Source organism: Vombatus ursinus, unplaced genomic scaffold (genome assembly GCF_900497805.2).
Source record: "Vombatus ursinus unplaced genomic scaffold, bare-nosed wombat genome assembly UNPS02014168.1, whole genome shotgun sequence".
Classification (NCBI taxonomy): domain Eukaryota; kingdom Metazoa; phylum Chordata; class Mammalia; order Diprotodontia; family Vombatidae; genus Vombatus; species Vombatus ursinus.
In genome coordinates, this window is record NW_020953946.1 from 2,545,392 (window position 1) to 2,617,480 (window position 72,089).

The 72,089-nt window shown below is 38.9% G+C and overlaps 2 protein-coding genes across 9 annotated transcripts in view; both read right to left on the reverse strand.

The window, feature by feature from the left end:
- Positions 1-10,224: 10,224 nt before the first annotated feature.
- Positions 10,225-37,767, reverse strand: LOC114041156 (regucalcin-like). Of its 3 annotated transcripts, none has more exons than XM_027859441.1 (7): positions 37,428-37,767; positions 34,316-34,496; positions 21,377-21,559; positions 18,134-18,349; positions 12,616-12,747; positions 12,046-12,200; positions 10,225-10,775 (listed from the first exon to the last, which is right to left on the reverse strand). In XM_027859441.1, exons 2-7 carry the CDS (start codon positions 34,476-34,478, stop codon positions 10,725-10,727), a joined length of 900 nt encoding a protein of 299 aa, XP_027715242.1. In that variant the 5' UTR covers positions 34,479-34,496; positions 37,428-37,767; the 3' UTR covers positions 10,225-10,724. The 3 variants fall into 3 exon arrangements, with proteins under 3 accessions (XP_027715242.1, XP_027715240.1, XP_027715243.1); XM_027859439.1 differs by lacking the exon at positions 37,428-37,767 and adding an exon at positions 34,785-34,887; XM_027859442.1 differs by lacking the exons at positions 12,046-12,200; positions 37,428-37,767 and adding an exon at positions 34,785-34,887.
- A 30,865-nt stretch (positions 37,768-68,632) lies between these two features.
- The window catches only part of JADE3 (jade family PHD finger 3), a 187,936-nt gene continuing 184,479 nt past the window's right edge, over positions 68,633-72,089 (reverse strand). For all 6 annotated transcript variants that reach the window (XM_027859476.1, XM_027859472.1, XM_027859475.1 and 3 more), the window contains one exon: positions 68,633-71,967. In XM_027859476.1, coding sequence (XP_027715277.1) covers positions 71,054-71,967 — 914 coding nt within the window. In that variant the 3' untranslated portion in view covers positions 68,633-71,053. The remainder of the gene's footprint in view (positions 71,968-72,089) is intronic.

Consider the following 72,089-nt stretch of genomic DNA (forward strand, 5'->3'; position numbering starts at 1 on the left):
AGGAATTAGTCTAATCTTTTTTGGAGCTTGTCCAACCCTGGAGAAGAGTAGCTGGTAATTCACATGTTGCATAACCTATTTAATTTACCCTAGTAATGTTAATTTACTGTATCCATATGGTTGTGAAACATGAATCAAAATCTCAAATGAGCCAAAGGACAATGGAAAGATATATTGTCAATTATGACTTATTTTTTTTAATTGCTTTTTCAATGAACAAAAATATATTTTCTCTCACTACCACTCCCCTCATTGAAAAAGAAAAACAAAATTCTCATAACAAAGGCACATCATTAAGCAATACAACTTCCTGCCCAATGATGACTTCATAGGAAGTGGTATAAAAGAATGTTCATGCCTGGGAAAGGAGGTGGGCTGGTATTGTGAAGAGAGCAAGAGATAACAGATGAGCAGTCCTAGTGTTGCACTGATATCTGTGAACTATCAAAGACCCAGAAGGTCTATGAGCAATGAACAATAATTGATATCAGAAGACTGATTCATGCCAGAAGCATGCTTCCTACCTCTTGGCAGAGAGGTGATAGACTAGAGGTGAAGAAATAAATGTACATTTTCAGACATGGTCTGATTTGTGTGCCTATCATAATTTGTTACAAGGGATAATTTTTTTTATCTGGGGAAGAAATAAGGAGATCATGATAATTAAGAAGGAAGGAAGGAAAGAAATATAACCCTTGGTTCAAAGAGCCAGTTGTATGGGATTCTCTCCTTACTGGTGAAAAATTGTTTACTAAATACCCTGAGCCTGTTTGAGTGACAGGGAAAAATTGGTGAGAGAGGAGGAGAAGAGAGATCCAGGACTCTTCAGGGTTCCAGCTTCCAGAAAGAAAACACACAATTCCAACTTCTCTTCAGATCACTGAAGGGAGAGAAAGACTCTGAGAAGCCAACACATAGAGAAGCAGTCTCTATTATGTCCCCATTCCCAGCTTGATATACTAGAGACTTGGGGGAATTTCACTTTGGGTGAGATCTGAGACTCTCTCTTGGTTGAACTGAGTTATTTTGCTCCCAAAAGGAGAGAACAGTCAATCTGTATTGTCTCGCAAATAAACTTATATGTATACTTTCTCTGATTTCTGTTTTGCTATCAATCTGGATAAAGGGATTTCTTCACTATTTGCTATGGATGCCATGGTGTCACTGGCATTTGGTGGGAAGGGATTCAAGCCTTAGATTTAGAACTTAGGGTCCTCCTTTTTGCCATTAAGGAATAGCAATCAGGAATATAGCTTGAACCTAAAAATTATCTTCCCTAGACTAATAATATAGAATTTTAGATACTGTGACATTTAAAAAGTTTGAGAGATATAATTTGTAGGTAATTAATCATTTTATTAATAATACTTGCATATTACCAATAAAATGGGTCAGTAACACTCTTAAATGCCAAAGATCAATCATTGGGGCTTATATGTTTATATACCTTTGGAAGACTGAGTATTCCTAAGGGTGGCAATCAACTCTGGTTAACAATTAATGAGAAGCATGAATATTACAATGAGAAGTAGACTTATTCTAATGAAGAGTTGACTTTGAAAAGTGACTTTGATTACTGTCATTTACTTCTAAATTGTCCAGCCTTGGGCAACTTAATCCTAAGAATTTATCCTCACCCAAACCAGAGTAGAACACAATAGGCTTTCCCCACCCAGGTGGGGTCTGAACAAGCTTGAGGAGCAAATTAATTCAATTACATTATCAGTAATGTCTTTCAGAAACTGAACAACCTACATGCTTCTGAAAAAATTCTGGTCCTAATTCAATAACTGATTATTAATATGAAAGAAATAATCATTTCTCTCACAATATTTAAGGGAGCAGATAGATATAATTCTAGCTTGGTACCCTCTTTCAGAGGAGAGCAGAGTGACCAGTCACTGGCCCCAATCTCCTGTTTCCCTTTCTGGCAAGAATCAAAATCTCCCTTAGAGAAGGGTAGGGAAAAGAAATGTCAAACATGTCTATTCTTGCTTCTGCAAGCCACCTCTAAACAGATTGATGGGGACATACATGGGGACCAATAGTACTAACACACCACCCCTACCAAGGAAAGGGAAGGGAAGGGAAGGGAAGAAAGGACGGAGAAGAGACAGAGTGAGAGAGGGGAAAGGAAAAAAGAAAAGAGAGTATAACTGAAACATTTTTCAAAATACATGGAAGAATACAAGAGTTTAGAGAAAATCCAAGACAAGTAGGACAGTTTTTGGAACTAATGTGTTGAACTTAGTATGTACTTAAAAGAAAACAAAAGATATGTAATGATAGTCTTAATTTTACATACAATGCTCCTTTTCTGTATTTCTTTGTATATGGTATTGAAGAGGTCTAGAGGTTTTGGGGTGCTTGAATGGACCCCAAGATCACAGCACCAGGCCCTGCCTGAAAGAATTCAACTCAAATCTTCTTTCAGCCGGAGAAAAAGTTTATTAGAGATAAATCATATAGGCCAGGCTCCCAAGGAACCCGAACATCAGTAATGCCTGTAGGGACTAGTGGGCATGAGAGTCTCAGCCTTTTGGGAATGAGAGATTCTCAGCATTCCAGGGTGGATCTTTTATACACTAAAGTAACTTTGGGTGACCAGAGGAGGGGGCTGGAAAAAGGGTTTAGATGAGAATTTCAATTGGAAGGTCTGAGAGATTGAATAGACAATGGGAATAGATAATGAAGGGAACTGGAAGGTAGAAGTTTGAAAGGATCAGAAGGTGGGGTTAAAGAGATAAGGGGAATAGATAAGGAACCTAAAAGTTTAAGGGTTTTCTGGGACCTGTAGACAAACGGCAGCCAGAGTCTTTTTAGGGCTAGGGGCAAAGGTGCATCTGAATAAGATCAAAAGGTCAGGCTAAGGCTTTTGAAGAGAGATAAGGGGCGTCTATAAGGAATCTAAAAGTTTAAGGGTCTTCTGGGGTCTGTAAACAAATGGAAGCCAAATTCCTTTTGGCAAAAATGGGCAAAGGTTTCGGCTTCTGAAACTGAATGTTGGGCGCATAACCCCACCATTGGAGTTTGTCAAGTTTAGATGAATGATTTTTTTAAAAAAAGACCTAGCCTTCCATGGTGTTGGATAGGTTTCTTTGAAACTTATGAAGAAGTTCTTCATAGGATGAGATGATGTTGATGGGCTGAGACCTAAACTGGTGGATGAAGTATACATACCAAGGAGATCACAGATCAGTCCAAATATCAGAGTATATTATACCAGATCTGTGCCCTCAAGTTCCTGAATAATGACATTCCATTTCTGTTGTAAAAAGTTCCTATTGCCTGGCTAAGGTAAATTTAAAAAAAAATTTTTTTTAATTTTAAAAAACATTTTTATTTAAAGTTTTGTATCCATTCCTCCCTCTCTCCCTCCCTCCCCTCTCCCTCCCCGAGATAGTAAGCAATCAAATATAGGTTATACATGTGCAATCATGTAAAAGATTTCCATATTAGTCATTTTGTATAAGAAGACTCAAAAGAAAACAAAGAAAGTGAAAAATAGCATGCTTCAGTCTGTTTTCAATCAATTATCAGTTTTTTCTCTAGAGGCAGATAGTATGCTTTATCATTAGTTCTTTGGGATTGTCTTGAATGATTGTATTGCTGAGAATGTTGAGGTTTAGGGGTGCTGGGGACCCCAAAATCACAACATGCAGGTCCTGCCTGAAAGAATAAGACCTAAGCCTTCTTTCAGCCAAAGACAAGGTTTATTAGAACATCCATCATATTGGGCAAACTTTTAAGGAGTCTGAACATTAGTGAGCTATTGGCTAGATTTTAAGAATATGAGCAGTGGCTAGATTATAAGAATCTGAGAATCTTAATGGAGATAAGATGGACCTTATATATAGAAAGACTGTGGGAGGGATCTAGGTGTGGCCAAGTAGTCTGGGGGACAGGGAACTGTGAGGTAATAGAAAGCCAGGGACCTAGACCACATGGCCAAGGGAGAATGGAGCCTAGATAGTATTAAGGGTGCGAAGTGGCCATACCAGACAATGGAGGGCTAGGCTAGGTTAAGGGTAACAGAGAATGGGGAGATTGGGGTGTAGCCACAATGAAAGGTTAGTTGATGGGATTATAGCATCAGGCAAATGTCAGAGATTTGGCCATGTGGAAAAGTCCGGGTTTTTTCCTTTCTGGGGTCCAGATCCCAACTCCATCAAGAATAGCTATGTCATTCACAATTCTTCATCAAATAATATTGCAGTTACTGTGTGCAATGTTCTGGTTCTGTTCCCTTCACTATGCATCAGTTCATGTAAGTCTTTCCAGGTTTTTCTGAAATCATCCTGTTTGTCATTTCTTACAACACAATAATATCCCATAGCTTGTTTAGCCATTCTCCAATTGAGGGGCAACCCTTTGATTTCCAATTCTTAGCCACTAAGGTAACATTTTAAAAGTGTAACATACCACATCTGTATATTTTATGGTTTTCGCATCCAGAAAATTCCAATTAAGTATTTTTTGCATATCTCCAAGATTTATCTTTTTCTTCTCTCTGTTCTTGCCATTTGTACTTTCTGAAACTTCCACATTGCTTCTTGAGTTTGCAATTTAACATTGGTTAAAGGTTAACAGTACCATTCCTGTCTAAATGTGTTCCAAAGCATAAAAATGTACCTTGATAGGGCTTAGGAAGGTATATATACACAGAGAAATGTAAGTCTATCTGATGGGGTTGGGATCTGGGCCCCAGAAAGGAAAAACCCTGGACTTTCCCACATGGCCAAATCTCTGACATTTGCCTGATGCTATAATCTCATCAACTGGCCTTTCATTGTCACACCCCTCTATCTTCCCTCTATTGTCTTCCCTTCCTATGGCTCCCAGCCATTTCCCACCCTTAATCCTAGCTAAACTCCATTCTCCCTTGGCTAAGTGATCCAGGTCCTAGGAATTCTGTTCACCCCAGTTTACTGGCCACTCCTAGGTCCCTCCCACAGTCTTATTGTATATAAGGTCCACCTTGTCTCCATTAAAATGCTGGGATTCCTATAATCTAGCCATTGCTTAGATTCTTATAATCTAGCCAATAGTTTACTAATGTTCAGACTCCTTAAAAGTCTGCCCAATATGACAGATGTTCTAATAAACCTTGTCTTTGGCTGAAAGAAGGCTTGGGTCGAATTCTTTCGGGCAGGACCTGTGGATTGTGATTTTGGGGTTCTGGCACCCTTAAACCCCTAAACCACATATTTATCTAGCTAAACACACATATATGTGTATACACATATTATAATGTATATGTCACAAAAATAGTAGTGTAGTTCAAAGACTTGATAGCTTAAAACTATACTAAGACTTTTGGGACAACATACTCACATTGTGTGTGTGTGTGTGTGTGTGTGTGTGTGTGTGTGTGTGTGTAAAGCATAGAATCACAGACTATTACAGCCAGAAGGGACTTTAGAGATTACCTCGTGAATCAAGCAATCAATAAGTATTTATTTAGTACCTAAAGTAATATTCAGTACCTATTTATTCAGTGCCTAATTTATTCAGTACCTAGTGCAAAGCACTGTGTTAGGCATTAAAGAAAAATATTTTCTTACCTCAAGGAGCTTACATTCTATTGGAGGATACAGCATGTACACACTTGAGAATATGCCAGATATATGCAAAATTTAATACAAAGTATTTAATGCCGTTGAGGAAACTGAGGCTTAGAGTCCTAGTGACTTGCTCAGTCAGACAATCAACAAGCATTTATGAAGAGTTTACCATGGGCTAAGTACTGTGCTAAATGCTAAGAATATGAATATGAGCAGAAAGATAGTTCCTGCCCTCAAAGAGCTTATATTCCAATCAAGGAAGACAACACATGAAAATAAGCTGACAGGGCTGGAAAGGGAACCCAAAGTAGGTACCCATTGTGAGGATGGTGATAGTGGTAAAGTCTAGAGTGAAGTCTGGAGAGGAATGAGCACACAACTAGTAATAATAACAATAGCTAGCTTTTATATAATGCTTAAGATTTGCAAAGCATTTGACCAACTGTCTCATTTGATCCTCACAAAGGAGAAATTAGTTTTGAGAGATAAGTACTATTATTATTACTTTTTTATAGATGAGGAAGCTGAGGTTTGAAAAGATTAAGTCACTCAACTGCTAAGTGGGGGAGGTATCATCCCAATCCAGGTCTTTTCTGACTCCAAAGTCATCAGTCTTATCCACTTGGCTTTTGTTGTTGTTCAGTTGTTTTTCAGTTGTGTCCAACTCTTCCTGACCCCATTTGGGGTTTTCTTGGCCGAGGTAATAGAGTGGTTTGCCATTTCCTTATCCAGGACATTTTACAGATGAGAAAATTGAAGTAAATAGGATTAAATGTCCAAGGTCACACAGCTAATATGTGTCTGAGGTGAGATTTAAACTCAGAAAGATGAGTCTTCCTGACTCCGAGCCGGGCATTCTATCCACTGTACCGCCTAGCTACCCATCCACATTATCACCTGCTTTTTTGACAGAAAGTGACAGAGCTTGAACCAGAGGCCTGCTCTCTAGGCTGTGTTCTGACTACTAAACCATTTCTCCTTCAGTATCCTTTAAGCTATCTTGCTTTAATGGCTAAGAATATTCCTGAAGGCAGCTAGGTGGTGCAGTGGATAGCGTGCCCAGCCTGGAGTCAAGAAGACTCCTCTTCCTGAGTTCAAATCCAACCTCAGACACTTCCTAGCTGTGTGACCTTCAGCAAGTCACTTAACCCTGTTTGCCTCCATTTCTCATTTGTAAAATGAGCTGGAGAAGGAAATGGCAAACCACTCCAGTATCTTTTCCAAGAAAACCCCAAATGGGGTCATGAAGAGTTGGACATAACCAAAAAATGACAACATTCTTGAAGTAGTAGGAATTTTTTTTCCCATTTCGTTGTGGTTTGCTCAACAAATGTTTGAGCTGAAGTACTTTCCTCTCCCTTCTCTCCTCTGAGCTCTAAGAGGATGAAGAGAAACAAATATATAAGGAAAGGAAAACAGCTTATTAAGTGAAAGGGGACCCAAATTGGGTCCAAATGAAGGAACTTTCTCTTGGCTCTATGGATTTACATCAAATTATTCTTCCATGTATTTTAATGTATCCTCATCAATGTAGTTGAGATGTTTTTGTTATAAAAATAGCATTTTTAACTACAGCATGTGGAAAGAATGGAAGAAATCTCAGATCCTTAATGTCTTGAAATGGTATAGCCCTAAGTGATCACTTCAGGCACGTGCCCTTCAAGTCATCGGCAGCTGTGTTCTTTCCTTAAGGGTTATAAAATCTTAAAAACTGCTTAGAGGAAACTAGCAACCACGAATCCCAGTTTAATGAAACCTTTCCTCACATGAAAGCATAGTGCGTTTTGGTTTGTACATGCCTGTTATTAAACTTCTTCTGGAGCCAGATGTTGACATCTGTGGACAGTTTTGATTTTACCTCTGAAACAACTTATTTATATATGAAAAAAGCTCCAGGAATTGAATTTGGCCTCTGGGTTAATATCATTAAAATACCATATGCAGAAAAGCAGATAAAAGTATATGGAATGCCTCCTTGGAGGCCTTATGCTAACTTGCTATGTACTAGTTGTAGTAAATAATTCTAAATCTCCAGTCACCAATTTATGCCATTTATCCCAAAGTTCAACAGCAAGGGGTGATGATCACAGCTGCCAATGCAGCATTTTTGCATGCAGAGGCTCATACTCTCTTCCCACAGTCCCATTCTGCCCCTTGATTATCTTGGAGCAGCTTAGAAAGGTGATAGCTTATGACTAGGAGAAAGGCTGGTGCAGTGCAAAGAATGCTGGATTTTGTGTCAGAAAACTGAGGCTCCAAGTCTGTCTTTGCTACTTAACTGCCTATGTTGACTTTGGGCAAGTCAATTAACCTTCTTGGACTTGGATTCCTTATCTGCCAAATGACTGAATTCAAGTAGATCTTTTTTAAAAATAAAATTCTAGCTTGTTTTCATTTTACCTTCACTTCTAAATCTTTCTCTTTCTTTCCTTCTCTCCTTTTCTCCTCTTCTCTCTTTCTCTCACCTTTCTCAGCCATTCATTGTAACAAAGAATTAAAGAGAGAGGAGAGGAAAGCTAGTCGGCAAAACTAAGCAACACATCAATGCAGTCTGACGCTATATGTGACATTTTACACACAAAAGGAGAGGTGCGTTTTCTCCTCTCTTCTTCTGCGCCAGTCTTAATTGTAATTTGATCGAATTCTGGGGATTTGTTGTCAGTTATTGCATTTATATTGTTGCCGTCAGTTGCTCTTGTTCTGCTTACTTCACTTTGTATCAGTTCACCTAAGTCTTCCCATGTTTGTCCGCATTCTTCACGATGTTTCTCACTGCAAAGTAACATTCCATCCCATCTTACAAACACACACACACACGCCTTACATACTCCATAATTTGTTCAGCTACTCCACAACTGATGGGCATCTACTTTCCTTTAACTAGATGAACCCTTAGTCCTCCTTAGCTCTAAAACTCCATGAGTCTATCTACAAATTATGAGCTGTTATGTTCACCACTGGTTATATCACCACTGATCATTCGCTGCCTGAGAAAAATCAACAAGATATCAGAGTTCAAAAACGGAACCTATGAGGAAAGTTTCAAGCAACAGCTATTTAACTTGCTGAAGAAAAGGCTAATTATGACAGCACAGATTTCTATAAGTTATTATACAATGAATAGGAAACAGGTGATAAGACAGGACAAGCTGTTTTATGTAAAATTACAAGTAACCACTCTAAAATCTAAACTAAACCTTCCCAGTACCTTATACCCTTCTGTCCTTGGCCAGTTGATTCTTTTGATAGCCTCTCTGCTGGGTTTGAGACAGGTAGAAGGGGTCCTACAAGGCAGAGTAAATCAAACCTTCTCTCCCCTGACTCTCCAGGGTAACTTCTGGCTTCCCCCCAGGATTATTACCACTCAAGTCACTATCTGAAAATCCCTTCATGCATTAAACCAAGTTCCTACCTATTTGCCCTGCCACTATTTGGAGATGACCTCAAGCGAATAGGTACAAAATTATTTCATTGAGGATAAGTAAAAAAAGAAGATCTCTCCTGAAAGTGTTATCTTACAAAGGAACAGGCTGCCCAGGAGGGTTTCAGGACCTTCTTCCATTCTTCTTAAATAAGAGATCTATCTCTGTCAACAAGGGTTTTGTACTGGCAGGGGTCCCAACCAAACAATTTCTCAAACTCTTAAGGCCATCTGAGAACCTTGACTTTTTTAACATTCTTTCCATAAATAACACATTAAGCCCAGTAGATGGCAGCTGAAACCAAGGATTCTGCCAAGTCAGTATCCTGAATGAATTTTTTTGTATATTAATTTTTATTCTAAACCCAAACACCAAATAAAAAGTTATTTCTGTATACACAGAACCTGTGTATACTTTTAAAAGTGAGCCTTCAGCCTTTAAGCCCTCTTTTTGCCACTTATAACACTATAATTTAGGTTCTATGAAGACAAGGAAATAAACAAAATAGAGTAAGAGCTCAGACTGAGGCCATAACAAAAGTTAGGGACCCAACCTATGACTTTATTCATATCCATGGTGAAGAAACTCCCTCTACCAATGCAGGTTGGCACCTTCTCTGCAGCTTATCATCTTGGAGAGCTGCCTATAACAATGAGAGGGTAAGTGACTTGTCCAGGATCACACAGGCAAGATGTATCAGAGGCGGGGACACATTCAAAAAGATCTTTGATTAAATTTTAGACGATTAGACTATTTTTATTGACAAGTAAGGGTGTGTCCAAGAAGGTATTCATGCTCATGAAGGGCCCTCAAAACCTCATTATATAAAGAATAGGTATGTTTAGATTGGAGAAAAAAAGATTCAAGAGGAGGGAAGGAAGGAAGACATGACCACTATCATCATATGTGAAGAACCATTTTATGGAAGGATTCAGCTCATTTTGCTTGGTCCCAAGGGTGAGAGCTGCTTGTGCCTTGCTCCTAGAATTACCTTGTTACTTACATCATTACACACATACATATACATGCATACACACACATAACATACACGTACATATATGTATATGTGTACATATAGATATATGTTGTCTCCCTTGGCTAGACTGTAAGCTTCTTGACAATCTTCAAGCAGTGGCTGACTACTTGCTAGTATATAGAAGGGAAACTGAGCTTCAGGTCCTTGGCAACCCTGAGAGCCTGTAATTAAAACTAAAAAACAGAAAAAAATGAAACAGACAGGCAAGTAGATTGATATTTATTGGGTATGGGTATGGATGATGTCCTAGATCTTTTTATGACAAAACAGAAGAATAGATGTGGTCCCTCTTCAAGTAGAACTTAGAAGGGAGGCAGACATGTCAATTGATAGGTGAAGAATAAATCCTTGGTGTTTTCCTAGCACTCTTTACTGAGGATTTTGCAGTGTAGTGACAGAAGTGATGAAGCCTCATATGATTGCCCATGAAGAGATATGATACATTCATGTCACAAGGTGCTCTTCGGCCTCTTCATTTGGCAGGGCAAAAATAACCAGCCCCAAAGACTCTTCAACTCCAAGTGACCCTTGGATATTGTTCCAAATAAAGATGAAACCAGCCAAAGCTATTGTTTTATCTTCAGGAAAAAATCATTTTTTGATATTTTCTTCTTGATCTAACTCTACTCGAATCCAAAATCAGCCAAAGGATTCCAGCAAAAGGAGAAGGCTGTGAAAATTATGCCAGTGTGGGTTCAGGATTTATCCAGCAAAGGCATATGGAGCAATTCCTTTTACACCAAGTCCAGTTATCTGTTTAAAAGAGAAAAAAGGGGGTTGGGCAGGGAGAAAAAAGGTTTTGGAATAGAAGGAAAAAGAAAAACCCATCCATGATTAGTCTTTCAAATAATTTTTATATTTCCTGAATAGAAACAAGAATTTGTTTTAATCTTCACTCTAACATTATCCTTAAATGTTTTCCCTTATCCTAAAGAAAGGTATTACTTACTAAATTAGGTATCTCTCGTAAAATCTGAGGCATAATCAGACTTCATTATTCACAGGACACAAATCCTGCTACCAGTCACTGGCAATTAACTTGGATTTGCTGTTCTTCATTCCTCTCCAGGCTTCAGTCTCCAGGGATCTCATCTGCAATGCCCCGGAAATCTTTTCACCTTGGAAGCCCACTCCAGCACCAGATTTCACGTAGTGGAAGGATCATCCACCTCTTTGGCCCCTCTCTCTTACTGGCTACTTCCTCCCAGAACCTCCATTTTAAGGAGTAGGCCCAGGTCACCTATGTCTTCTTTCCTCCCCACGCTGCATTTCTGCCTCTCCCAGACCTTCTCTACCTTTTCTCCTCACTCTCCTTTTACATGTTATATTCCTCAATTAGAATACAAGCTCCTTAGGCAGGCACTATTTTAATTTCTGTTTTTATCTGTATTCTCATCGCTTAGCACAGTACTTAGCATGTAGTAAGTACTTAATAAATGCTCACTGACTTGACTTGACAGATGAACTCTGAGGTTCCGGTCATCGACAAAATTCCACTTTTTGGATTCTGTTGTTGTTTGTCTTGGTGCAATGAGAGTTTACCATAAGAGCCTGAATATCCACACTAACATCTCATTCCATAAACATAAAATCAAACCACAGAACCTATCGGTCACTGTGCCATATTCGGGATTCAGGGTATTTGCCTGGCACATAACAGGAACTTAAAGCTGATTGAATGATTGATCTGTGCCCAATATACCCAAACAGTCTTTCTAGCTTGGAGAGTCTGCTCGAGAAAGTGCTTTGCTTTCATGGCCTTTGAGAATTGAGTCACTTTTATTTAATAATAATAATGTCCTTTATTTGTCCTCTAGTGAAGGACAGACTAAGAATTTGGGTAAATAAATGCCCCAGATGGGATGTACCAAAAGTCTTAGTGCAGTCTTAAGCCATTATTAAAGCTAAAACTTTTGGAATACCCTGTATTCCAAACACAGGAAACACAAGAAAGGATACCAACTGCTTTGATATTTGGGAAAGATTTCTTTTTCATGGAATAAAGAAAAAAAAATCAAATCACCTTGAAAATCCTTCCTGCTTCCGGTTGTCTTACAAGTTTATCAGGATCCAGGCCATCCCGGGCAGAGGTCACATATAATTCAGAATAATCCTTTCCTCCAAAACAGCAGGAAGTTGTTTTTTCAACAGGTAGCTTTACTGTTTGAAGTCTTTTTCCTGGTTAGCAAAGGACGTTATTTTAAATTCTGTTCTACTGATTATGCAAGTGCTGTGATAACTGGCCATCCTTCTTTACAGAGAGATAACCACGACAGGGTCATTGCAGAAAGACCCCTGGATTTGGAGCCAGAAGATCCGGGATGAGTTTATATTTCACTCTGGAGACAACAGGAATCCAGAGAAATTTCTTAAGTAAGGGACTGATATGGTTGAGAGTGGATTCATGTGATCCCAAGGAAGTAGAATCAAGACTTGTCAGCTGTAAAGTCTAAGGTCCTTATTTTGAAGGCTGTTCTATCAATAATGATAATAATAATAATTTTATGATAAATTCCTACTCCATCTGTAAAGTAAACACTCCACTCTGTTCTGTTACATTCTCATTAGACAAATAAGTTTATGGTGGGCCTACCTGTCTCTGGATCTAAGCGGATCACTCTCCCTCCATTGTAGCAAGCCACCCAGAGCTTCCCTTCAGTATCAATACACATTCCATCCGGAATGTATTCTTCCTTTTCCAGCTTGTACACACTTCTGCGGTTGGCTAGGGTAGGAATATGTAGGTCAGTGCTGAGTATCACAGTTTGTCCATAGCTATGGTTTATTACTAAAATGTATCAATTATCAATCACGTATTGTTTCCATCTGTCACATGGTCCAGACTCTTAAGGAATTTAAATTCTAGGAGACAAATGGATAGGATAACATGAGATTTTTTTTTTTCAAAACCATTTCTTTGGGGGAGGGGTGGAGAGAACAGATAGAAAAAGGTTCAGGTATGTTTATTTCTATTATTTTTACTTTATTTAGTCATCGTTTTATGGCAGTTTCTAGAAGTGAAAAGAAAAATGGTAATGGAATGAATTATGAAAAACTTATAATTGATTTCTTACTAAAATACTGAAAGTCATTTTTAAGATTGATCTGAATTCAAGTGCCCAGACTCTGATAGTTTATAAACTGTGCATCCCAGTGGAATATTTCTTGTGGACTTTTTATTCACAGAATAGATATTTAAATTAAATCTAGTCTAGAAATGCATTGAATCTGACCCACATAAACAACAAAAACACAAAATTAATGTTGTGTGCAAACTGTTGTTTTGACAAACTACTGCACTTTTTAGAGACCAAGTGTGTGAGGCTGTATTTATTGAATAAGCCAAATGTATATTTATGTATAGGGGGTACATTTTGAAGCCAAAAATGGGTTGGTTTAAATAACTCAGAGAATCAAGAGCCCAAGTGAGCTTTACAGGGACTGCATATTGCTGAACTCAGAATATGGTTACAGTCAAATAAAGGTTCAACACGAAAAAAAAAAATCAAATATGACATGTGAAAGAAAAGGAGAAAAAATATGTCAAGAGCCTTATTTTTAGAGTAAGACATCTGTGCTGGCAGATTTTCTAATGAAGTACATCAGAAAAAAGAGAATTCTGGTTTTTTTGAGAAACAAAATTGAGTTCAGTAAGAGACTCTAGTAGAGTCTTGCTTTTCAAGTAGGACAATCTTTCTTTTTAAATGTTGCGTTTTAAATTCATCCAAGTAGCAAAATAACCTAAAGGTATCAACACCTGAAAAGTTTTTTTTTTCAAACATCCAAGAATGTTTTACTTGACTGTGTTATTTGATAAAAAAAAGATTTTCTTTTTTTTCTTCAAAAAAAAAAAAAAAGGAAGGGGAAGAGGAAAGGAGAGAAAATAAACACTGTTAATTTTTTTAAAATTAAATATATCCAAGTAATTTTTGTCCCCACTATTTTAATTATAGAACCAGAATATTTCAACCTAATTCTCCTATCTTTGAGAGACTGTTAAAGCTAAACTGACTGGCTGGGGCTAGTCAACATGTGAAAATCATTACAATCTAACTTTAGATATCTTTTCTTTACAGGTATGTTTTCCACGTCACAGGGACTAGGAGAGCAATACCCTCATGATCTGGAAAATCTACATAAAAGTTTTTGGCCTTCCCTTTGTACCAGAGAAGAAGTCTGAGTTATTATGGTATTAAAAGACAAAATATGTTGACATTATACATTTTTATACATGTTTTACGCATTTTTGAGTTTCTAAACTTTTTCTGTGTCTGCTGGCCTTCACATGATGTCTGCAGCTTCCACAAAAAAACCCCCAAAATTCACATTTAATTTCTTATGACAACCTGCGATATATTGAAACCACAATGGGGAAAGTCAGAATATGGAAGGGATAACAGTATTCAAAATTCCATGTGTCTTAACTTAATACATCTTTTGGTAGAACACTGGTAGAATCAGATCCAATAGAAACCCAATGCACAAAGCTGGTGTCAACAGTCCCTAACCTCTATAATATAAGCAAGTTAAATTATACTTTTGCCAATCTTTCAAAAAGATGCAGGATTTCATCAGTGTGGGTACTACCCTTCACCTGCACAGACTATAATCCATCCATACCTTAGTGGATGGTTTTTTGTGAATGATTATAGCCAAACATATTCATGACCTTATATTGAACCTTTGATTTATAAGCTTCTCCAAAGTTAGCTAAGCTGCTGCCCATGTGAAAGGCATACAATTCATCCCTCATTCCACACTCAAAATCCTTCTACTTTGGCAGGACTTTCCAGACCTTGTACTTTACTGGAAGAGCCTCTATGTCCTCTCCATACCACTTAGGTATTGGGTCTATGCTATACCCAGAGTATAGTTTAATATTACAACAAAACCAATAGCTAGTAGTGAGTGTGTTAATAAGATTGTAGTCCTTCACTCATTCACTATTGCATAAAAAGCCAGCATTACAATGAAGAGTATTCACTGACCCACATTTATTTTTTTAATTAATAAATTTGTTTATTTTTAGTTTTCAACATTTACTTCCACAAGATTTTGAGTTCCAAATTTTCACCCCATCTCGCCCCTCCCCCCAACCCAAGATGGCATGCATTCTGAATACCCCTTCCTCTAGTCTGCTTTCCCTGCTATCTCCCCCCCTTCCCCGCCCCACTTCCCCTTCTATTTTCCTGTAGGGCAGGATAGATTTCTATACCTCATTTCCTATATTTCGTATTTCCCAGTTGCATATGAAAACATTTTTTTTAAACATGTGTTTTTAAAACTTTGGGTTCCAAATTTTCTCCCTTCCTCCCTCCCTACCCACCCTCATTGAAAATACAAGCAACTCAATATAGGCTATACATGTGCAGTTATGCAAAACACTTCCATAGTAGACATGCTGTGAAAAACTAATTCTATTTCCCTTAATCCTATCCCACCCCCCCATTTATTCTATTCTTTCTTTTGACCCTGTCCCTCCTCAGAAGTATTTGCTTCTGATTAGCCCCTTTACCAATCTTCCCTCCTCTCTATCATCATCCCCCTACTCTCTTGTCCCCTTCTCCTCCTATTTTCCTGTAGGGTAAGACAGATTTCCATACCCAATTGAGTGTGTATGTTATTCCCTCCTTAAGTCAAATCCTATGAGAATAAGATTCACTCATTCCCTCTCACCTTCCCCTGTTTCCCCTCCACTGTAAGAGCCTTTTCTTTTCTGGTTTTTTTTTTGTGAGATAATTTACCCCGTTCTACCTTTCTCTTTCTCCTTCTCCTAGTATAATCCTCTCTCACCCCTTAATTTTATTCTCCAGATATGACCCTTTCATCTTCAACTCACCCTGTGCCCTCTATCTATCTATATCTATATCTATATCTATATACACACGTATAATTTTTTCCCTCCAACTACCCTAATACTGACAAAGGTCTCATGAGTTACAAATATCATCTTTCCATGCAGGAATGTAAACAGTTCAACCTTAATCACTCTCTTATGATTTCTCTTTCCTATTTACCTCTTCATGTTCCACTTGAGTCTTATATTGGAAAGTCAAATTTTCTATTCAACTCTGGTCTTTTCATCAAGAATTCTTGAAAGTCCTCTACTTCACTGAATGACCATTTTTTCCCCTGAAGAATTATACTCAGTTTTGCTGGGTAGGTGATTTTTGGTTGTAATCCTATCTCTTTTGCCCTCCGGAATATTATATTCCATGCTCTGCAGTCCCTTAATGTAGAAGCTGCTAAATCTTGTCTTATCCTGATTGTGTTTCCACAATACTTGAATTGTTTCTTTCTGACTGCTTGTAATATTTTCTCCTTCACCTGGGTACTCTGGAATTTGGCTACAATATTCCTAGGAGTTTTCCTTGGGGGATCTCTTTCAGGAGGAGATTGGTGGATTCTTTCCATTTCTATTTTGCCCTCTGGTTCTAAAATATCAGGACAGTTTTCCTTGATCATTTCTTGAAAGATGATGTCTAGGCTCTTTTTTTGATCATGGCTTTCAAATAGTCCAATAATTTTTAAATTCTCCCTCCTGGATCTATTTTCCAGGTCAGTTGTTTTTCCAATGAGATATTTCATATTGTTTTCTAATTTTTCATTCTTTTGGGTTTGTTTTACAGTGTCTTGAGTTCTCATAAAGTCACTAGCTTCCAATTGCTCTATTCTAATTTTTAAGGAAGTATTTTCTTCAGTAAGCTTTCGGACTTCCTTTTCCATTTGGCCAATTTTGTTCTTTAGGGCATTTTTCTCTTCATTGGCTTTGTGGACCTCTTTTGCCCTTTGGGTTAGGCTATTTTTTAAGGTGTTATTTTCTTCAGTATTTTTTGGGGTCTCCTTTAGCAAGCTGTTAACTTGCTTTTCATGATTTTCTTGTATCACTCTCATTTCTCTTCCCAGTTTTTCCTCTACTTCTCTTACTTGCTTCTCAAAATCCCTTTTCAGCTCTTCGAAGGCCTGGGACTGATTCATATTTTTCTTGGAGGCTTTGGATGTAGGAGCTTTGACTTTGTTGTCTTCTTCTGGTTGTATGTTTTGATGTTCTTTGTCACCAAAGTAAGATAATATAGTCTGACTCTTTTTGCACTGTTTACTCATGATCCCAATCAATTACTTGAGTTTTAAACCCTTTGTTAAGGTAAGAGTCTGTTTCCAATGTGGAGAATGTACTATCCCAAGCTTCGGGGGTTTGTACAGCTGTTTTCAGAGATACTTTTAGGGACCTGAAAATTTTCAGTTCTTCCAAGGTGCTATGATAAGGGGCTAGGTGTTTCCTTTCCACAGACACTACAAGCTCCACCACGCAAGCGCTCCTTCTTGCCCCAGGATCACCCCTCAGAACTGAGACCCAGATCCAAGCACTGGTAAAGCAAGAGATTCCTGCCTCAGCCCTGGCAAAGAGATCCTTGCAATCCCCCTCTGATCAGCCACTAGATTCCTCCTCAGTCTGTGGGCCAGAAGCTCAGAAGCCAGCCGCTGCCCTTGGGGCAGCTGAGATCTAGCTTCTTCTCTCACTGCAGTCACAGACTTTTCCTACTGATCTTCTAAGTTGTCTTTGGTGTTCGTGGGTTGAGAAGTCTGGAAACTGCCACAACTGCCCGCGATTCAGTCCTCTGAGGCCTGTCCAGGGTCGCTGCAGCCTGCGCGCCCACATGCCGCACTGCGCTCCTCTCTCCTCCCAGCATGATATACCTTTCTGATCAGCCATCCAGGTTGTCTTGGGCTGGAAATTTGTTTTACTCTGTTTTTTTGTGGGTTCTGCTGCTTTAGAATTTCTTTAGAGCCATTTTTTATAGGTATTTGCAGGGGTTTGAGGGAGAGCTCAAGACAGCCACTGCTTTCCCTCCGCCATCTTGGCTCCGCCCCCCAAGTTCCTGTTTTTTACAACCCACTGACCCCTATTTAAAGGGATATAGGTTGACCTGCCCTCTATCCAAATCTGTATAATAATGACCCATATCACCACAATATTAGAAAGCTGTTTAGATCGTATCCAATTGAGTCTGGCCTTGACACCTGGGGCAGAAAGGTTGACTGTGACTGTCCCGCTGCAGAAGAAAGTAATAACATTGAGGTGACTTAAACAATGGCAAAAATAATCATACCAATTTTTCCTGTCTGTAAGTCATAATCAAAGGCATCCACAGAGTAAGACAGGCTGTCAATGTAATAGAAGATTTTGTTATCCATGGACCAATCCAAACCATTCGAGATGTCCACACGATCAAAGTACTTCTCTACAGTGCCGTTGGGAAAGAGAGCATACAGGGAACCTTGGTGCCTCTCCAGCACAGCAGGGGCAGTCTCCTCTGCCATGGTACCTGCAAAGATCACAAGGCTATGAGAAATGCCATAATACATTCTGCCACCAGGGTAGATAAACATCATGGGCTCACAGATGTAGAGCTAGGTGAGACCTAAGAGTGCCCCTAGTCAAGCCCCCTAATATTACAGATAAAGAAACTGAGTTGCAGAGAGGTTAAGTGACTGGAACAGGGTCACATTGCTAGAAAGCAGAACTAGGATTTCAATCCAGGCCCTCAGTCTTCAAATCTTTCCTCCATACCAGGCCACCTTTCAGAAGTAGGGGAATGTTTCTGCCCTGCCAACAGACAAGATTCCTGGGTTTTTGGCTGGATTCTTCTGAACTCTCCCCAGGAACTTTGCTCCATCTGTCCCAGTCCTTGGTCCTCCTATCCACCAACAACCCAAGAGCTAGGAATCCTTAATGATGTCTTTAACTGACCAGTTTCTGAATAAATTTTTGCATGTATTTTAAAAAACCTTCGACTCTAGACCCATTTCATTTCTCCTGTCCACTTCATCTGTAGCTATGAACACTTTGATAACCCCCTAGACCAGGTTAATGGAACCTGTGGCCTTCTAGGTCCTCAAGTGTGGCCCTTTGACTGAATCCAAACCTCACAGAACAAATCCCCTTAATAAAAGGATTTGTTCTGTAAAACTTGGACTCAGTCAAAAGGCTGCACCCAATGACCTAGAAGGCCACATGTGGCCTTGAGGCCGCAGGTTCCCCACCCCTGCCTTATAAAGAATCCATGGCATCTCTCGATAAACAACCGAAACTGACAAGTTAGGTGGCACAATTAAGAGTGTGCCAGACTTGAGGTCAGGGGATCTCAGATCTAATCCTGCCTCAGACATTTATTAACTGTGTGACCCTGGCCAAGTCATTTAACCTCTGTCAACCTCAATTTTCTCATCTGTAAAATGAGGACAATAACAACACTTAGGGATGTAAGGATAAAATGAGTTATTTGTAAAGCACTTTGCAAACCTTAAAGTGTTATATAAATACTAACTCTTGTTAGCATCTTTCTTAGAAGAGGATAATTGTTAGTGCTCACACTACAGCTTAACAAAACACCAGCACAGATCTCTGACCCTTTGGGTACCTTATATTTATTAACAAATGGAGCCCTGGAGACACATAGATCCAACTTTGTTTTTACAGAATGAACCTATAGTATCTTAGGCCTAGAACTACTCTTATTCTAGAGAAAGGCTGAGCTGGCAATGACTCCTATGTCCTAGTCCCCATCCCTGGCAACCAAATACTCAGTATTGAAATTGCCCCTCGACAGGATTTCGATTCATTAATTAAATCATGTAGAATCTCAATGGATGCCAATCTGGGGTTCTTAATTTTAATTTTTTTTTTTTTATCTAGAGCTGTGAGTTTATTGGTCTGGGAAACTCCCAATGTAGAGTCACCGTCCACTAATGCAGGCAGGAAACTGCCTACAGTTTATGGTCTTGGAGGTTCTTTTGGAGAGTTGAAAGGTTAAACAATTTGCCCAGCCCATGTTTCAGAGACAGGACTGGAACCCAGATCTTCCGGCCACCATGGCTCATCCTCAGTCCATTATGCAACACTACCTTTCAGTTTTACTATTAACACTAATAAAAATCATAATAACTGAGAAGGCAGTGCTCAGAATTATGGTTTCTACTGGGGAACAAGTGACAGAGGAGAAATATTATTAACTATCTGTCTGTCCATAAATCTATATAAGATATTATATCTACATATGTTTTATATATACACATTTCTTTTTACTGTAGCGACTTATTAAAGCTTCAATTCCTATACTGTCATTTGAAAAAAAACAATGGTCCTTGATTCAACAAGTATTTATTAAGTGCTCCTATTAAACAAGCATGACACAGTAGATAGAAAGCCGGCCTTAGGCCCAGGAAGACTTGAATTCCAAATTCTGCTTTTGACACATACAGTTTGTGTGACTCTTGAGCAAGTCACTGATCCTCTCAGCATCTAGCACTCTAGGCAACTCTCCAAGACTATAAATTGCAGAGAAAGTGTCAACCTACCCCAGCAGAGGGAGTTCCCTGTACCAGTGAAATCATAGGCCCAAGGCCTATCCCTATCCCACTGAGCTTGCTGCTACATTACTGAAAAGAAAACTAGTCTTTGCAATAATAGATTTCCCCACTAAAAATAGGTATATATTTATTAAAATTAGCCTTTGGTTCCACCCCATACTTATGTCATATTATTCAACTGACGGCCATGAAAATAAATCACAATGATCTATCAGGCCCTTTAAATTGGGCTACCAGAAATTCCTTGTCTAAAAGGTAGAAAGGCAACAGATTCCCATAGTATTATTTAATAATCAAGAATGAGAAAGTAAATTTTTCGTTATATAATCTGTATGTATGTATGTATGTATGTATGTATGTATGTATATTATATATGGAGAGAGAGAGAGAGACTGTATTGTCAATTCTTTCCCTCCTTTCTTTTAACAAGTGGCAAGTATTGACCCTGAATACTACCACTACTACTACTACTAGCTATTACTACTGCGACTACCACTATTACTGTTGCTGCTGCTGCTGCTGCTGCTGCTACACTACCACCACCACCACCATTACTACAACTACTACTACTACTACTAATACCACTATCACCACCACCACTACTACACACACCCTATCCGCTAATAAGTACAGACTGTAACCCATCCGTGCCTTAGCAAACAGTCTTCCTGAAGTTGTTGTAAGCCAGAAAAACATCCCCCGATAATAAACCTTTTTGTACTGACCCGGGCCGGTCCCCAGTGAATACACTGGTAGGCCTGCCTGCAAAGCTTTCTCCTGCTTGGTAGGCCTTCCTAGCGTTTCTGAATGCTCACAGGGCCTCCGAGAACCCGGGGCCACCTCCTTGCCTCAATGACCCGGCTGAGGGAGGCTTTAGCAGAGAAAGCCCATCATTAACGGTATTTTCTTTCTCTTCAACACATTGTAATCAAGGTTTTTCCTAGAAACACAGAAAGGCAAAGGTCAAAAAGCAGAAATCATACCGGCAAAGTATCTCCCAGCCGGATCCACCTTCCCATCGTTGAATCGGTTGTTTTTCTTATCTTTATCCACAGAACACAGGTCGGTCAACAATTGGTCCTCCCAGTTCAAAGCACAGAACCGAGTCCCTACCGTTGCAACATACCCACCAGACCGTCGAATGGCCACGGAGCTGACCGGACTATCTGTAATTGCAAAAACAAACACACACCATCAAAAGAAGAAAGTCAGAACAAATAAAACGCCCAACGTCCAACAGTGATAGAGTGGAGAGAGCACTGGCTTGGGAGACAGAAGACCGGGGTTCAACTCCTATCTCAGGCACTTATTACCTACATGACCCAGGGCAAGTTGTGCAATGACCGTGGGCCTTAGGTTTCTCATCAAAAATGAGTAGACCTCTGAGGGGCCTTCTGGCTCTAGAACTACAAGCCTAGGTTCTTGTTTCAGCTCTATTGTGAAGAATTTTGTAGACTGGAAGGAACCTCCGAGAACATCTATTTTATAGGGTAATGGATTTAGACATTGACTTTGTGGTCAGCTATTCTCACCCTTTCATTTTACAAATGAAGAAACTGAGGCCCAGAAGAGTGCAGGATAATGGATTTAGACATTGACTTTGTGGTCATCTACTCTCACCCTTTCATTTTACAAATGAAGAAACTGGGGCCCAGAAGAGTTAAATACCTTACTCAAGGTCAGACAGGTAATAAGGGGCAGAGCCAGAATCTGACTCCAAATACAAATCCAGTGCTCAGTCTACCATAATGGGATGCCTCTTAACAACATCTGTTTGATCAGCAAAATTATCAGTAAGTGAATAATGATGATAAAACATTTATGTAGCACTTTAAGGTCTACAAAGCTCTTTACTTACTGTATCTCATTTGAGACTTACGGCAATCCTATGAGGTAGAAGCTATTACCATTCTCACTTTGTTAAGTCATTAAGTTATTTTTCAGTCATGACTGACTCTTCATGACCCCATTTGGGTTTTTCTTGGAAAAGATACTGGAGTGGTTTGTCATTTCCTTCTCCAGCTCATTTTACAAATGAAGAAATTGAGACAAACAGAGTTAAGTGATTTGCCCAGGGTCACGCAGCTAGTAAGTGTCTGAGGTTGGATTTGAATTCTGGAAGATGAGTCTTCCTGATTCCAAGGCCAGTGATCTAGCCACTGTGCCATCTAGTTGCCCATGACCACTGGGTAAGTCATTTAAAATCAATAAAACCTCAGTTTCTACGTCTGTAAAGTAAGAATAAGGGCAGCTAGGTGGGCATAGTGGATAGAGCACTGGCCTTGGAATCAGGAAGACTCATTTTCCTGAGTTCAAATCCAGCCTCAGACACTTACTAGCTGCGTGACCTTGAGAAAAATAACTTAACTGTTTGCATCAGTTTCCTCATCTGTAAAATGAGCTGGAGAAGGAAAAGGCAAACCATTCCAGTATCTTCTCCAAGAAAACCCAAAATGGGGTCATGAAGAGTCGGACACAACTGAAAATTAACAACAACAATCTAGGGGTCACGTGGGATAGAAGCTTCAGTCTTCCTGACTCTAATATCCATACTGTATTGACTACAGTATCTTTGATCACACAAGAATATCCTTAGATAAACACGTTAATTTCTTATCATTTGATACTAATAGAATCAGCTCTACCTAGCACGGCACTTTCTCTTGATCTACAGATTGTTACATATCAGCCTGACTGTCCACACTGAGAAATGCCATTTCCTAATATAAAATGACTGATAACATTGCTCAAGTTTGCTTACATTTGGTTAAAGATTGTTTTTAAATAAAGATCCAGTGTGACCCTAGGCAGGTCACAACCCCATTGCCTAGCCAAAAACAACAACAACAACAAAAAAAAAAAAAAACAACATAAATAAAGATCCAGTTATCTTAAAAAGAATCCATAGTAAATATAAAGTTAACCTCATCATGGTCATCCCCAACAGCATTAACTACTTTTATTAACCTCCATAGACAACAAAGGCCAAGCCAGGTTTGGGACAAAACAAATTAAATAAAGGACGTACCTGGCTCCTATCACATTCTGTCTTGCATCCTTTATTTGCAGGTGTTATGTGCCTAATCTCTCCAATTATAAGTCCCTTAAGAGCAGGCATGATGTCATTTCATTTTTGTATTACTGATAAATCAAAAGGAATGTGTTGCCCTACTCTCCACCTCCAGAAAAAGTCTACAGCTTAAGACAACTTTACCATTGTAGATGTGAAATTTTGTCCCAATTTAAAAGGAGCAAGAGAAATTTATATTAATCAATGAGAAACTCAAATACTGTTAACCCTTCCACATTGTGGGGGGTGGGGAGGGGTGGGTTAGGAACGCAGCACCCCCACTATCTGGAAAATCTGCATAAAATTTTTGGCCCACCCTTTGTACCAGAGAAGAAGTCTGAATTACTATGGTATTAAAAGATAAAATATGTTAATATTATACAATACTACATACATATATTTTATGCATTTCTGAGTTTCTAAACTTTTTCTGTGTTGTCTGCTGGCCTTGTGCGTCATCTGTGGCTTCCACAAAACTCCCTAAAAATTCTCATTTAATTTCTTATGCCAACCCTCGATATATTGAAACCATGATGGGGAAAGTCGCAATGTGGAAGGGATAACTATACCTATGAAAACAAAGCAAGTTGGAGAGAAAAACAGAAGGAAGCCACAAAAATTTCAGAAACCATTTTATTTCATTCAACCAAAATGGCACAAACAGTTCCAAAAGACCCGTGACTTCACTGATTTGAAGACTCTCTCCTTTAAGTACAGATTTTTACAACTTTCTGCACCCTAGGAAAAAGTTTTCATGAGCTTCTGAGGCTAAAAACAATTGACTGACCAATCTTTAGTTAGAAGCCTCTCTGCATTTAATTTGGCCATTGAATAACACATAATCTACTAACAAACAGGCCCATGCTCAACACCATACACCAAAGAACTAAATCAGCACAAGTTCCCAGCTTGGTAAGATCTACTGATGGGGATGGGCTCTAGACCCCAAAAAGGTAAAACCCTAGACTTTCCCACAGGGCCAAATCTCTGACTTTCGCCTAAGGCTATAATCCCATCAACTGGCCTTTTGTTATTGCCTACACCCAACCTCCCAATTCTGGTTACCCTTAACCTAGCCTAGCCGTCCATTGTCTTACCTCTCTATGGCCACTTCCCACTCTTAACCCTATCTAGGCTCCATTCTCCCTTGGCCATGTTGGTCCAGGTCCCTGGAGTTTTATTAACTCATAGAGTTCTTGGCCACTCCTAGATCCCTCCCAAAGTCTTTCTGTATATAAGATCCATCTTGTCTCCATTAAGGTACTCAGATTCTTATAAACTAGTCAATAGTTCACTAATGTTCCGACTTCTTAAGAGTCTGCCCAATATGACAGATGTTCTTATAATAAACTTTGTCTTTGGCTGAAAGAAGGCTTCTGTCAAATTCTTTTGGGCAGGATCTGATTTTGGGGTCCCAGCACCCCTAAACCTCAACACTACCAGAGTTGGAACTTCGTGGGCAGAGCTTTCAAGAATTCCAGCATCACTTCTTGCTATGGGGAGGCACTGCAATAGGTCTTTAATGGATAAATAATGCAATGCTTCCACTCGGCCTACCTGTGAGACTGAGTGATGAAAAGAGTAAACACTGGACCTGGAGCCAGGAGACTCATATTTAAATCTCAGCTGACATTTACTCACTGTGTGACTCTATCAAATCACTTAACCTCTCTACGGTCCTCAGTTTTCTCATCTGTAAAATGGGCCATAAGAGGAGGGCATAGCTGCAGAGGAAAGAGTGATGGATTTGGAATCAGGAAGACCAGAATTTAAATCCCGCTTCAGAGATACAATGACCCTGGGCAAGTCAATTAATCTGTTTCAGTTTCTTCATCTGGAAATTGTAATGTAAAATGTAATACAATATAAAAAAACAAAACACATCAATAAATCTTATATGCAAAATGTGGATAAAAACCTCCAACTCACAGGATTGTTGTAAGGACCAAATGAGATAAAAATGCTTTGCAAACCCTCAGGTACTCTTTAAATCCTATCTTGCAGGATTATTGCAGAAAAAAAAATGCCCGGTCCTTGACCAAGGGCAAGGTAGAAGTGATTAGAACCTGACTGTCTATGGCATCAATCCACCCCCATAAACAGTCATAGCTGGTAGCATCATTTATCTGACTTAGTACCTCTTGTTACCTCTGTCTCAGAAACAACAATAATAATGATATCATTTGACTAAATGAGATCAAATGAGATAATATCTATAAAGTGCTTAAGTACAGGGCCCAGCACTTAGGCACTTAAAAAATGCTTATTCCTTTCCCTAATAACACAAGCTAGCATTTATATAGTGCGTTATGATTTGCTAAGCACTTTACAAATATTTCATTTTATGCTCACAATAACTCTAGGAAGTGGGGGGGGCTATTATTGATACCTATTTTACAGATGAGAAAATTGAGGCAGGCAGAACCCAGGAACACATGGCTAGTAAGTATCTGATGTCAGATATTAAGGCTTCCCAACTTCAGGTCTAGCATTCTATCTATTGGACCACATAAGAAGTAGTAACCAGTGGTTACAACCAGGGGTTTTGGTTTGGGGGTTTATAGGATTGATCATATCCCAGTGGTCAAAAGGAAGAATGTCAAGACAGTAGAAAAATAATAGCTAACACCAGTAAACTACAAGCACACACTACTGTGGTCTGAGATCCCCAAGACAGGGTCTGCCCCCTCCAGCCCTCAAACATACAAAGCTATTCATATCAGACAGCTCCACTTTGGTGTTCCCAGTCTTGCTGTCACTCATCTTATATCATCACAGAAGCTACATTTTCAGTCCTTCAGTTGCCAGGCCATGACACCCACCCCCACAAAGGTCATGTTATTCAGAAGTGTCTGCTGTCATGTCTAATCTCCAGGGATGGTGCCTTGGTGTTCCTCCCTTCTCCTTATCTGGGGCACAGTGGTCTTGTAATATCTCCACTGACCACAAGAAAAGAACAAGTTTCAAAGCAGCTCCTTGACCTCATTCATTGGCATGGAAAAAGAAAAACCTAGAAAAACATGGAACAGGGGGTAGTGGGACAAAGTTGTAAAGACCCCATTAGTTAGCAGCTCTGAACTGCAAGAAGGAGAGTCCTCCCATAATAACAAAGCCATGAGAGGAGGGAAAAGGCCACTAGGGTGGGGAAGGAAAAGACAAAGGGATAGGCAAAAAAGATTATTGTAGAATATTAAATCGGGAAGGGACCTTAAGAAATCATCTCCTATCCTTTTTTCTTTTCTTTTTTCTTTTTTTTTTTTACAGATGAGGAAACTGAAAGCCAACTTATCTACCCCCAACCCATGAGCACATGTATTAGGAGGCAGGCTTGCGCGCTCGCGCGCGCGCACACACACACACACACACACACACACTAACAAGGAAGTAAAACTGCTTTCATAAAGAGCCATGAAGGGACAGATAGGGTACTCAACATTTATTTATACAGCACTTTGACGCTGGGAAAGCATTTTAAATACATTGATGACTACATTAGATCCTCCCAACAACTCTGTGAAGTTGCAGGTACTACAAATCCTATTTCCATTTTACAAACAGGGGAACTAAAGTCCAGAGAAGTGACTTACTTTTAAATAGAATTACACAGCTGTTAAATGTCTAATGCAAGATTCAAACCCAACTCTTCCTTAGTCTGAGGCCAGAGCTCTAGGGCAGCTGGGCCAAGAAAGAGGTAGATGATGAGGGTGGTGAGGCATAGTACAATAGCATTAAGAGATCTAGAAGGAGAAGAGAAAGAAGACAGATGATAGATAAGAGACTAGAAAGGAATAAAAAGAAAGAAAAAATATATATACCCACATACATATATATATTATATATATATGTGTGTGTATATACATGCATACACACACACACATATGGGTTGGGGAGTTGGTTGGGAAAATCAGAGAGAAATTATTCATTCATTTTTTTGGAATCTACTGTGAAGATATCACAAACATAATGTTTTCTTTACTTGTACATAGTTCCTGATTTAGCTCATTCACACACATGTCCAACTTTGCTACTTGCTTCTGTGCTGGAGAAGAGCGGTGTAGGGGAGCCCTCCCTTTTTTCTCCATGTTCCAAAGACAATCTGACCAAGGGAAATATTATCACTTAATAAGAAAGATCTAATTGTATGGCAACAAGTTGCAAATTAAAATATTAAACAGTGACATTTCCCATTTATACAAGGTATTTCCAAATTCTAACTATTATTTCCATTTTACTGATGAGGAAGCTGCCCACAGAGAAGTTACGGTACCTATCTGCGGTAACAAATCTTAGTGACGGAGTGATTGTAGAGGCTCTTTCTTCCCAGTCTACAACTATTTTCCCTGCACTATGAGACCTATAAAAAAGCAGGCTAGGGCCTAGTAGGGTAAATAGTCTACTATTCTATGGTGTAATTTCAGGACCCAGTGGGTCCCTTCATTACCTCAAAACCTCTCCCTCTGGCCAGCTGATACCTGAAATGCTACTGCTAAAAACTGTATTTCTTGGATTTAAAGCTTCCATCTCTGGTTAAAAGGCCAATATCTCTAGTGGCCTTAAGTTCTGTTTGCTTAATCTATACTTCAGTGTTTCCTGGGAGCAGGTTTCCTGGCTAGAGGCCAGAAAGAGGTGTGGAAGGGGTATAATAGGAAGTGACTGATGGACTTAAGGAGTCAGAGGTTCTCGTCCCATGTCTGACATTTACTTGTTATGGGACAATTTACTCTGAGTCTCCATCTTCCACTGTAATATGGGGACAATACTGCCAGTAGTATTTGCCTCCTAGGGTTGTTGTGAGAATAAAATGAGATAATATTTGTAAAATACTTTGAACCCCTCAAGGTCCTATGTAAATGCTAGTTATTGTTATTATTTCTATTATCTAATGAGGAAAAGGGCCCCCAAAGAAGTAGCTGACAGGTTTCATTTAAAATTTTGCTCAAGGGCAGCAATCTGCTTTAGAATGAATTAGAAAGAGCTCCTCTGTTCCAGAATATTTTATGCTTTTGTTTTATTTTATGTAGATAGGCATACTTATATATGTGTGGAAGCAAAGGCCCTTTTCCTACTTTTAGAAATATTAAGAAAGCATTTTAAAATGATCTGATTCTGAAGCTTTAGGACTAATCTGAAACCTTTATCAGTCTTTATTGATCACAAAACAATGTCTTGCTTCCCTTTGCTTCCCTGAAGTAATTAGAACTGCCAGACAAGGCCAAAGGGCTCTAAATTGATCCCACTGAAGACAGACCTAAGAGCTGTACATCTTTCTCCCCTCCCTAGCAAGGATTAAGATATTGATCAGAGGGAAGAAGTCTCTTTAATTACCTCAGGTCACCTGTGACCAGCCCAGGAGAACCCTGGTATCATGTGGGTTTAAATGGTTTGAAGGACATGATTTTCCACCATCGTTCCTGAAAGATGTGACTATTGTTCCCCCAGATGAAGTGAAATATTAACCTTAAACTACACAACTATGTTTTATCACATTATGAAATTTGCCCCATTTAATATTCCCGTGTTCCTTCAAAATATCTTGTTAGAGGGATGTCTGAGGACATGAGAGAACTGTTTGGACATTTCTCTCAAGCAGACAATGGTGGAATTTAGATTACTGAGAAATTAATAAAAAATGTTTCTATTAGGTTTGCACCTAAATGCAGAGTATAGTATTAATATTTTTCAATATATTTTTAAACATACATACATAGACACACTTCATAATGTCAAAGTTAATGAAGTACGTGAGTGTGCATGTGCACACTCATGCACAAATGCCAACCTGTCTCCACCTGGCCCTCAACATTAAAAAGAAAATGGCAAACTTAACACATTACGGGGTATAACTTTGATTTTCAAATTTCAGGTGAAAATTAGGTGTCCCATGAGTCATAGTCCAGTTTTGTGCTTTAATGTTACATCTTCCCTCCCTCCTTTGCAGAGGTGGGGCACTACAGGCATTGAATATTGCAGGTACTGTCAGAAAGAGTCCATATGTTGGTTTTTTTGACCTCTTGAGGAAGACCAGAGTTCAAATCTGGCCTCAGATACATAACTCTCACTAGCTGTGTGACTCTGGGCAAGTCACTTAACCCTAATTGCCTCACAAAAAAAAAAAAATTTACAAGGGGATTGCTTGTTTGGGAGGGAAGTAGAAGGGACACATTCAGAATGATGGATAAACAGAAAATAAAAACAAAAACTTTTTAAATTAAGAAAATACATAACACAAGCTTTAAAAAATGCCAAGCAGCTAGGTTGTGTGAAAGTATACTGGGTCTAGAGTCAGGAAGACCTGAGTTCAAATCCAGCAGTAGACCCTTACTATCTATGTGATTCTGGGCAAGTCACTTAACCTTTAGTTTCCTCAACTATGAAATTAGTGAAAATATTAGCATTTATCTTCCAGGACTGTTGCGAGAGAAAATGGGATAATATTTGTAAAGCACTTAGAACAGTGCCTAACACATAGTAGGTACTATATAAATGAGTCAACTCTTTTTAAAATTTTTTTTTTTTAATTTTTAGGCAATTGGAGTTAAGTGACTCACCCAGGGTCACACAGCTAGTAAGAGTCAAGTGTTTGGTCTGAGGCTGGATTTGAACTCAGGTCCTCCTGACTTCAAGGCCAGTGTTCTATCCACTGCACCACCTAGCTGCCCCAGTACTACATAAATGCAAGCTATTATTGCTCTGCTTTTTGGGAAAAGTAGCAAGACAGCAGATGTCATAAAGCCAAATCCTTTTCAATTAATTTTTTTTTGACTGAAATTCAACTTCCAGAGAACAACTCATTCTTCTGAGTAAGACCCATTCTCATTCATTGACCTCAGAGATTTTAGTATCTCTTTAGAGTCTTAAGATTGAGCACTGACTGGTTTCAGAGTCAGAGTTTCAGCTCTGCCCCTTCCTATCTTAGTGACACAGACAGATGACCGTCTCTTGGAGCCTCATTTTCCTCAAATGTAAATAGGGATAATGTTGTTTAGTCGTGTCCAATTCTTTGCGACCCCATTTGGGGTTTTCTTAGCAAAGATGCTGGAGTGGTTTGACATTTCCTTTTCCAGCTCATTTTACAGATGAGGAAACTGAGGCAAACAGGATTAAGTGACTATACCACTTAGTTGCCCTAGCAAGTAACAATAGCAAGTGCTATTATCCCTATTTAAAAATTTTTTATTTTGTAGGCAACTAGATGGTGAAGTAGATAGACTGCCAGCTCTGGAGTCAGGAGGACCTGAATTCAAATCTGGCCTCAGACACAAACTGTGCGGCCATTAGGAAAGTCACTTAACACTGTTTGCCTCAGTTTCATCATCTGTAAAATAAGCTAGAGAAGGAAAGGACAAACCACTCTAGTATCTTTGCCAAGAAAACCCCGGGGTCAGACACAACTCAGCCACAATAGCACTTGCATTACTTACCTCACAGGGCTGTACCCAATAAAATCCTCGGTAACCTTATAGCACTATGTAAAGGTGCTTGTTATTTTCATCAATGATAAGAAATACCATTTGTATAGCTCTTTAAAGTTTGCAAAACTTTGGACACATTGTCTCATTTGATTCTTACAACAGTCTTGGAAGGTTGGGGCTATTATTATCCATATTTTACAGATGAGGCAACTGAGACAGACAGAGGTTAAGTGACTTACTCAGAGTCACATAACTTGGAAAAGTCAGAGACCACACCCAAAGTCAGGTCTAGGACTATACCCCTTCATTATTGGAAAGCTTTGTCTCTAAAATCAGAGATCAGGGATCCTCAACCAGCAGGGACCTGTGAGTACATCTCTAAAACTTATCAGGTAGATTTACAGCATCATGGTCTGGTCTCTAGAAGGGATTTTAGAAGCCATCTAATCCAATAAAACCATTTTATAGATGAAGAAGCTGAGGCTTAAAGATGTAAATCATGAAGTCAATTGCCACCACCCCCTTTCTTTTGTCTGCTGTAATTTCAGATTTGGGGTTGGGGGAGTAGCATTGGCATACCCTTCCCTACATCTGTTAAGGGATTTAAACTGTTAGCACCATCACTCACTCTACCACTTTCCCCTCATTCCCCAAACCCTGGTGATCTCAAGGGTTTAGGGAAATGAAAAATATGTTCTCCACACAAAAATGTTAGGGATTCCTATTAGAACTTTAGGACCTCTCTCCACTTATAACAATTTCTAATAATGTCTTTTGGCAAATGCAATAGTATGAAATAATAACAGGCTTCAAATTAAAGGTATCAACCTTGGATTTTTATTTATTTATTTATTTTTTGTTGTTATCCAGACCACTGGAGTGGTTGGTCATTTCCTTCTCCAGCTCATTTTTCAGATGAGGAAACGGAGGCAAATAGGATTAAGTGACGTGCCCAGGGTCACACAGCTAGTAAGTGTGGCTGGATTTGAATTCCCAAAGATGAGTCTTCTTGACTGTCTCAGGGCTCTATCCACTGCACCACCTGCTCATCAACCATCATGCATCAAATGCATACATAAATGCATTTTGGTCATAAAATTGCAAGCCTTTTCACCACCTCCAAATAAATGTGTTCTGGAAAAGTTCTATGTAAATCAAATAAGTATAAATTTAATCATACTTAAAAGTACCACGGGAGCTCAATAGCTAAAGAATTCTTTTATAAATCCATGTTTCAATGCATCAGGTCTTGCTAAGAAACGATGTATCTGGACTTCAAAAAGGTAGCAACTGGACATGACAGTTTAAAACCACTATAGCCTGCCAAATAAAATCCCAACCCAGGTAGGTTGTAGGTCTTCCTTAATCTAGTCTGTTACCACCTAATCTCAGTGTTTTATCTACTCTGTATCATTGAGTCTATTCCCAATTCTCTCTGGGTTTGCACACACATTCCTCTCTACCCTTCCTCCTCAGGCTCTAAGTTCCTCCACACTCCTTATCTCCATTGGTAGTAGTCCTTCTCTTCCTTCAAGGCCCAATTCAGATGTCACCTTCTTCCTGTGTTCTTTCTGGGTCACTCCATTCCCTCCCCCTCAATTTTTCACAGCCCTTTCCCGGGACCTCTACACCTCTCAGTCACCATGGAAAGCAGAAAGATTGCCAGACTTTATGTAGGAAGAAACCTGGGTTGGAACCCCACCTCAAATACTTAGCCCAGGAAAGACTTAAGATCATTTTATCTTCTCTTAAACCTAGAGTTTTTATATGCAAAATGGGGATGATAATTGCATCTAATTTAGAAAGTGGTTTAAGGATTGAGTGAGATACTGAACGTAAAGTGCTTTGCATACCTTAAAACACTAGATAAATGTCTATTACTCTCTCACAAGAAGCGAAGGGATTTGTGTATTATCAAGATTTGTGCATAAATTCCACCCCCACCATAGTAGATTAAAAATTCCATGAGGACAGAATTGGTCACAACAATCTTTGTATCTCAATGCTCTTCTTTGAGGCTTATCCATAACAAGTAAAAAATGCTGATTTGAATGGTGAGCTTTTAACTCCTTTCAGATACTAAGAGAAGAGGCACCCAATATCCTCAATGGGGGATTTATGAGAAACACCCAGAGGAGAATCGAGCTTAACAAGGACAAGCAGGGAGAGGTTCAGGTATCCCTTTGCATTCTCCTAGGACTCTATCTGGGAGGAGGTAGGAGATGGTGAAGAGTGATAGTGAGACTTAAAATAGAGAAAAGAAATATAATGGCATCAATGAATAAAGTGCACAGAAAGGAGAACGAAGTTCAGAAGGAGACACAGTTTTGTTACTTTTTTTAAAAAATTGTATCTGAGAAGTTTATACTTTAATACAATTCTCTTCTGTTCTTTTTTGTACCGAAATGTCCACGTTTGTTATAGTTCATGATAAAAAAAAGGAAATTTAAAATGTCAAACATGCTGCCCATGAGCCCTGTAGAGAGACCGAATCAGATCAAAATAACTGGGGAATTTTTAACAAAATAAAAAGACAACAAAACATAGATAACATTACATTTTTAGACTAAGTCAATTATGTGGCCCATAGGAACACTTATGTAGGCTTCCTGGCCCATTTTTACTTGAATTTGACACCACTGATCTGTACCAATAAAGTCAGTATTAATAATACTAATAATAACTAGCATCATAGAGAACTTTTAAGTTTGCAAAGTGCTTTACATATGTTATCTGATTTTATCCTCACAACAACTCTAGGAGTTAGGTGTTATTTTCTATCCCCAGTTTGTTATTGTTCATTCTAGTTCAACTTTTCGTGACCCCACTTTGAGTTTTCTTGGCAAAGGTACTAAATGGTTTGCCATTTCCTTTTCCAGTTCATTTTACAGATGAGGAAACTGAGGCAAAGTGAAGTGACTTGTCCAGGGCCACACAACTTTTGAACGCAGGAAGATGAGTTTTCCTGACTCTATGCCCCACACTCTATCCACTGAACCACCTAGCTGCCCAGTTTACAGATGAGGAAACTGAGGCAGATAACAATTAATTTGGCCAGGGTAAGTACCTGAGGTAGCATTTGAACTCAGATTTTCCTGCTATCAGGTGCAGAGATCAATACTATCTAAAGATGTATCACATAGACAAGATCTTGCTTTTGGAGTCTTCGGGATATAAGTAGCTTCAAAATTAGAAACTTTGAATCTCTTCCTCTGAAAGCAGGAGAAAACAGTTGTTCATAATCCACAGATCTTACCAAAAGATCAAAATAGTGATACCCAGCACAAGCAGATTAATTTTTAACTCTAGTTTAAAATAAACTAGATCCAACATTGTTAAGAAGAAAAGCCCAGATACATACCTTTGTATTCAGGTCATCTCTTTAGGAGAAAAGGTTAGCTGTTACAATGGGCTTTTTCTTAGATAAAGAATCCCCTCACCTAAAGTAACCTCCTGCACTTGCTTGGTGAGTGAATTCCATCGGAAAATCTTCTTGGATGGAATATCCACGTACAGCAGACTATTGGATTTTTCCTCCCACACTGGAGATTCTCCACACCTGCTGCTGTCCGGAATCACGGACTCAATTTTAATAGAGGACATTATCAGGACAGAGATCCCCTAAAAGCAGCAAAGACAGACAAAAGGCCGCATGAATGCCCAGGCACCCAGGATTTCAAACACCTGGCATAAAAATCACAGCTAAACTCAAAACAATTTTAATCAATTCAAATGTCCAGGCTGGCAGAGGCAGTGTATGAGGCACTTTGCAGAAAGAAGGCCATGCATAGCAGAATCAGGGAGACCTCATCTGGAGTGTGAAAACAAGAAGTAGCTAGTAAAAAGGGTCTCAATATAACATGAAACATCGCACCCCAAGGGTAGAGCAGAAAAGGAAAGCCAACTTACCGAGGATTTTTAAGTGGCTTAAAAAAATGTTTGAGAGCAAAGTTGCAAAAATCGTGCTCAGGAATCCGGAGGGGAGTTAGGCTCTAGAAAGGCTGCAGCTGACTGAGAGAGTCCCTTTTATACTCTGGACCAGCACTGTACTACAAACATAAATGTTGATCAATAGCTAGCTTGTCTCTTATCCTATCGCCTCTGCTTAAAGCAAACTGTTTTCCAATTGGCTCTTCCCCTTATTTCTAGATCAAACGGCTCTTTCCAATGATATCTTTAAAGCGGTTATTTGTCTTTCTGATCCTCGCAGAGGACAGATCTGTTTAATTTTTCCTGGTCTGGCTTTCTGTTTTTCCCCTCTCTTCAGAATCTGGCACCTCCTTTCTGAAGTGATTTCTGTCCCAACTTATGAGGACTAATTTAGGAACATAGGTATTAATTAGGGTAGCTAGGATAGAGAGCGTGGAGTCTGGAAGACCTGAGTTCAAATCCAACCTCAGATACTTCCTAGCTGTGTGACCCTGGGCAAGTCACTTAACCCTGTTTGCCTTAGTTTCCTCATTTGGAAAATGAGCTGGAGAAGGAAATGGAAAACCACTCCAGTATCTTTTCCAAAAAAACCCCAAAAGGGGTCACAAAGAGTCAGACATGACTGTAATGATTGAACAAAAAATAAGTATGAATTGCTTTTTACTTCATAGGATCATAGATCTTGAACTGGAAGGGAGTTTAGGAGCCTTTTTTTCCAACACCATCAGCTTACAGATGAGGAAACTGAGGCCCAGGAACATTAAGTGACTAGCCCAAGGTCAGTCAACAATCATTTATTAATTTCTTATTATATGCTGTACACTAAGGGCTTACCCTCAAAAAGCCTACATTTTAATGGGAGAAACAACAGATCAACAACAATAACAAGGTAAAAGTTTGCAGTAGATGAAAGGTATGAAAGGTATCTGAGAGAGGAAGGCTTCCGACAGAAAGTGGGACTTGATATAAGCTGAAGGAAGCCAGGGACACTAAAAGGCAGAGTTGAAGGGCACAGCATTTCAGGCACAGCCATGGAAAAGGATAATGAGTGTCATGTACAAAGAACAGCATGTACGCCAGTGAAAGCTAAACTGTAAAGTGCTAGCGGGGAGTAAAGTATCAAAAGACTGGAAAAGTGGAAAGGACCCAGGTTATGAAGGGATTTAAATGCCAAACAGAGTTTCTATATGATTCTATAAAGGTAAGTGGAAACTACTAGAGCTTGTGGCAGGGAGAAGGGGTCAGACTTCCATGTTTTAAAAATCACTTTGGCTTGGAGTGGACAGAGACTTGAGGCAGGGAGATCAATTAGAAGGCTATTATAACTGTCCATGGAGAGCAGAACTAAGGTAACAGTTCATCATGATCATTATCATCATAGCTAACATTTATGTATTGCCTACTATATTCCAGGCACTGTACTAACTGATTTACAAATATGATTTCATTACACCCACCCTGGGAGGTAGGTGTTATTATTATCCTAATTTACAGATTTAGGAATCAAAGCAAACAGTGAATAAGTGACTTACCCAAGATCACAAAACTAGTAAATGTCAGAGGCCACATTTGAACTTAGGTCTCCCTGACTCCATTCTATCCACTTCTCCAGCTTAAACTGTCGAAGTGGATAGAGTGTGGAGCTTGGAGTCAGGAAAACTCATCTTCCTCAGTTCAAATATGGTCACAGACACTTTCTAGCTGTGTGATCCTGGGCAAGTCACTTCACCCTGTTTGCCTCAGTTCCCTTATCTGTAAAATGAACTGGAGAAGGAAATGGCAAACCACTCCAGTATCTTTGCCAAGAAAACCCCAAAATGGGGTCATGAAGAGTCGGACAAGACTGAAACTATGGAACAACAAAAGCTGCCCCTAAGCTAGTGGAGACCCTTGAGTGGAGGGAAGGGGACATAAAATAGAAATGATGAGAAGGTAAAAAAAAAAATATGGCAACAATATATGGGGTGAGTGAATGTGGAAAGACATGTGGGGTTATGAGTCTGGTTGACTGGGAAGATGGTGGTGATCTGGAGAGTAATAGTAATGTCAAAAAGGTCAGAAGAGAGGGAAGATAATGAGTTGTTTTGGACGTGTTGAGTTTGAGATGCCTATGGAACATCTAGTCGTAGCTGTCCATGAGGCAAATGGCGATGAGCCTTTGGAGCTGCTCACCCAGGTAGCAAGCAAACTTCAGAGGCAGAATTTGAAATGAGATCTGACTATAGATTCAGTACCCTTGCAAATGCTGAACAAGACTAACCTTGAAGCATATTAACTCCGAAATGGTCTTGCAATTATCTCTTTGTGATAACTTCCAGGAACATAACTTAAGCTCTGCCCTCTCCCCCCACCCCACCCCCCATCCCGCCCCGACACAAGGGGCAGTTTTTGCAATTTTGGTACCTTCCCCTGCAAGGACATGCTGTTAGGGAAATTGGCAGTAAGTTCTATGTTTCACACTGGTTGCACAATTGGGCCAAAAGATCCATTCTAAAGATCACCCCTCTCTCAGGGACAGCCATTCTCCTGAATGTTGCTGCAGGAGGAAAGTCTGAATTGCGGGAGAAGTGAGTCGGCGGAGCCGGGTTATAGGAACTTAATGGAAAGCCTTAAGCCGCGTACCTGCCTGTGTAAAGAGCCTTGGGGATTTCCCTTCAGTGCCGATCCAATCAATCTGTCTGCAGCTCAGTCTCAGGTGACTGCTGGGCAGTCAGTCAGTCCCCTTCAATACACCACACAGCAGAATTAACAGAGGGCAGGACCCCTCAGGGGTGGCTTGGGCAAATAGCGCGTGATTAAAAAAAAAGAAAGAAAGCAAAATCCGGGCTCTGCTTTGGGGGTGACGTAGGCGGAGTCAGATTCAGACGCTGGCTAGCTGCGGTCCTGTACGAGTGGCGGGGCCTGAGCTTTGAAGAGCCTCTGAGTTCACAGAAGGAATTCTTGCCAATTCATCCTATCTTTACGAAAGGAAAGGAGGGAACTAAGGCAGTCTCAGGAGTCTTCAGCTACAGGCTTAGCAATTATGGAAGCAGGGGTGTGAGTGGCACCAGCCAGTGGCACCAGCGGCTCTCCCTGGCTCTGCACAGGCATAGGCTGGGCTGGCGTGGGGGAGGGGAGAAAGGACTTGACATACTTAAAGGACAATTCAGCCTACTCCTTCCTGAAACCAACTGCTTTTGAGTCCTAGTTACTACGGGTTTAGGCTGTAAAGGCTGCCTGTGTTTTTGTGGAGGCAAGAAGGTGCACTCTTCCCTTTAGGAGGATGATCTCGGATAAAGATTTGCTGGAGTGATGGGAAGAGGTGAAACTTGGGACGAGTATAAAAGATCACATTGGATCTGAAGTTGTTCATTCTTGCTAAAATCAAAAGCATTGTTAGAATGTCTACAAAGCGGGGGAGGGGGAGTGTGGGGAAAGAATTTCAGTTAATACATAGTTCCCGTTTAAGTAGGATTTCAGAGCTCTTGGGACTTGTGAACTTATTTTTAAAGATATTTTAATTAATATTTCAATATAAAGTGGTTTCTTAGGTATTTTATTTTATGCATTTAAATTTTTTTTTTTGAGGCTTTACCACTCTGTCAAAAAAGTCCATAACACAAAAAACTTTAAGGACTCCTGCCTTAAGATTTTCTAACTCATCCAAGCAGGTGGTACAAATATAATAGCCCCTACTTTACAGATGAGGAAACTGAGGTTTTCATAGACTAAGTGATTAGCCTAGCGTCCTACAACTAATTGCCCCGGTTTTGCCTCAAAAAACCTCCCTTGAGACATGTGTAAAAGGGAATATGGTTGCTTTTATTTTGTTTTGTTTTGAATGCACTGCTAGAACAGAGGAGAAGAATTGAGAAAAAAAATCTTCAAAGAATTCAGAACAGATTAGAGTCAAGCTGGAAGGAATTGCTCACATCAAATATGCCCTCTAGGAAATAGAACAAAGCACTTGATGATCTGACTGTTTTCACATTTAAGACCTGTAGCTAAATCATCTGTGATTGCCTGGGGTGGGGGTGGAGAGGGAGGCGTCAGGAAATATGGTGTGCTTTAAGTTTTGGAGCTTGGTGCAAAGCCTTGCTATCTCTATTCTGAAATTCTTCTTACGATAAGAACGGAGTGAAAAACTAGTATTAGGAGGTTGGTGTAGGGGTGTCAAGCTCAAAGAGAAACAGGGGCCACTGAATATATATGTAAGTGATGAGGATGGGATCTAGACCCCCCAAAAAGGAAAAACCCTGGACTTTCCCACAGGGCCAAATCTCTGGCATTTGCCTGAGGCTATAATCCCATCAACTGGCCTTTCTTTGTGGCTACACCCAACCTCCCAATTCTCTGCTACCCTTAGCCTAGCCCTCCATTGTGTTACCTTCCTATGGCCACTTCAACCCTTAATCAAATCTAGGCCTCATTCTCCCTTGGCCACGTGGTCCAGGTCCCTGGAGTTTTATTAATTCTTAGACTACTTGACCACTCCTAGATCCCTCCCATAGTCTTTCTGTATATAAGGTCCATCTTGTCTCATTAAGATGCTCAGATTCTTACAATCTAGCCAATAGCTCACTAATGTCTAGACTCCTTAAGAGTCTGCCCAATATGATGGATGTTCTAATAAACCTTGTCTTTGGCTGAAAGAAGGCTTGGGTTGAATTCTTTGGGTAGGACCTGCTTGTTGTAATTTTGGGGTCCCAGCAACCCTAGGATCTTTCCTAGGTTACATATTGACTTAGAAAACCACATTAATATTATCTGTTTTATTGTATTTTTATTTATTTAAAAACAACTTCCAATTGCATTTTAATCAGATTCAGGCTGCACTAGGGAGTATTGTGGGCCTAATGTGGCTGACTGGCTGCAAGTTTGACAGCTGTGGTCTAGGGGACTCATCAGGCATCAATTAGGCAAAATTCGTTTTCAGCCCTCCCCTTTTCTTTCCTTCCCTGTCCATTCTGTATCCTCAAGGGAACCTCTAGGTACTTACCCATCTCCCCAGTCACCCTCATTTCCTAGGACCCTCTGTTAACCTTTCCTTTTCCAACTTTTCCCCATATCAAAATTTACAGATCCTGAGCCCTATTCCTTCAAGGACTTTCTAGATCACTGGTGAGCTAATCTAATAAACTTGTTTTTACTGTTTGATGAATGTTTTTGATGTTAAGTCACTTAGCTGTGTCTGACTCTTCGTGACCCCATGGACCATAACATGCCAGGCCCTTCTATTCTCCATTATCTCCTGAAGTCCTTCCAAGTTCATGTTCATTGCTTCCATGACACTAGCCATCTCATCCTCTGCCAACCCCTTCTTTTGCCTTCAGTCTTTCAGAGGATTAGAGTCTTTTCCAACGGGTCCCATTTTCTCATTATGTGGCCAAAGTATTTAAGCTTCAGCTTCAGTATTTGTCCTTTCAATGGAGAGCCTGAGTTAATTTCTTTAAGTATTGATTGAATTGATCTCCTTGCTGTCCAAGGGACTCTCAAAAGTCTTCTCCAGCATTACAATTTGAAAGCATCGATTCTTATCATCCTTATAGTCCAACTCTCCCAGACACACATTACTGCTGGAATAACCATAGCTTTGACTATACATACTATAAAGACACACACACACACACACTTATTTATTTATTTCAATTCATACCAATTAGGTTATGACCTATTTGGATTACTGATACAACTAACCCTGGAGGGAGTTCTGTATTCTGAATGGAAATTGGATCCAATGAGATTCAATGTGAACTCTTTCTACCTAAATAATTCCTATGGAAAAAAGCTTGATTGTCAATGGGGAAAGCACCATTCTGGAGGCAGGAGGGAACAAGCCTTTTTAATTGCCTACTCTGTACCAGGAACTATGCCAAGCACTTTACAAATATTACCTCATTTGATCCTCACTACAACTCTGGGAAGTAGGTGCTATTATATTATTATTTCCATTTTACATTTGAGGAAACCCAGACAGAGATTAAGTGACTTGCCTGGGGTCACACAATTAATATCTGAGGTTGGATATAAATTTAGGTCTTTCCTGGTTCCAAGCCTAGAGTTCTATCCACTAAGCCACCTAGCTCCTTACCTTAGACTTAGAGCTGGAACGGCCATTAGAGGCCACTCTAGTTCAAATCCTTCATTTTACAGTTGTAGGAACTGAGGCCTAGAGATATGAAATGAGTTGGTCAAAATAATAGAGAGAGTAAGTGATGGAGGCAGGATTTGGTCTTGGGTTCTATGACTTCAAATCCAGTATTTTCCCTATACCAAGCTGCATCTTTCCCTTCTAAATGCAATGCCTTACTACTTTTCACTTAGCTTCTGCAAACCTCAGATGCATTCTACCTTTATTCATCTTTAATAATAACATTTGATAAAATAATAATGAATATTTTATCATGTACATATAATGTATACTAAATATAATTTTATTATTTATATTATTTAGAATTAGTTTGTAAAATTAATTAAACTTATATGCTTATTAAATATTTATAATCAGTAATATTAATGACAGTATAATAACGGTAATCATTAATAGTAACCACTTTAATAATCCATGTTTAAATATGACAATAAGACTATGTCATATGCTCTCTCAAAGTCATTAGAAGCTTTTAGGTCAGATAAAAATTCCTTTCCATAGGCTTTACTACACCATACTTCTTATCCCTAACCTACCTGCTTGTATTTATATCCTTTCCAATCACTCAGCACCTTCTTTTCTAGAAAGAACATCTTCTTACCATTCCTTTCATGATCCCTCTACTCTTATCCTTAAACCTTAGCAATTTCCCTCGTGCATAGAACAATCTACCTTTTCATCTTATGCCAGATAAAATCCCTCCAGCTCAAGGCTTTAACTCAGGGTAGTGTGAATTAGTGAAAAGTCCTAGATTTGGAGTCAGAGAATCTGAGTTTGAATTTCAGCTCTTCTACATCAGCTGTGTGACCCTGGGCAAGTGATTTACCTTTCTGGGCCTCAATCAGCAACATTTTTTTTTCCCCAAGGCAATAGGGTGAAGTAACTTGTAAGCTTCAAATGTCTGAGGTCGCATTTGAACCCAGGTCCTCCAGACTCCAAGGCTGGAGCCCTATCCACTGCGCCATCTAGCTGCCTCAGCAACATTTTTAAAATACCTATTATATACCAGAGCCAGGCACTGTGCAAGACTCTTGGAATACAAAGACAAAAATAAAAATCCCTGACTTTATGGAACTTCAGTTGGTGGGGAGGAAATAACACGTATACTTATCAGTCGATATAAAATATTTAAAGGGAATGCGTGATAATCAGAACACCTGGGGGTATCCAGAAAGGCTTCATGAGATAAGTATCACTTGAGATAAGCTTTAAAAGAGGATAGGGATTCTCACAGACAGAGGTGAGGAGAGAGTAAATTCTAGACATGGGGCACAGCCTGTGCAAAGGTATGGGAATGGGAAATGGAATTTGAGGTGTGAGGAATAGGAAGGGGAATAGGTTAACTGAACCATAGTGTTTTTGAAAAGAAATAATATATAAGAAGTTAGGAAAGATAGGTTGGAACCAGTGTTCAACAGAAAGGTACGTGTTACTCTAGAGGTAACAGGGAGTCTCCGGAACTTTTTGGACAGAGTAGTAACATAGACCTGGATTTTAGAAATAGTGACACTTTGGCAACTAGTTGGAGTATAGATTGAAGAGGGGAGAGATTAGGATCAAGGAGACCAATCAGAAGACAATTACAATAGTCCAGGCAAGTGGTGATGAGGACCGGAACTAGGGTATTGGCTGTATGATGGAGAGAAGGTAACAGACCAGAAATGTGGAGGAAAAATAGATTAGACTTGGCCCCCTACTGAATATGGGGGTGAGGGAAAGAAGAGTTGAAAATGACTCTAAGGTTTCACACTTGGGCCAATGGAAGTATGTTGGTTGTTATTGTTCAATCCTTTCAGTTGTGTCTCAATCTGTGACCCCATTTGGGGTTTTCTTGACAAAGACACTGGAGTGGTTTGCCATTTCCCTTTCCAGCTCATTTCACAGACGAGGAAACCAAGGCAAACAGGGTTAAGTGACTTACCCAGGATCATACAGTTAGTAAGTGTCTGAGGTTGGATTTGAACTCAGGAAGATGAGTTTTCCTGGTTCCAAGCCCAGTGCTCTACCCATTGCATCACCTAGCTGTACCTCCACCTCCAACTAAACCCCAAACATTTATTGTTGTTCAGCCCTGTCCAACTCTTCATGACCCCATTTGTGTTTTGTTTTTGCAAAGATACTGGAGTGGTTTGCCATTTCCTTCTCTAGCTCATTTTTATAGATGAGGAAACTGAGGGAAACAGGATTAAATGACTTGCCCTGGGTCACACAGCTAGTAAATATCTGAGGTCAGATTTGAGCTCAGGAAGAGAAGTCTTCTTGACTCAGAACTCTATCCACTGTTTAGTTGTTTTTCAGTCATGTCTAACTCTGTGAACCAATCTGAGGTTTTCTTGGCAAAGATACTGGAGTGATTTGTCATTTCCTTCTCTAGCTCATTTTACAGATGAGGAAACTGAGGCAAACCGGGTAAAATTACTTGCCCAGGGTCTCACAGTAAGTGTCTGAGGCTGGATTTGAACTTAGGTCTTCCTGACTCTAGGCCCAGCATTCTATCCCCTGGGTCACCTAGCTGCCCCTAGTATGCTGGTGCCCTCAAAACAAATAGGCAAATTAGGAAGAGGATGATTTGGGGGAGAAAACTGAGCTATTTTGAACATTTTGAGATTGATATGGCCAAAGGACATGCATTGAGAAATATCCCAATAAATGAATGGCAAAGCCTGTCCTGGGGAGAAAGTAGGACTGAATATATAGATGAGTCATCCACATAGAGATGATAATTGAACCCATAGAAGCTGATGAAGTCTCAGAGAGAGTATAAAGAGAGAAGAGAGCCCAGGACAGAACCTCGGGGTAGTTAGGGAGTGGGTCGTGGACAACCATACTGAGAAGCCAAAAAAGATCAAAGAACCAAGAGAGAACAGTGTCAGGAGAATTTAGAAAGGAGAAGGCATCCAGGAGAAAGTCATCTCCAGTTTCAAATGTTGCAGAGTGGCCAAGGTAGAAAAAGACTGAGAAAGGGCCAATGGATTGAGCAACTGAGATTACTGATAATTTTGTATAATAAGCAAGTTGGATTAGGTGATTTCCAAGGTCACTGGTAGATCTTACACATGAATTTATCTTCTCCGGGAATTAAGGAATTCTTCCTTAATTAATGTAGGATTACTTAGCACCTTCCCTAATCCACATACACCCAGCCTCATTTCTGTGCACTTGTGGCTGGTTGTTTGATTACTTTACTAAGAAGCTTATTTAATTTTTCCACTTATAAAACTGTACCTTTGACAATAGATGCTACAGTGTAAAGCTGACAGCATTCAACAGGATGCAAACTTATAAAAGCAAGAAGAAAACAAAATTATACTCAAAATGACTAAAAAGCAGATCCCTTAAAATAACACCCATAGAAGCCAACTTTTTTCCAAAGGTGGACTTTACACTGTTATCAGATCTCTGGACCAGAGTTTTGCTAAACCTGATTGTCCAGTTTTAGCTAATCCACGATGCCAGCTTCCTGAGCACTTTGCCTCATCACGTTCCTGGAACATTCATGGAAAGATAAAGGTTCTAAGGTCAGCAGGCCACAAATTACTTCCAGAGGCAAGAGAAGCGCCATGAATAAATGAATGAATAAGCATTTTTTAAAGTGCTTACTATTCGCCAGGTACAGTTCTAAGTACTAAGGACCCAAAGATCAAAAAAAGGTGACTACTCTTAAAGAACTTACCTTGACAACTGGGCTGCTCAGTGGACAGAGCACTGGGCCTGGAGTCAAGAAGACTCAAGTTCAAATCCAGGCTCAGACACTTTCTAGTTGTGTGAACCTGGGCAAGTCACCCAATTTCTGTCTGTCTCAGTTTCGTCAACTATTTTTGTTGTTGTTCAGTTTTTTTTCAGTCATGGTCTGACTCTTTGTGACCTCATTTGGGGTTTTCTTGACAGAGATACTGAAGTGGTTTGCCATTTCCTTCTCCAGTTCATTTTCCAGATGAGGAAACTGAGGCAAAGAGTGTTAAGTGACTTGCCCAGGATCACACAGCTAGGAAGCATATGAGGTCGGATTTGAACTCAGGAAGATAAGTCTTCCTGACTCCAAGCCCTGGCTCTATCCACTGGGCCACCTAGCGGCCCCTTCCTCAACTATAAAATGGGGATAATAACACCTACCTCCCAAAGTTGTTATGAAGATGAAATGAGATATTTGTAAAAACACTTAGCACAATGTCTGGCACATAGTCGGTGCTTAATAAATACTTGTTCCCTTCCCTTACTCTCAATTGGAGAAGATAACCCCCTGGGAAGAGTGACCACAGAAGGAAATTTTATTTTGGAAAAGTGAAAAACTGGGAAGAAAGGGTGAGGAAGAGGGATGGTCAAGTGGACAGTTATATAGGATGTGTAGCTAAAGCATAGTCTGGTGTCCACTACTAATCAGTAGATATAGTGAGCAACATAGGCAAGTTTGCACACCTTCAGTCACCAATTAATTGAGTTAGGCCCTAGGATAAGAATTTCAAAGACAGTGAACTCTATCCAGAGCATTTTAATGTCTTCTGTCCATAACAATTTGGTAGCCTGAGCTACAGCTTATGGAGGGCAGGTAGGTGGCAAAATGGAAAGAGTGCTGGGCCTGAATCAGGAAGACTCATCTTCCTGAGTTCAAATCTGGCCTCAGACACTTACTAGCTGTGTGACCCTGGACAAGTCATTTCACCCTGTTTGCCTCAGTTTTCTCATCTGTAAAATGAGCTGGAGAAGGAAATGGCAAACCAGTCTAGTATCTCTGCCAAGAAAATCTCAAATGGGGTCACGAAGAGTTAAACACAACAGAAAAAAAAAATGGACAACAAGGAAAAAAGCCATTAGGGGCAGGGTTATAATGGTAAAGACGTTAGATACCTCCTGAAATCCCTTCAATTTCTGTGATTCTATGAAATTCCATTTTTCTCCCAATCAACTAGAAATATCCACTTCCCATAGATCTAGATATGGGCCTTAGTCCCTGACTGAGAGGCACAACAGACTCTGGTCCCCAGCGAATGGAGCTACCTTCTGATGATTGATTGACAGGTTCAGAAGGATAGCTCTTCGTTGAGGAGTGGTCCTTTCAGTAGTATATAAGAGTAAAACATTATACTTTTACCTGCTAGAACCCCTCCACTTGGTCTCCATTAGACTTCCATCTCGTAGTATGGCAAAGGGAGGCAAGGAAGGGATTTCCCTACCCTACCAGCCCCACTTCAGCAATACCATGATTTCCAGCAGAAGCACATGACTGTGGGAGAGATGTGCTTGTCTAGGTAAACCTGAGAGTGGAGTTCTTGAATTCATCAATTCCTGCCTGACTTAGTCTGCCTTCCTGTCTCCTTTTCTACACACACATCAGTGACAAACAATTCTGAAGAATAAATGCTTCCAGTCCCGGAGGTTACCTTCTGGGCAATCCTGAGTTTGAGAGGTCCTGAGTCTGATTTAAAAAAATGGAGGATTTTGTAAACATCCTTAGCAGTGTGCTTCTTGGAGTACATCATAAACAGGGTCACCTTGCAGCGGAAGAACTAAAACTATTCAATGAGGCACCAGGAGATCTAGACCTTGCTAAACCTCCATGATAATTATTAGAAGTTGCTCAGATACTGTAAGTCTGATATTGATGGAGTATACACACACACACACACACACACACACACACACACAAATAATATCTGTGACCCTGTAATGAGTATAATCGGATATTTGAGTGTTTTATGTTTTCTGTATTTGTACGTAAAAATCCATGAGTCATTTGCTTCTTAGCTTCTGTCAGAGAGGAAAAAAAGTTGTCTGTCCTATATCTGATACTAGTAATGTGTATTTAGTATCTTTGTGGGAGAAGACTGTGTTATCCACATGTGGGGAAACCCTACACACAAGTTACACCCAAGCTTTGTTTTAGATTTTCCTAGTTGAACTATCGGCAGAAGCAGAGCCAGAGAGAAAACTTGAATAAACTGTGGTGAGGTCCCTTCTTTCCCCCAAACCCACCAACTCTGGGTCTCTGAGAGCTCAGAGCTCCTTGGAAGAGTGGAAATACTAGATGGAGTGACATCTTTGGGTGGCACCAAAAACACAAACAATTCAAAAAAGTCCATGAACAATGAATACAGCTCTCCATTCCCTCCCCCACCATGAGTCTACATTCCCCAGGGACCTATAAAGCTCTCCACGCCTATAGCATCACCTTATTGTTAAGGCTCCCTGCAAGAGAAATGCCCTTGGGGTTGCTAGAGAGGCAACACCCTTTCCACCAAACCTACACAGTCCATATAACTCATAGTCGCAGTGGACAACAAAGTCCAATTTTTCTCCTCCACTCTGCAGTTCTATTATTTGATCATATTCTCTGGATCCGCAAGATTACTCTTCTCTTTTCCAAAACGCCAGGTTCAGGAACTTGCGTGGATTCCTCCTCCTCTCTTTGGGAGGTTGGGTCCAGGAAATCTGACTTCTTCACTGGTATCTTGGATCATGTGGTTTCCTCCTTGCCTGAGACCACATGGCTCTCCCACTAGGACTCCCTCCACTACTCTACCAGTGCCACTCCATTGCTGACATCTCAGGGGCAAAGATGTTCCCTAGGGGATTTTTGTAGAGGCACACCACTTCCCCGACCAAAGTTCACTCTCTATGTGTAGCCTCTCTTTTAGCTCTGGTTTCTGTCCATGTTCAGTTCTCTCTCTCTTGCCAAATATTAACAACAACAACAATAAAAAAGTTAACATTTATATAGCACTGAAAGATTTGCAAAGTGCTTTACAAATATTGTCAAATTTTAGGCTCCCACCAAGCCTGGAGTGAGATACGTGCTATCATTATCCTCATTTTACAGAGGGAGAATGAAGGCAGACAGAGGTTAAATGACTTGTGCATGTATATATGACAGTCATTTAAATAATGTCAATGGAACTTTTTACACCTCAGTATAGGGAGATACTTTCAAAGTTTGAACACAATAAATACCTTGTCCTTTAATATTAAATTGTCCCCAGTTACTCCTGGTGGAGCCCTCTATCTAAACACTGACTTAGAGAGGGAGAAGATTGAGTCATTCACACTGCTTCTTGGTCACATTTCAGATATTCATTCCTCCAGTTGCTTCCCCATCTATTTTCTCTTGGATTTCTTTCATTTAAAATTGCCAAATAAGTTTTCATCCTGGGAGAAAAATAATTTTTTTATTCAGATTTGTGATTTCATTGACATAGGGAGCTCCTTGGTGAGGAATCTTCCTTTATAAATTCAGATTAGTAAATGTTCCATAATTTACAGAGAGTTGCCTGGGACAGTGAAAGGCTATGGGATATTGCCTAGTCCTTCATCCAGTGTGTGTCAAAGGGAGAACTTGAATCAAGATTATTTTGAGTCTTTAGACCAGTTCTCTATCCACTAAACCAGGATGCCTATCAAAGTGATGATAAATCAGAGTGATGATTTGGTAGTCAAACATCATTTGACAGGATACATATGAAGAAGATAAGGGTCAGGGAAACAACTACCATCCCTTGTACCTATCCTATGCTGGACAGAGGTAGCCTGGATGGTGAGCTTAGAGTCAGAAAAATCTGAGTTCAAGCTCTGCCTCTGACAAATGCTGGCTATGTGACCATGGACAAGTCACAAGCCCTCTTTCCCAGGCAATTCTCTCACGGTACAAGTTAGAGTGGCGTGACTGATCAGTATAGGGAATTTCCATATTGGAAGTCCCCCAAATCAATGAAATAATTGGATGTAGACCAAAGCCAAACCAAAACACAACCTGTGCAAGGCATGGTACCAAGCACTGCACTTGGCGATACAGACAGTTCCTGCCTTCAAAGGTTTTACATTCTACTAGGGGATACAACACATACACAGATAAATACAAGATAATTTGGGGAGGGAAAAGCATGAACAACTTGGCAGCTAGGTGATAGACTGGATGAGGTATTAGACTTGACCAGGAAGACCTGAGTTTGAATCTTGTCTCAGATACTTACTAGCTATGTGACTCTAAGTCACTTAATCTCTCTCAGCCTCAGTTTCCTCAAGTAAATGAGAATAATTCCTGTTAAATGGGGATAATGATGGCACCGACTTCACAGGATTGTTGTGAGGATCAAATGAGATAACATAGGTAAAGTGCATTGCAGACCTTCAAGTGTCATATAAATGTTAGCTATTGTTATAACTAGGGAAAATAAGAAAGGTTTCCCCATAGGAGGAGGTACCTTAGAATCTTCTAAAAAACAAAAAACAAAAAACAATTAGGATTCTAAGAGATGAATACATTCCAAATCGAGGGGATATCTTTGAGAAAGCAAGGAAGCAGGAAATGTAAGGTGAAAGCCTGGGGAACAGGAGGTAGGCTGGTTTGACTGGAATACATACCATATAAAGTGGGTAATGTGAAATGTCTGAGAAGGTAGTCTGGAGTTATACTGGGTGTAGATTTTATCCTAGAAGCAAGTGGAAGTCAGTGAAGATTTTTGAGCAGAGGAGTAATAGACATGCATGATCAGACAGGAATAGGCAGTAATGAAAGATTTGGAATAATCTCAAAATTTCCAATGTAAGGGTAATTACTAAGCACAACTATCATTTGTAGTTTATAAACTATTTCCCCATCATCCTGGGAGGTACTTGGGATGATTGTCTTCTACCCTTCCTTATTACCATTTCCTGATAAGGAAACAGCAGCCCAGGGAGACCAGGTGCAAATCTAATCACACAGAGAGTCAAGAGAATGGGATCTGGACAAGCTGGGCTCAAATATAAGGACTCACTCAGTCATCTTGCCCCTAGTCCCTATGTCTTTGATGTGGCCAACCATAAGACACATTTTGTATAAATTTTGTGTACATTTGAAAAAATATATAGAGATTTTTGCTTAAAACAGGAGCACAGATTTAAAGATAAAAGAAATCCAAGAAGAAACCTTCTAGATTATCAAGTTCAACTTTTTCATTTTCCAGATGAGAAATCCAAGGTCCAGAGAAGTTAAAGGATTTGCCCAAGATTACACAGGGAGTAAGTGGCCATGCCCAGACTTTAACCAAGGTCTTCTGACTGTAAATTTTTTTTTACAGTGATTTTTCACAGGATCACAGGACCTCTCATTTTTATAGCTTCTTCCCTCTTTTATAGCTTTCTTCCCTCTAAAATTCCTATTTGTATTTGGGAGCCTATCTGCCAAGACACACATAGGAACTACATAAGCACAATTACAAAACACTTCACACAAATAAAAGCAGATCTAAATTTTTGGAGAAATATTAATTGCTCATGGGTAGGCTGAGCCAATGTAATAAAAATAAGTTAATTTACTTAAGCAGCACACTTAATCTCTCTCAGCCTCAGTTTCCTCAAGTAAATGAGAATAATTCCTGTTAAATGGGGATAATGATGGCACCGACTTCACTACTAATCAAATTGGCATGATGTTGAATACCAAAGCTACCAAAGAATTACTTTTTAGAGCTAGAAAAAGTAATAAAATTCATCTGGAGGAACAAAAGATCAAGAATAGCAAGGGAATTGATGAAAAAATGTGAAGGAAGGGGAGGGAGGCAAGAAAAAAAGAAAGTTCTATGATAACTTTATTATATATTTAAAAGGAATAGCAAGTTGTACATAATAAATTTGCAGTTTCATGTGCAATCATCTTTTTTTCTACTATGTTGTTGAAATGCTTGTTTTATTTCATAAATTTAAAATAGGATATCTTTATGGGTAAGGTAAAAAAAACTGGTACTGGATAATGAAATAGATTAGGTACATGATATATAGAAGTAAATGAGCACAGTAATCTAATACTTGACAAACCCAAGAATTCCCAGTTAATGGGGCAAGAACTCACTATCTGACAAAAACTTCTGGGAAAACTGAAAGGAGTCTGGCAGAAACTAGGCATAGAATAACATTTCACATCATATACCAAGATGAATTCAAAATGGATGCATGATTTAGACATAAAGAGTGATAACATAAGCAAATTAGGGGAGCAAGAAAGAAATTACCCATCAGAGATATGGATACACAAAGATTTCATGACTAAACAAAAGTTAGTTAGATTCACAGGAAGTAAAATGCATAAACCCGATTACATAAAATTAAAAAGTTTTTGCACAAATAAAACCAATGCAGTCAAAATGAGAAGAAGAGCAAGAAACTGGGAGAAAATTTTACAGCAAGTTTCTCTGATGAAGGTCTCATTTCTCAAGTATGTAGGGAACTGAGCCAAATTTATAGAAATAAAACTCAATTGAGAAGTGGCCCAAGGAGATAGGCAGTTTTCAACTGAAGAAATAAAAACCATCAATAGTTACATGAAAAAATGCTCTAAATCATTATGGATTAGAGAAATGCAAATTAAAACAACTCTGAGGTTCCACCTTATACCCATCAGATTGGCTAAGATTATAGAAAAAGAAAATGACAAATGCTGGAAGGGATGTGGGAAAATAGTGCACTAATACCTATCAGTGGAGCTGTGAATTAGTCCAACCATTCTGGAGAATAATTTGGAACTACCCCCAAAGGGCTATAAAACTGTACATGTCCTTGACCCAGCAATCTCACTAATAGGTCTATTCCCCAAGTAGATCAAAGAAAAAGAAGAAGGACCCATATGCACAAAAATATTTATAGCAGCTCTTTTTATGGTGGCAAAGAATTGGATATTGAAGGGATGCTCATCAATAGGAGAATGGCTAAATGGTATATGAGTGTGATAGAATACTATTATGCTGTAAGAAATGATGAAGGAGATGGATTCAGAAAACCTTGAGAAGACATATAAACTGATGTAAAGTGAAGTGAGCAGAACCATAAGAACAACGTATACAGTAACAGCAATATTGTAAATATTACAACATTGTAATAGCAAATTTGTAAATTGCAACCATGAAAGACTTAAGTAACTCGTGACTAAATCAATCTCCATCACAACTCCAAAGGACTCATAATGAAAAATGCTATCTACCTCCAGATAGAGAAATGATGGACTCAGAGTACATACGGAAGATTATTTTTTTCTTTTCTTCATTTTTCTTGCTTTTTATTTTTTTAGAACATGGTTAATGTGGAAATATGCATGACTTCCTATGTATAAAAGATATCATATATCTTGCCTTCTCAGTGGGTGGGGGAGGGGTGGAGTGAAGGAGAGAATTTAGAACTGAAAATCAAATTTAAAAAAATTCCTATTTGCAGAGGAAACTAAGGTTCAGAAAAGTTAAGTCACTTGCTCACAGCTACTATCTGAGGCAGTATTTACATCCAGTTCTCTTTGACTTCAAGTCCAGTGCCCTATCCACTGTACCATCCCCACCCCACTCCTCTCTGTAGAAAAATGAGAATTTAAGAGAAATAAGAATGGCTCTTTCTACCCCAAGCTGAAGATGCAAGGAATTTGATGTGCAATCTTGGGAGATAACAAAACCACCATAGTTAGAGCTGGAAGGGGTGTGCAGATGTAGCTATGTACAGAAACACACAGCCTGCATAGATGAAAGAACAATTGGGGAGCAAAGAGAACAACTATAAATTGTAAATAACTTTATCCTTAAAGGGCATCTGAATTATTTTTTTATGGAAACTTTTTTTTTTTGGTGAGGCAATTGCTCAGGGTCACACAGCTAGTGAGTATCATGTCTCTGAGGTCACATTTGAACTCAGGACCTCCAGGGTTGGTGCTATATCCATTTTGCCACCTAGCTGCCCCCTACAGAAATATTTTTTAAAAATTATTTATTCATTTTTAGTTTTCAACATTCACTTCCATAAGATTTTGAGTTCCAAATTTTCTCCCCATCTCTCCCCTCCACCTACCCCAAGATAGCATGTAATTTGATATAGGCTCTACATATATATTCATATTGAATGTTGATTACCAGCTTCAGATCCAGAAGCAATGTATCCCCAAAAGAGAACCACCAGCAGAATTCCCAAAGACAAAGGACAGCACCTTATTATTCTCTCTTGAATAAGACTCTCCCAGCACTATGATTGCTAATAATTCTGTTAATAATTCAGATGCCTTTTTCTATACGTACTAACAAAGCCCAACAGCAAGAGATAGAAAGAGAAATTCTATTTAAAGTTACTGTAGATAATATAGAATATTTGGGAGTCTACCTGACAAAACAAACCCAGGAACCATATGAACACAGTTACAAAACACTTTTCACACAAATAAAGTCAGATCTAAATAATTGGAAAAACATCAGTTGCTCATGTATGGGCTGAGCTAATATAATAAAAATGACAATTCTACCTAAATTAATTTACTTGTTCAGTGCTATACTAATCAAACTACCAAAAGATTATTTTATAGAGTTAGAAAAAATAATAACAAAATTCATCTGGAAGAACAAAAGGTCCAAAATGTCAAGGGAATTAATGAAAAGAAATGCAATGGAAGGTGGTCTAGCCATTACCAGATCTTAAATTGTATTATAAAGCAGCAATCATCAAAACTACTTTGTACTGGCTAAGAAATAGAGTGGTGGATCAGTAGAATAGGTTAGGTACACAAGACACAGTAGTCAATGACTATAGTAATCTACAGTTTCATAAACCCAAAGACTCCAGCTTCTACTTGACAGAAACTGCTGGAAAAACTGGAAAATAGTACAGCAGAAACTAGGCATAGACCACTATCTTACACCATAGACCAAAATAAAATAAAAATGGGTATAAGATTTAGATATAAAAGCTGATACTATAAGCAAACTGGGAGAGCAAGGAGTAGTTTACCTGTCAAATTTATGGAGAAGGGAAGAATTTATGACCAAACAAGAGATAGTGAACATTATGAAATGCAAAATGGATATTTTTTATTATATTAAATTGAAAAGTTTTTGCACAAACAAAGCCAATGCAACCAAGATTAGGAGGGAAGCAGAAAACTGGGAAAGAATTTTTACGATCAATGTCTCTGATGAAGGCCTCATTTCTAAAATATATAGAGAACTAAGTCAAATGTGTAATAATACAAGTCATTCCCCAATTGATAAATGATCAGAGGATATGAACAGGCAGTTTTCAGATAAAGAAATTGAAGCTATCTATAGTCATATGAAAAAATGCTCTAACTCACTATTGATTGGAGAAATGCAAATCAAAACAACTCTGAGGTACCACATCACACCTATCAGATTGGCTAACATGACAAAACAAGAAAATGATAAATGCTAGAGAAGATGTGGGAAAATTGGAACACTAATGCATTGTTGGTGGAGTTATGAACTGATCCAGCCATTCTGGAGAGCAATTTGTCCAAAGGGTAATAAAAATGTGCATACTCTTTGAGTCAGCAACACCACTTCTAGGTCTGTATCCCAAAGAGATCATACAAATGTGAAAAGGACCCACATGTACAAAAATATTTACAGCAGCTCTTTTTGTGGTGGCAAAGAAGTGGAAATTGAGGGGATGCCCATCAGTTGGGGAATGGTTGAACAAGTTGTGGTATATGAATGTAATGGAATACTATTGTGCTATAAGAAATGATGAGCAGGTGAAAGACTTATATGAACTGATGCTGAGTGAAGTGAGCAGAACCAGGAGAACATTGTACACAGTAACAACCGCAATGTGTGAGGACTAACTTTGTTAGACGCATCTCTTCTTACTAATGCAAGGATCCAAGACAACTCCAAAGGACTCATGATGGAAAATGCTGTCCACATCCAGAAATAGAACTGTGGAGTCTGAATGTAGATCAAAGCATATTATTTGCTCTCTCTTTTTTTCTTTTCTTTTTTGTTTGTTTCTTCTTTCTTGTGGTTTCTCCTATAGATTCTAATTCTTCTTTCTAACATGACTAATGTGAAAATACATTCAATATGAATATATATGTAGAGCCTATATCAAATTACATGCTATCTTGGGGTAGGTGGAGGGGAGAGATGGGGAGAAAATTTGGAACTCAAAATCTTATGGAAGTGAATGTTGAAAACTAAAAATGAATAAATAATTTTTAAAAAATATTTCTGTAGGGGGCAGCTAGGTGGCAAAATGGATATAGCACCAACCCTGGAGGTCCTGAGTTCAAATGTGACCTCAGAGACATGATACTCACTAGCTGTGTGACCCTGAGCAATTGCCTCACCAAAAAAAAAAAAGTTTCCATAAAAAAATAATTCAGATGCCCTTTAAGGATAAAGTTATTTACAATTTATAGTTGTTCTCTTTGCTCCCCAATTGTTCTTTCATCTATGCAGGCTGTGTGTTTCTGTACATAGCTACATCTGCACACCCCTTCCAGCTCTAACTATGGTGGTTTTGTTATCTCCCAAGATTGCACATCAAATGTTAGTATCCCAACATTTTTTCCCTACCTTTTTTTGCTAAGCTTTCTTCATCAGGGCCTCTAAAGGTTAGTTGTGGCCTTGGAGAGGAGCCATGAACCCTAGACTCTGGCAAAGAATCTAACAAAGGTGTAATCCTTTTCATCTCTTGTTTGTATTTCTGTTTTGTGTGTTTGGATAAGATTGTACTTGGAGCCCAATTCTCTTAGAGTTATTTTGGTGTATTTGTTTTGAGTAAAAATTATCTTCAAGAGATCAATGTGCTTTTTAACCCCAGGTGGAATAAATATGCACCCCTTTCTGTGTGTGATTTATGCTGAGATGTACTTTTGCCCAAGGTTTGAAGATTTTAGAGACTAGTTCTGTTGGATAATTCCAGGGAGCAAAGTCCTTGACACACCAGCTTTCTTTCACAAATACTGTTTTTCAGATAGTTACTGAAGGATTAAGGCAGTTGTTGATTACACAAGCAAGGGCTAACCATGCAATATTTGCTTCTTCTGGGTTTAGGATATGGAGTGAAAATACAATATGTTGCTGGTAATCGTTTGCTTTTTACCATCTTCTGCTCTGTAAATATTTCTTGCATTTGAGTATGTTCTTCTCCAAACCATCCCCTCTCCAAATGTTGTATTTCTGTTGAGAGCACCACTGCTTCCTCTCCCCCAGGTTTATAACCTTGGAATCAACTTGACTCTTGGCTTCTTCCAATTCCCCATATTCAATTAGTTGTTCTCTTTGTTGATTTTACCTCGACATCTCTCAATCCTCTCCCTTCCTCTCTACCTGCACAATTTCCAGTTTAGCTGAGGTGGCCAGAGTATTGCAGTTGGAATGGAGAAGACTTTGAGTTTGAATCCAAAATCAGAGGGTTTTTAGCTTTACAACTCTAAGCAAGTCATTTAGCCTTTCTAAGCCTCAGTTTCCTCCCCTGCAAAATGAGGATAATAATAGCACTTACCTCAGAGTTATTGTGAGGATCAAATGAGTATGCAGTGGTTTGCAAACCATAAAAAGCTATATAAATGTTAGCTTTCATCATCATCATCATCACCTATAGCATGGACATCTGTTGCAATAGTTTTTTTTTTTCCTTTCTTCAATGTGTTGTTTTTCTAGTTCACCAAGCATGGCACTGCTGTAATATTTCTTCCTATGACATTTAAGACCTTGGCTCCTGAGCAAAAATTATACAATGATCTTAAGCACTTACAGTGTGCCATGCACTGTTCTAAACTTTGGGAATATCAAGAAAGGCAACTGCTCCCAGAAAATCAAACTTAACAGTTCCTGCTCTCAAGAAGCTACTTTGTATTTCCACCCAGTCTTTCATAAGAATCTTCCTAAACAAAGGTTAAAATTATGGTAGCCATTTAGTTCAATTCAATTCAACAAACATTTATTAAGGGACAAAACATGCTAGGTACTGGGAACTCTAAGACAATACAAAACAGTCCCTGCCCTCAATGAGTTTATATACCACAAGAGCAAGGGATACCTAATCCGTGATTTGGGATCCATGGTTAGATTTCAAGGAGTCCATGAACTTGGAAGAGGGAAAAAATTATGTTTATCTTCATTAATCTCTGGTTTTCTTTGTAATCTCATGCATTTAAAAATATTGTTCTGAGAAGAAACTTTACTACACTGCCAAAGAGGTCTGTGACACACAAAAAGGCTAAGAACCCTTGTACAAGAAGAAAATGACATGTACACATATAAGGAATATAAAATATATGTAAAGTGTAATTGGGGTATAGAGAACATTAATAGCAAGGGGATTGGGAAAGACTTCATACAAGAAGTAGCACTTGAGTGGAACCTTGAAAAGGGATTGTGAAGAGCAAGAGGATTCCTGGCTTGATGGCTTCATGCTAAAGGCACGAAGGTGGGTAATGTTCTGTTGAGTAGAAGGATCAGAAGAAGACCAGTTCAGCTGAAAAGTAGAACGCAGGAGACGAATATTGTGAATTCAATCTGGAAATGTAAGCTGGAACAAGATTGTGCTAGGCTTTCGATGCCAAAGAGGAATTTTTATCTTATCCTAGAGGCAATATGGAACCACTAAACAATCTTAAACAGGGGAATGACTTGCACAGATCTAAACTCTAAGAAGTTAGTTTTAGAACTGTTGGGGAGTTTTTTTAGGTTAGTTTGCTAGAGAACCAGGGAGAATCTCACTCACTAATGTGTCAAAGACTGGAGGCCAGGTAAAGCGAGCAGAAAAACTGTAAGGAAAAGAGATTAGCTCACTAAAGAAGACAGCTCAGTGGTTTTACCTTCAGTCGTTTCAGGAAATGTGCTTGGTTATATAACTGTATAGTACGGCAGGGTTTAGGTTACCAAGCCGATAAATAGCATTCTTTGGCATTTAACTAGACTAATGGGGTATTGTTCTGTCATACAATGAATGGTGATTATTGTTGACTCTCCATAAAGGGGGGCTCTGCAGTTTGCTTGCTCACCCAGGCTGGATTGTGGTTCTTGCAGACAATTGTCTAGAAAGCCCCTACCAGAAAAAAGATGAGTCAATACAATGTCTCCCAAATAGCATGACTTTTCTCCCTCCACAGTTGCTACCTATAGGACAGAGTAGAGGGATAGAGAGCAGGGGAGATCAGTTACATGGCTATTGCAACAGCCATAGTAAGAAGTGATGATGGCCTGGACTAGGGTGGTGGCCATGTGAATGGACAGAAGGGGGTGGAGATGACAGATGTTGTGGAGGTAGAACTGACAAGCTTTGGCAACCGATTGAGGGAGACAAGGGTCAAAAGTTATTCCCAAGGTTACAAACCTGGGAGATTAGAAAGATGCTAATGCCTTGGACAGAAATAGAGAAGTTAGGAAGATATGTGGTGGGAGGAGAGATACCAAGCTTTGTTTTGGACCCATTGAGTCTGAGATCACCCAAAGACAATGCAGAAAAGGAAGAGGGCTGAGGAAAGACTCTTGAGGGAAAGTCTCAGGGAGTGGGAGGAGCAAAAAGAGAGTTAAGAAGAGAGCTGGAATAGTTTAGGGATAGGTGAGTTTGGGAGAACAAAATTTTTGAATCTGAGAATACAGAGGAACCAGGAGAAAAGGGTAGTCTACAGCACAGATGTCAAATTTGTGGGGGCAGGCAAGCTGCTCCAAAACCTAGATTAAGATGAAATCGGGAGATGACAAACCAGAGACGGAGATAAGACAGTGGAGCAAAGGCAGTGACTCACCTGAGCTCTCCCCCGAACCCCTCCAAACACCTTTAAATAATGCCATAAACCAATTCCTGAAGTGGCAGAACCCATAAAAGGACAGGGTGAAACAATTTTCCAGTCAAAGACAACTTAAAAGGTTGGCAGGAAAGTCTATCACACCTGGGTGAGAGTGGAGCATAGTTCAGTGCAGGTAGCACTAGCACAGCCCCAGCCCCAACAGACCAGGAGCAGGCCTTGGAAGCCACTGAATCAGCAGCAACAGCAGTTGCTTCTGGAGCTCCCTGACCACAGACAGGGGATTGAACGGATCTCTGCTGGCCCTGGGGGCAGGACTCTGCTGCTTTGCCCATACTCAGATCTGGGGGGCAGCCCCGGGTGGCAGTCCCAGGGCAGGGAGGAGCACTGGCACACCAGAACTTGCAGCCACAGTGGAGCAGGGACCCTCATCACAGTTCCATGGCAGAAAAGAGTGCTTGTGGTCACTCACAGACCAGAGCACAGGTCAGGAGAGTAGTAAATGTACTCTCCTTAGAGCATACTACCTTGGAAAAACTGAAAACTTATAGGTCCCTAGAAGTATCTCTAAAAACAGCTGCACAAAACCCCTGAAGCTTGGGACAGTGCTCCCTCAACCCTGGGAGCAGAGCCCCATTTTAATAAAGAGTTAAAAGTCAAGAAATAGCCTGGGAAAATGAGCAAACAACAGAAAAAATTCTGATGACAGAAAGTTACTATGGAGACAAGATCAAAACACACACTCTGAAAAAGATAACGAAGTCAAACCCAAAGCCTCCAAGAAAAATATGAACTGGTCTCAGGCCATGGAAGAGCTCAAAAAGGATTTTGAAAATCAAGTAAGAGAGGTAGAAGAAAAATTGGGAAGAGAAATGAGGATGATGCAAGAAAATCATGAAAAACAAGTCAATAGCTTGCTAAAGGAGACACAAAAAAACACTGAAGAAGATGATACCCTAAAAAAACAGACTAGGCCACATGGTAAAAGAGGTACAAAAAGCCAATGAAGAGAAGATTGCCTTAAAAAGCAGAATTGATCAAATAGAAAAAGAGGCACAAAAATTCACTGAAAAAAAATACTCCTCAAAAGGAGAACTGGCCAAATGGAAAAGGAGGTCCAAAAGCTCACTGAAGAAAATAGTTCCTTAAAAATTAGAATTGAGCAAATTGAAGCTAATGACTTTATGAGAAATCAAGAAACAAACAAACAACAAACAAAGGAAAAATAGAAGACAACATGGAATGTCTCATTGGAAAAGCAACTGACATGGAAAATAGATCCAGGAGGGAGAATTTAAAAATTATTGGACTATCTCAAAGCCATGATCAAAAAAAAGAGCCTAGACATCATCTTTCAAGAAATTATCAAGGAAAACTGCACTGATATTCTAGAACCAGAGGGTAAAATAAAAATCGAAAGAATCCACCAATCACCTCCTAAAAGAGATCCCAAAATGAAAACTGCTAGGAATATTATAGCCAAATTCCAGAGCTCCTAGGTCAAGGAGAGAGTATTTCAAGAAGCCAGAAAGAAACAATTCAAGTATTGTGGAGCTACAATCAGGATAACACAAGATGTAGCAGCTTCTACAGTAAAGGATCAGAGGGCTTGGAATATAATATTCTTGAGGGCAAAGGAGTTAGTATTATAATCAAAAATCACCTACCCAGCAAAACAGATTATAATCCTTCAGGGGAAAAAATGGACATTCAATGAAATGGAAGACTTTCCAGCATTCTTGATGAAAAGACCAGAGCTAAATAGAAAATTTGACTTTCAAATACAAGACTCAAGAGAAGCATAAAAAGGTAAACAGGAAAGGCAAATCATAATGGACTTAATAAGGTTAAACTGTTTACACTCCTACATGGGAAAATGATACTTGTAACTTATAAAAACTTTTTCATTATTAGGATAGTTAGCAGTATATATAGACAGAGGGCACAGGTGTGAGTGGAATATGAAGGGATGATATCTGAAAAAATAAAATTAAGGGGTGAGAAAGAGGAATGTATTGGGAAAGAGGGAAAGGGAAGGGTAAAACAGTAAATTATTTCACATAAAAGAGGGAAGAAAAAGCTTTTATGTGGAGGGGAAGGTGGGAAAGATGGGGAAGAATAAGTAAATCTTAATCTCATCAGAGCTGGCTCAAAGAGGGAATAATATACACACTCAATTGGGTATAGAAATCTATCTATCTACCCTATAGGAAAGTAGGAAGGAAAGGGAAGAAGAGAAGCAAAGGCAGTGATAGAAGGGAGGGCAGACTGGGGGAGGCAGTAGTCAGAAGCAAAATACTTTTGAGGAAGGACAGGGTGAAAGGAGAAAGAGAATAAATGGGGTTGGGGGGAATAGGACAGAGGGAAATACATTTAGCAATCATAACTGTGAAAAAATTTTGAGGCAAGTTTCTCTAATAAAGGCCTCATTTCTAAAACACATAGAGTGCTGAGTCAGATTTATAAAAATAGAAGCCATTCCCTAATTAACAAATTATCAAGAGGTATGAACAGTTTCCAGATGAAGTAATCAAAGCTATCTATAGTCATATGAGAAGGTGCTCTAAATCATTATTGATTTGGAGGAATGCAAATTGAAACAATTCTGAGATACTACCTAGTATCTATTAGATTAGCTAATAGGACAGAAAAGGAGAATGACAAATGTTGGAGGGGATGTGGGAAAAATGAGACACTAATGCATCATTGGTGGAGTTGTGAATTAATTCAACCATTCTTTGAAGCTATTTGGAACAATACCCAAACGGCTATAAAATCATGCATATCCTTTGACCTAGCGGTGCCACTACTAGGTCTGTATCCAAAAAGAGATTAAGAAAAATGAAAGGGAAAGGGACTTAGATGTATGGAAATATTTTTATCAGCCCTTTTCTGGTGTCAGGGACTTGGAAATTGGGAGGATGCCCATCAATTGGGGAATGGCTGAACAAATCGTGTCTGTGATTGTGATAGAATATTATTGTGCTATATAAGAAATGATGAGCAGGATGCTCTCAGAAAAACCTGGAAAGACTTATGTAAGTTGATGCAAAGTGAAATGTGCTGTGTACAAAGTAACAGCAATATTGTGAGATGATCAGCTGTGAATGACTTAGCTATTCTCAGCAATACAATGATCCAAAACAACTCTGAAGGACTTATGAAGAAAAATGCTATCCATCTCCAGACAAAGAACTGATGGTATCTGAATACAGATTGAAGCATACTTTTTAAACTTTCTTTATTTTTCTTGAGTTTTTTTTTTTTTGGTCTATGTTTTCTTTCACAACATGACTAATATGGAAATGTTTTATATGACTACACATGTATAACATATATCAAATTGCTTGCCTTCTCAATGAGGGGGTGGGGAGGAAGGAAGGGAAAGAATTTGAAACTCAAAATTTTAAATACAAATTTAAAAATTGTTTTTACATTTAATTGGAGGAAAATAAAATACTAAATACATTTTAAAAAGATGTAACTGGGAAATGTTTAATCAAACAAATAAAAATATAATACAGCATTGATAATGTTAATTTATGATTTTCTAAGTCAATTTGTAGCAGCTGAGAAGTGTAAAGAGAACTGGATCTGAAGTCAGGAAGACCTGAGTTCAAATGTGACCTCAGACACTTACTAGCTGTGTGATCCTGGGCAAGTCACTTAATCCTGTTGGCCTCAGTTTTCTCATCTGTAAAAATGAGCTGGAGAAGGAAATGGCAAACCACTTTAGTTTGCCGAGAAAGCTCCAAATGAGGTCACAAAGAGTCGGACATGACTGAAATGACTGAACAAATCAATATGCAGCCAGAAGTTTCTATCTGAGTTTGACACTACTAGTCCACAGTATCAAATACTTAAGATGTCAAGGAAGATGAGCACAAAGTCACTGGAATTAAACAAGCAATATGCTCTACTACAGTAGTAAATCCAATGCTGTACTTTACCTATGTAGGAGAGATTCCAAGAGGTTTGCTTGGTGTTTGGGGCTGCACTAATATAAGGCATGTTTGTAATTTAAGATTACAAATTGCCTTGGCAAAGTGAATTTCTTTTTGGGATATGGATCATGAAGCTTATGTAGACTGCAATGCTTTCACTAAGAACTCTCAGCTGGAGTGAAATGAGCAGAACCAGGAGAACACTGCACACAGTTAACAGCCACATTGTGCAATGACTGACTTTGATAGACTTAGCTTTTCTCAGCAATTTAAGGATCTAAGACAACTCCAAAAGACTCATGATGGAAAAATGCTATCCACATCCAGAAAAAGAACCCTGGAGTCTGAATGCAGATGGAAGCATACTATTTGCTCTCCTTTTCTTTCGTTGTTTTATCTCTTCTTTCTCGTGGTTCCTCCCACTAGTTCTAATTCTTCTATATATCACGACTAATGTGAAAATATGATTAATATGAACGTGTAAGTAGAGCCTATATCAGACCACACACCATCTTGGGGAAGGGGGAGATGAGAGAGGGGGAGAAAATTTAAAATTAAAAATCTTATTGAAGTGAATGTTGAAAATTAAAAATAAATAGTTTAAAAAAAGAACTCTCAGCTGTTCTTTTTTTTTTGTTTTTGGTGAGGCAATTGGGGTTAAGTGACTTGCCCAGGGTCACACAACTAGTAAGTGTCAAGTGTTTGTTCTGAGGCCAGATTTGAACTCAGATCCTCCTGATTTCAGGGCCGGTGCTCTATCCACTGCGCCACCTAGCTGCCCCCTCAGCCGTTCTTAAAAGAAGCTGTGGGGACCCTAAATATTTTTTTTTCCACTTACCCCAGTACTTCCACAGGTAAACATCACAAACTCATAAGATGGAATGTTCTCTTAGGCTGAATGGCAGTCAAGGGAAGAATTGTTATCTTCCAGAGGTTCTTCCTCTTTTCTAAAATATGAACTTGTTTCTTTGTGGGCTTAGGATATAATAATAATAGCCATCATTCACATAGTGCTTTAAGATTTGCAAAGGGATTTGTAGATGTTACCTCAATCTCAATGGTACTCAACAAATGAGGTAACAGATTTTAATAGCAAACAGATGTAGTATACATCGGTATCTCTCTCTCTCTCCATATATATACATATAATGTATATATGTATATATATATTTGTAGTATACTTAATAGTATACAGAAGAGACTCTGAACTTGCCTTCCCAGTCCACAGGTCCATTTACTAAAGTAAGATTGGCTACATCTCAGGGTTCTAAGGATGCCCCTGATGTGTTGGGGATTTCTTTCTAATGTTGTGAGCTTAAGCCCCTATTCCAATGTGTTCTAATGATTGATGCAGTAATTAGCTCTCCAGCATTGTTTAACTTATTAATACCAATTTTAATGGTATATTTATTGAGAAGATATACCAAGAACAGAAGGACCAACGTTTCCTCCAACATTTGCTCTACTACTCTAGTTTCTGGGGAGAATGGATTTCAACTTAAAGCAGTTGTTACAAAGCATTTTCCCCACCAAATTCACTTCCAGTGATGGTATAGCCAATGGATGATTTGTTCCCTCTGGGCTACCCATGATCCACTTCATGTTGAATCAAGGAAGTCATCTGAGGCCTTGCTTGGCTGCCCATCACCCCTGGCATGGACTCTGATCACTGGACTTCTGACAGCTTACTCTTCTAACTTTTGAAGTTTACAAGGTCGCAGTCAACCTTATTCCATCTCTAATACTCCTTCACCTAAGCCATGAAAGAATAGATGTAACAGAGACAGAAGCAACAAAAGAGTCATATGTTCATGGCTTCATGTTGATGTGGGTGGAAAAAGCTGGCACTAGCTCTCTCCTCCCAAATGAGGTAATATTTTTAAAGTGCTTGGCACAGTGCCTGGTTTGTAGTAGGTGTTTTATAAATGCTATTCCCTTCTCCCACCCAGAGGTTTATGTAGTTTCTTGCCTCTTCACTCCAATGCAGCCAGGCAAGAAGATCTGAATTGTCATGTTTGAGGTAATGACACAAATTGTTAAACAATTAAGACAACTCTCTTCGCCAGAAATATGTTCCACAGACATATTTTGTTATCTCATGCATCATTAGCTGCCAAATGATATATATCATTGATTATAACTAAAAACAAGGTTATCCATGAGTGCAGTATGGTTTTTTTAAAAAAAATGTGACTTAGCAGCCCCATCCATACTCTATTCATGTGAAGATTATCTTTTGGTTTATTCCCATAGACACCATTTACAGAATAATTTCTTAACCAGTCACAACAGAATCAATTAGACACCTAGATTGGGGAATAGGGAAAAAGTGTCAGTGACTGGGAGCTGGTGACAAAGATGCCAAACTCAAGAAGCAGAAGAAAAATGTGAAACTTATCTTGCAAAAAAATCTCATTATCTTTTTCCAATTTGCCCAGTTTAGTGACCATGCCTATTTAGAGAAGGAATGAAATAATTTTATTTAGTTTTGGTCTGTAAATTGTACATTATTTCTAACAGTGGTCTAAACCAATTGAACTATGTTTATTTTTTTTCATATTCATCAGTTTCTTGTTTATGAACAGACTAAAAGTTATACCTTCAAACAATTTAATCAGGAAGACCTGAGTTTGTGTTCCAAAAAGGTGATCAAGTTAAAATGGTAAATACCTTTATGTTTTGGGGTTGGGGTAGTAACTCATATTGATGTATTTGTATATAAAAACTTAAATGTTGTAGGTAATGTGTTGTTCTTTCATACAGAGCAGAATTACATGGTAAAGAGACAGATTTTGGTGCGAAGCTTGTAAAATTAGTCTCTTTGCTGTATGGAAATATCATGTCTCCCCACATCTAATCTGTCAAGTTGGCTCAATAAGGAATATTCCACTGGTTAGAGTGAGGGGGCTTCATTAAGCGTCTCAGAAACTGAGAAAACTTAACAGTGACTTATAGCATGCCACCTAGAGTTCATTTTGTTGTGAGCAAGGTAGAAAATCCAATAAATGTTTTTGGAAACATTTGTATTTTTAATTTTTTTAAAAGAGAAATGGGAAAGAAACTTGGGTCTTCAAGCTCCAATTCCTTCTAGCTATACAAACATGAGAAAATCATTTGACTTGAGTCCAGTTTTGATAGCTATAAAATGAGCATATTATCTATCTCACATGGATGGCTATTGTGATGAAAATATTTTGTAAACTTTAAAATGTATAAATGTCAACTATTACTGAGCCCTTTATTCAAATGCACACCAAACTCACCCTTACAACAAAGTTGGATGGAGCTGGCTGAAATGACATAATGAGCAGATTAGCTCACTACCAGAGTAGGCAGAAAGGTGGCAGAGAATAACTCCAGTGAACAGAGAGCAAGATCTCAAATCACTGAAAAAAAAATCTTAAGGAAATGTTATTAGATGACTTTCATTGTCCTATTCAGATCAAATTATTTGTTAAGCTTCAGGTATGGACTAATTTACAAATGAATATCTTTTCCCCTATAATCATGGAGGACAAAAGAAAAAAGTCCACCAAACTTTGTATTTCAACTTGTTAAGTAATTTAATAGTTACTGAGCCTTATCTATGGACAGATGACCTCAAGATTAGAGAAGGTTTATGAAAATGAAAGCCTTTTAGTAGAGGCAGAGTATTTGCCCTGGACCAGTGCTTATCAGTCACAGGTTTACTTGTTAGGTCAAGCTTCTTGTGTTTACTCCTAGAAATTAGAAAAGTGGGCTTGATGTAAAAAAATGTTTTTAGGTGAGAACTTTTTTTGGGAAAAATTCTCAATTATAGAAATTTCTAGCTTTAACTAGCATGGGTTTTTCTCTCCCAACAGTTATCCAGTTATCCAGGCCTAGCACTCTTCTGGGTGTGTGTGTGTGTGTGTGTGTAAACATAGATAGCTGAGTAGGACTGTAATTTTCAAGTTCACAAAAAGCCCAGAGACCTATTTAACCTTTCATTTACAAGCTTCTTCAAAATACACAACTTTCATTAATTTTTTTTAGTTCAAAGATCAGTTACTCTTTCCTGCTGTATTTCTAGCCATATGAATAACTTGCAAAATGTTGCCCTATCATTCTGCAGTAACAATTAATACCTTATTCTGAAAGGTCAATGGTTTTCTTGGTGTGTGCCCTTCAGAGGCACAGACTATAACCCTTTCTTTCCCTAACATATCATTACCATTGTATTGTTCTTTTGTCTGAGATCTAAACCAGGGGGTCAGTGATGTAACTGCAATAGCGCTAGATTCCCAGCCACATTAACTCTCATGATCAGATTGTTTGTCATCCTATTTATAACATCACTACAGAGGCAGCTGGGTGGCTTAGAGCACCAGACCTGGAGTCAGGAAGACCGCAATTCAAATCAGCTTCAGGTACTTACTAGCTGTGTGACCCTGGGTAGGTCACTTAACCTGTTTGCTTCTCAGCTATAAAATGAAAATAATAATAGCACCTACCTCCCAGGGTTGTTGTGAAGATACCGCTTGTAAAGCACTTTGCAAACCACAAAGCACTAAGTGCTGGTTACTATTATTTTTATTACGAAACTCATTCAAACTGCTGTGAGATAAGGTCTGCATCCCTCCTCTGCTCTAAAACTATCACTGGCTTCCCACTGTATTTCCAAATAAGTATACATTTTTGACTCTGGCATTCAAGGTAGGGAGAGAAGTAATCTCTGTAAGGGTTTTCCACCATGCAAGCTAGCTATGAGATAGTTTTTCCTTAAGCTTTTTCATACTGTAGTGCTAACCTACCTTCCAGCCTTACTTAATTCTGCTTTTCTTTACACATTCTAAGTTCTGGCTGAACTGGATCCTTCCCTGTCCACCCTTGTGATTTTATCTGTCTCTATGCCTTTCCATGCTGTCCCTAAGCCTGGAATGACCTCTTTCAATTCCTCCTCTCCACTTCCATCTGGTGAAGTCCCTTACCTTCCTTCAAGTCCAAACCCTCCCTGACTCAAAGAAAACAGTGATCTTGCTTTCATTCCTCCTCTTTTCTCATAAATGTTTTGCTCAGATTTCTTTCCTTTATTCATACTCTCTCCCTTACAGTTATGTGTATATTTAGCCTGTTGCAAGCTCCTTGAGAATAGGGACTATGTCTTATCTATGTTCATAGTTTCCAGTGCCTAGTAGAACGCTTTGTACATAATAGTTGTTTTTGTTTTTCTTGCTGTTGTTCAGTTGTTTTCAGTCCTGTCCGACTCTTCATGACCTCATTTGGGGTTTTCTTGGTAAATACTGGAGTGGTTTTCCTTCTCCAGCTCATTTTTCATATGAGGAACTGAGGCAAACAGGGTTAAATGGCTCACCCAGAGTCATACAACTAGTAAGTGTCTGAAGTCAGATTTGAACTCAGGAAGATGAATTTTCCTGACTCCAGCCCCTGCAATTTATCCATTGCACTACCTAGTGCTTAGTAATTATTTGTTGAATTGGGTTCCATTTTTAAAAATTAACCACCACACCATATTAATATTATTTTGTCTAATATATTTTCATGGGACCAATTATTTAGACACCATAGATAGGTAGTGTATACCTATACGTATCCATATAGACATATACATACAAATATACATATGCATACATATATTATAATAAAGCAAATGCTCCTAATGGTCAGTGACTTGATGCAATAGATAACTGCAGGCATTTGCAGCTACCAAGCATTAAGAATTTTACCTTGTGCATCTATCTCTGCAAACAATTTTTCTTGTGATCTTATTAAGCCAATCGATTTCTTAATCTTTATAACAATCTTTATAAAATGCTTCCAAGATATCCCAAGGTATATTATAACCTCTACAGTATTATTATTGAATAGTCATATGACTTTGAAAAGATCTGTCATATAAAGACAGTGAATATTTTTGGAAAAATCATACTCTTTAGTGCTTGTAGCATCCTCGTTCCTTTAGAAATAGACAGTCACTATACAACTGGAATAACCTGAGAATTCCTAAGGCGGTTCTCTTGCCAGAATTATGGAGGGGTGGAGGTCATCAGAATATTCTCTGTGGTTGGCCCAGTTTCTAGGAATTGTTTTTCTTGATTCATTATAATCTGAATCGGCTCTTTTTCAAAACTCAAACCACATTAGGTTTTTTTTTTTTTTTGAAGAAACAGAACATTTTTGAAAGGAAAAAGAAAATACAATACAATTCCAATGTCTATTGCATTTGTTAAATAATCAAGTAATTCGGAAAGACAAAATTCTGAATAAATCACCATGAAAGAAAGTCTGTTAGCAGTTTCATAATTTAATGAAAAAGTATTTGTAAAAAGGGGACATTTGAAAAAGACTGAGTTTATCTTGGAAAATTGAATATATATACATGTATATATATATATGTATATATATACATATATATAAAAAACAAAATGCAAACAAAAAAATTAACAAATAAGGTTAAGAGGTAATACTTCAAACAACAATTAACCACCAAACACATACAGTAAAAACTAGCAAATACACTTTGGGGACAACACTTGAGAGCTATACAACCAAAGGCTCCTTCATTTACCTAGTAAAATCCTGTAAAAAATATCAAAACTATTTCCCTGACTGGAAATACTTTAGTCACCATCCCCAAAATGGTAAAATATCTGGAATTTGGCTGAAGCACCATTTCTGTGTTAGTTGTTGTTTTCTCCCACACACTCCTATCTGAAAGGCATGAAACAACATGGCTGCTCGGCTGACCTCTTAAGTAAAGTTATCTCAAGGCAGTGCTACCGTTATGGTATCATACTAATAAATAGCTAATGAAAACTGAAAGAAAATCTCAGGATACTTAGAGTACAAATAAGGGGGAAATTAACTTATTCATTCTGAATGACCCATGGCTTAAGAACACAAAGCATTTTCCATTAAAATAAAATATATGAAACTTAAAATGCTCTACTGCATATTTACACATGGGCACATGCACCCACATGCAGGAAATATTTTGAAGATTTAATTCAACAAAGGCAAAGTACAGAATTTTATATATATATATGTGTGTATATATATATATATATATATGTATATATATATGTATAATGATAAATTTAAAAAAAAACCTGAAAAGAAACAGTTGTAAGGATGCAAAATCAAATAGAAGGATGATGCAAAGCTGCCAAATATACCTCATTTCTCAAGAGAACTGGCCCTGAACTTCCACCACCACAATGGAAATAAAATTTAAAATGAAATTTTAAATTTGTCTTTAAAAATAAACACATGGCCTTTGAAAAAATATTTATTGATCATTACTATTGTGCTTTCCCAAACTAGAAGCAAGAGAATACTAAATTAAGGCTATGAAAAATACCAGAGCTGGCATTTATTGTCAGCTATGGCGCCTTTTAAATTAGGTATGCAACGTTTTTCCTGTTGGAAAAGGGACAAATACCATGATTATCCCCAGCAATAAAAAGTGTGAGGTGGAAGGGTTTGGGATCAGGAAGCCTGCTACTTCTCAAAAGAAAATGAAGGGTTTTTAGTTTGGGATATTGCTTCCAATCCAAATTTGATAAGCAGCTTAATATGTCCATATGTGTTCAACATATGCTTGCAAATTCTGTTTGGCAATAAAAATGTGCTTCAAAATAAAAGCAAACACACAAAACCGTCAGACAAAATGAATTTAGTCAAGCTTATTATTATTATTATTATTATTATTATTTTTAAATACCAGGTATAAATAGCCCCGAGGGAGAGAAGGTCTCATTTGAGGGAGGGCCCTGGCGTCCTCCTCCATGATTGCCTCAATTTAAACATCAGAGCATTTTCCTTTAAAGTAGTACCTCTACTTTTGTAAACACTATCCACAAATTAGCCATTTGTACTTGTTAGCCGGGTAACATATTTACAAGTGCATTCCCCAAACAAGCATTCCTATATACAGGCACCAAAAATTAAAGTCCTAGAGGGGTAATATTTACAGAATAAAGCAAGGTACTATGAAGAGAAACACAACCTTTTTGCAAGGGGGTAAAGAAAGGGGCTTATATAGAGGTCAGTGAGTTTGGCAGCATCCATACTGTTGTTCTCTTGGTCTCTACTCTTAAGACAGTTTACAGATTTCCATAGAATTAGAAACTGGCGGAAGAGCAGGACCTCAGTTAGGTACTACTAGTTAGGTGCTGTAGCAGCAATAGGAATGTAGTTGTAGTGTCTGCAAAACATACCCTCCTGCAATCCCTTAACAAGCAAGGGCTCCTAATTCCTATGGCTACCAGTGGCAACCCGGCACTTCAATTACTTATTGCTAACAATAAGTCTTGCTGAGAACCTGGCATAATGAAAATAGGTTCCTGAAGTAAAAAATCAACCAAAAGTATTTTTTGAGCACCTACTACATGCTCAGCTATTCCATGGTCTCTCTCATGCATGCATACACATATATCACATACATACACACACACACACACACACACATTCCCTATAATAGAACTAAAAACAGTTAAAAATCTGTAGACTCCTATATGTCCTTGCAGAAGCTGGGTTTGTAAGTCTTTTTAAAACTGCTGGCCAATTCACTGTTGAACAATTATTTCACCCTTTTCATTGCATTTTCTCCTAACATAGGCATCATATTTTAGAATCCTTTGGTGTCTAAGTTTGCACCAATACACTGGGATTATATAAATGTTGATATAGCCTTTCAAGTTTCTAATCACCTTTGCACTGAACTGTGGGAAACCATATTTGTCTTATTTCTGCTGCGACAATCTCTTCCAAACTCCTTGGAAGGGCTTTCCCTGTCTGAGCTGTTTCTTCTTATCCTGATTTGTTCTTTATTCTCATCACTTTCCGCTTCAGAGTCACTAAGTTCCAAATCGGGGCAATACCCATCATTTTCCTGATATGGTGCTCCTCCTGTTTGATACTCAAGAGTCTGCTTACTCCATAAACGTTCCTTGGTGTTAAGTCTTCTAGTTGACTTTTCACAGCATCTGAGGTCTTCTGTGGTCCTCACCAAACTATTGGTTGCCTCTTTAAAGGACCTACTGAAATGTTCAATGGAAGATTTTCTAAAGCTGCTCTGACTAGACAAGTGAGTGGAAAGTACAGGCTCTTGTTCATAGGGAGTCTGACTAGAATTGTCTCTTTGTGTGACATCCCCTGATCTGCTGTTGCCCATCAAGCCATTGGACTTTGAAAACCTAGAGTTCTGTTGTATTTTCCCATTTCCAATGGAAGACTGTCCCTGCAGTGCAGCTTGAAGGGCCAAAGGCTTACCGAGAGACTGCCCACGATGGAACTCAGAAGGCTGAGCTAGACCAGAATCTTTTGCTTCGTTCCTAGAGTGGCTGAGACTGGCTAGCAGCCCATTGCTCCTGCTGTCATGGGAATACCTGGAATAGGATTTCATTCTCATTTCAAATGTCTCCTGGGGAATCTGCATACTTTTTTTATTGTAATTTGGGGCTGAGTTGCTATTTTCATCAAGTGAGAGAGGTCTGTTACTGGCTTTCATTGAGTTGTTTTTGGAATCTCCCAGTGTTGATTTAGGCATTTTTAACTTTAAGGTTATTCTTGGAGGTGGGTAAAACAATGTGTTTTCTAGTGCACTTGTCAGAGGATGTCCTAAAGTAAAAGAAAAAGATTCAATTTAGTAGGCAATTTACATTAACAATTGATATCTTCATAGCAGAGCAAGTTCATCAATACAAGTATTAAAGAACACCAATTTTTTTTTTAGAAAGGAC

Bases quoted from the DNA above. Each gene is read 5' to 3' on its own strand.
- LOC114041156 (XM_027859441.1), bottom strand. From the start codon at position 34,478: ATGTCCTCTATTAAAATTGAGTCCGTGATTCCGGACAGCAGCAGGTGT. The intron at 21,560-34,315 runs GTGAGGGGATTC...TTGCAATTACAG, and splicing joins AGTGCAGGAGGTTACTTTAG to ATAGTCCGGTCAGCTCCGTG. The intron at 10,776-12,045 runs GTGATTTGATTT...TCTTTTAAACAG, and splicing joins AAGCAGGAAGGATTTTCAAG to ATAACTGGACTTGGTGTAAA.